This window comes from Primulina tabacum, chromosome 16, assembly GCF_025594145.1.
Source record: "Primulina tabacum isolate GXHZ01 chromosome 16, ASM2559414v2, whole genome shotgun sequence".
Taxonomy (NCBI): domain Eukaryota; kingdom Viridiplantae; phylum Streptophyta; class Magnoliopsida; order Lamiales; family Gesneriaceae; genus Primulina; species Primulina tabacum.
This window is the reverse complement of record NC_134565.1, coordinates 13,249,874-13,321,962: the sequence shown is the minus strand read 5'-3', so window position 1 is coordinate 13,321,962 and position 72,089 is coordinate 13,249,874. Positions and strand designations below refer to the sequence as shown.

At 39.3% G+C, this 72,089-nt stretch overlaps 1 protein-coding gene across 2 annotated transcripts; it reads right to left on the bottom strand.

The window, feature by feature from the left end:
* Positions 1–20,129: 20,129 nt before the first annotated feature.
* Positions 20,130–66,529, bottom strand: LOC142529376 (uncharacterized). Of its 2 annotated transcripts, none has more exons than XM_075634903.1 (4): positions 66,235–66,529; positions 66,057–66,155; positions 20,657–20,797; positions 20,130–20,418 (listed from the first exon to the last, which is right to left on the bottom strand). In XM_075634903.1, the coding sequence occupies exons 1-4, from the start codon at positions 66,451–66,453 to the stop codon at positions 20,380–20,382; spliced, it is 498 nt and encodes a 165-aa protein (XP_075491018.1). In that variant the 5' UTR covers positions 66,454–66,529; the 3' UTR covers positions 20,130–20,379. The 2 variants fall into 2 exon arrangements, with proteins under 2 accessions (XP_075491018.1, XP_075491019.1); XM_075634904.1 differs by having other exon boundaries at positions 20,665–20,797.
* Positions 66,530–72,089: the final 5,560 nt, after the last annotated feature.

The following is a 72,089-nucleotide window of genomic DNA, read 5'->3' as shown; positions in this document are numbered from 1 at the left end:
CAGTACTGAAGTTAGATTCAAAATCGGACGGACGGATTGAAATATAAAGGCGTAAGGATTTTCAACAACTTTTCTGAAGCTTTCTCGATTCTTGGTTACTGATTCTCACGAAATGAGCCAATTTGCAAATTTTATATGCATGCCAAGGATAGATGGCGCATCCTACAATCTACATGTCTTGCGCATATGCGCGACATCAACCGGCGCATATGCGCGAGACCCTAAGTCTCGGCGCGTGTCAGCACGGCAGCTAGCGCATATGCGCGCCCTCATTCGGCGCATATGCGCGAGGCTCTTTTCCATTCTTCATAACTCTCGGGTACCCTCGCGCATGTGCGCCGATCCCTGTTGCGCATATGCGCGAGGTGTTCTGCCCATTTCGCACATATGCGCCCGGGCTGGTCGTGCATATGCGCGAGGCTCATTCCTCGCACAAAATTTCAACTTCCTTCCAGCTTTCCCGGTCTGATCCGTTCTGTCTATAATCACATCAATTAATCAACGAATCATTTTAGATTAACAACACATCAAATCTCGGGCATTACAATTTCTCACCGTACAAGTAAGTAATGTCTCCATATCTTCAAAGCAAAGACAACGACGTCTAACTCAAGATCATGAGTCGGGTAGTTTTTTTCATGCACTTTTAATTGCCTAGAAGCATAAGCTATAACCCGACCATGCTGCATCAACACTGTGCCTAACCCGAGCTTAGATGCATCGGTGTATAACACAAAATTCCCTTGCCTTGATGGCATGGCTAACACTGGCGCTGAAATAAGAGCTCGCTTCAAGGTATCAAAGCTCTTCTGACAATCATCACTCCACACAAATTTAGCATTCTTCTTCGTCAGTGAGGTGAGCGGCACTGCTATCGATGAAAACCCTTGAATAAATTTCCTGTAGTAGCCTGCTAGGCCTAGGAAACTACGAATCTCTGACGCATTCTTCGGTTCAACCCATTCCTTGATTGCTGCTACCTTAGCTGGATCCACCTCAATACCACTGTTAGATATTATGTGCCCCAAAAACACTACCTCCTCCAACCAAAATTCACACTTACTAAATTTCGCAAACAACTTGCGACTCTGCAAAACCTGCAAAACTGTACTCAAATGCTGAACGTGCTCCTCATGACTCTTCGAGTAAATGAGAATATCGTCAATGAACACTATGACAAACTGGTCTAGGCAGGGCTAAAATACTCGGTTCATCAAGTCCATAAATATAGCTAGAGCATTCGTCAGTCCAAACAGCATCACTAAGAACTCGTAATGCCCATATCTAGTTCTGAAGGCTGTGTTATGAACATCTGCATCTTTCACCTTCAAATGGTGATACCCCGATCGAAGATCTATCTTTGAGAACACTGTAGCTCCCTGCAACTGATCGAACAAGTCCTCGATCCTTGGGAGTTGGTATTTATTCTTGATCGTTACCTTGTTCAATTCTCGGTAATCGATACACAGCCTCATACTCCTATCTTTCTTCTTTACGAAAAGTACTGGTGCGCCCCAAGATGAGAAAATAGGACGAATGAATTATTTTCCTAGAAGCTCCTGAATCTGCTGCTTGAGCTCTAACATCTCATCTGGAGCTAAACGGTACGATGCTTTAGAGATTGGCACAATGCCTGGCACAAGGTCAATGGAAAACTCCACCTCTCTCTCTGATGGAAGGCCTGTGACGTCATCTCGAAAGACGTCAGGAAAATCTCTGACCACTGGTACGTCAGTTATAGACGGAGTTGGCACGTCAGGTGCAGGCACAATGCTGGTCAAAAAAGCCTGACAACCCTTGTGCATAAGTCTCCGCGCTTGCATGCAAGAGATCATGCTAGGGAAACTCCTCCATCTAGCTGGTTCGAAGAGAAACTGCTCCATGCCCAAAGATCTTACCAACACTGACCTTTTCTGGAAATCGATAAGAACTCTGTTCTTTGTCAGCCAATCCATTCCCAAAATGATATCAAACTCTGGCATCGGCAACACAATCAAATCGGCATACACTAGGTGACCTTACAGCTCAAGATCGATGTCCCTGACCACTCTAGTAGCTGACAATTCTTCCCCTGATGGGACTGTCACTGAATTGCTCACGTCGAGTCCAATAAACATGACGTCCAGGTGACTAGCGGATGTCTCTAAAATAAAAGAGTGGGTGGCTCCTGAGCCTATCAGGGTCTTCGTGGCTACTCTCTTTATACAAATGTTTCCTGTGAGACGTCAGCATAATACAAAAACTTATATCTCAACTATTCTAATCTTAACCTCAAGCACAGCAGAAAACCTCTACCCAAGATCCCAAAATACTACTATCACACTAATAACCCCAATTAAAATTTGAAACATGCATGGCAAAACAATATTGCTCTTATTTAAATAAGTTTACCGGTCAGTAATGTCGTGTCTGGGTTTGCCTCTTAAGCATGCATGGCGAACACTCTTCCCTGGGTCGGCTGCCTTCACTGTGGGCACTCCTTCAGCGTGTGGTAACTCGCTCCACATTTAAAGCACTTTCCTGACCCATATAAACATTGTCCTGGTTTCGGGCACACCGGGTGCTCACCTGGCCTCTGGGGAGCCTTCTGCTGAGGGACAGGACCCTTGCCCTTCGGTGGTCCCTGAAATGGCTTCTTCCCTGGCTGCCCCTGGAAGGGCCTACTGAATTGAGGTCGCTGCTGCTGCTGTTGTGGTGCCTGACAGGGCCTCTTGCCCTGCCTGTCAACCACAATATCTCGCTGATCCTGTTCTGCCGTCAAAGCTCTAGACACGACAATTGCATAGGTAGTAGGACAAGCAACCCTCACATCACGGCGAAAGATCGGCCGCAACCTGTCCATGAAATGCCTCAGCTTCTCCTGGGCATCATTAGCTATCAAGGGCACAATATGACACCCCATTTCAAACTTTCTGACATAGTCTGCCACGCTGCTGTCTCCTGACGCAGCGTCATGAACTTCCTAGTCAATCTGGATCGTACTTCTTCAGTGAAGTACTTGGAGTAAAAGTCCTCCTTAAAGCCATCCTAGGAAAGGGTCTGCAAATTCACTGCTACGGACGCGCTCTCCCACCACAGTCTGGCTTCCTCGGTCAGTAGAAATGTGGCACACCTAACCCTATCTGCATCTTGCAGTTCCATAAAAGCAAAAATCACCTCGATGGATTTAATCCATCCCTTGGCTATCATCGGGTCAATGGTCCCCGAAAACTCCTTTAGGCTCATCCGCCTGAACCTGTCGTACACCGCCTCTGGTCTAGTCCTAGCCCCCATATCAACTGCAGCCTGGTTCCCCGCAAATTAAGCAAAGAACTGAGTCATACCTGCAAGCACAGCTGCAAGCATCTGTGCTTGCATATCTGGCGGTGGAGGAGGAGGAGCGTCTCTCCCCTCCTCTCAGGCCTCTCTGTCCTCTTCTCTTGCTTTCCGGTTAATCAAGCGTCTAGGAGGCATATTGTTCCAACAATTTGCCCAACACGTAAACTCAATATGCATGAACATACTATCAATAGCATAAGATGCACGTAATCTAAACTTAAAACATGGACATGCTAAAATCATGATTTAATGCTTAATACATAACATAATTCAAAACTTTAAACTTACAGACTTGAGGTCCGGCTTCGTGAGCTTCTCGCAATTAGCAATAGGAATAACCCTTTACAAGAACATCGCTCTGATACCAACTATAACGTACCGTATTTTGAACTACTTGAAATTTACGGAAAAATGAAAATTTTCTTAAATATAAAGTAAACTTTCAAATGGTGATCATCCATAATCTGTTCTCAAAAAAAATACTTGCAACCATACATTCGAAATTTAAAATTTTGCTAAAGCATTTGTCTAAACATCGTGATAGTAACATAAATATCAAAGTATTTGAACATTGCATAAATTCTTAAAATATGGCGGTCCTCGGGTTTAGCTCCCCCCTCAGTCCAAGCCTGCTCACTGGTCCTCACCTCTCGTCCCATCAAACTCATCATCACCTGCATCAATCAAGTTTAGTGCCTCTAAAGACTCAACATGTATAAACTTGAAGTAACGAGTAGTACGTAATAAAATCACATGCAACTTCAAAATAGTACGTACATACTTGAACTTGAACGTGCATATAAAAGCTTGAGCATACGTACATAAATACTTAGACGTGCATCAACATAAACTTTTTGTAAACATGCTTACTTCATACATACTTTAGCATACATAACATGATTTTGCGTAGAGGAATGTTTCAAAGCAAGTGACCCATACCTAAATTCGTCTGATCAGACTAAACCATAGTACGGGCTGACAGGGAAAAATCCACAGCCACATACATGAGATCTTCGTTCATGCTTTAACGGGTTGATTGGTCCCTGGTCATGTTTCACCGCTTTCCAATCTCATACATAAATTTGATCACAAGACATTTAGCATACCTCAAACACTTAAAAGTATTTTCTTTTCATGTCGAACATACTTACTTGGTGTCGAGGGATTCGTTGGATCTCGCTTGGGGCCACTGCTACACATACCTATCGTGAATTCCAACACTTAACTAGCATAACTTAGACGTAGGTGTTCGTGCTCACTACTAAAGTAAATACATAACTTATGACATTCTAGATTACTCGGGATTTGACCTCGTTTGATAATCGTACTAAACCATGATATAGAACCCCAAAACAAAGAATAAAATATTTCCCAAAAGCTGGAGTACACGGACCACGTGCACCCCTCCGGGTCCGGGTCCCTGTAGGTACTGTAAAAGCGTACTCGAAAAGAAGTGAGGACACGGACCCCGTGCCTAGGTTCGTGTAAGGGTCTGTGTAGGCTCTGCAAATTGACACTTAAAAGAAAACAAAGGCACGGACCCCGTGCCAGGATCCGTGTACGGGTCCGTGTAGGATCTGTGAACGTAAACCAACGAAATTCAATACACATGATACTTAATCTCCCTAACTTGATCGTACGGACTATGAACCAACACCTCGAGACCCATCCTAGGATGTTATGACATTGAACCAAACTTATAACGGCCCGAAAATCCATGTTTGAAAATTTGCGGAAAAATTAAAATTTTCTTTTTAAAATAATCAAAATGCCTCATTTATCAAATTAACTGATAAATTAAGTTTAATATTCAAAATAGCAGCGGAAAAATTTAATGTTTGCAAAGTATCAATTTAAAATAATTCATCAACAGATAAAAACTGAGTACGGAAAATAATAAATGCTAAAAAATGAGGTCCTCGGGTGCCACTACTGCCGACCCAAGCTAGCTCACTGGTCCCCGCCCTCGGCCCCGACATCATCAGTACCTACAACAATCAAGTCTAGTGAGCCTAAAGACTCAGCATGCATATATTGTAAATAACGAGTAAATAATATAGTAAAATTTGCATGGGATAAAAATATATCACGTCATGAGGCATAATGTGAAAATAACTTGTCATGAGCAATTATAATACGTGCATAACTGAACTGAAAATCATAGTGAAAATGTTTGCTCCTTGGAGCCCTGTACTGAAATATCATGTAATAATTTTCTGTTGAGATTATGGTCTACGCAATTAGCCCCTGCACTGAACTGAACTGACCGGTAACTGGCGACCGGATAATACAATGCTCCCATGACCGGTAACTGGCGACCGGGTGAAGTAATGAACGTCTGATCAGACTAATGCCACAGTATACTGGGTGGTACATAACTGAACTGACCGGTAACTGGCGACCGGGTGAAATAATGCTCCCATGATAGTGAGATGGCCACAAGCAATATCGCATAAATCTCAAAAATGAATATTTTCTATGCACGTAATATAATTAACCAACATAATTAAATATGAACAATTTCGATCTTCTAGCATTAAAATCATGTACTTGCGATATTTAAAAATACATATATGACTTGATTGAAGAGTAAAAGAAGATATAAACATGCCTTGGTTTGTTTTGACAGAAAACAAACGAAATAACGACGCGGCGCGGCGAAGACGGAGTGCTCTTCACTTTCTCACTTTTTCTCTCTTAATTCCTTTAAACCAAGCATGCACCATAATTATTATAATAGCGTAAAAAATCGTAAACGTGATGCATGAACATTTAAAAATATCATGATTTGTGCTCAGGGCGCTGCCACGACCAAAATTTCACCCCGGGTGCAAAATGACCATTTTGCCCCTGGAAACCCAAAAATTATCGTTTTAACCCTGGACCTCTAAAATCGACCCGAAACTTACCAAACTCCTTAAAATGTCCCAAAACATATTAAAAAGCATTCCTAGACATAAACTCGAGCCCAATTCTCCGCTTATCTAATTCGTTTTAAAACTCGGTTCGGGGTTCCGATTATGATCCGAATCGATCCCAAAATTTACCCAAATATTCTACAACTTTTACCATTTCATAAGAACACTTAATAGACCCTAAAACACTGTCATTAGGCATCCCAAACCCGCGGCAAAATTCCAGAACCTACTAAAATTCTCGGTCCTCTCATATTTCAACACCTCAAGCACACCTTTCTCCCAAAAACTCACACCTCAAGCAAATCCATCGTTCCATCCATGAACCCACCTACTGTGGACCTATACCAGACACCAAGGAACGTCCCTGAACCAAGCCACCCGCCACATGCAGCCTATGCAAGCCACAACGCGAAGGAGACCCAAATGCACATCACCCGAGCCTCACTCCCTAAGCGTGCCGTCGGCTCTTTGGTGGTCCCAGCGGCAGTTGGCCATTCTAGGACCGTGACTCAGACCCATCAGGGTCTGGTCTCAGCCTTGGTCTCGCTCTCACACCGCTCGTTCCACCCCAAGCCCGTGTACCAACCCACAAGACTAACACCAAGGCACATCTCTCGATCCTTCTCCCTACAGCCTATCCGACCTGTTTTCTTTCTAAATCTCCATCGTGACACCACCACTATACCCTGGACAGACCATAGCCGCAGCCCCTCGCGCCTCTATACAGAAAAAAAACGTGAGTGGTAATACAAGAAGGCATTTCATGAACAAAACCGAAACTCCCACATGATATTGGTTGGATCGAAAGTTTCAATAACACACAAGCATATAACAGCATATATATCGTGTATGATGCATGAAGAAAAGTACAAGGGCGTGCCTTATGATTTGAAGGCAAGAATGATGCAAATGGAGACCCGAAGGAGTTTTCTTTGCAAACCCAAGCCAACCACCGGTGCTTACAGCTGCTGGGTGGAGAAATCGAGGGCACTGAATTCAGAATGGGGGTGTCGGCTGATTAGGGTGTTAGGTTTAGGTTAAATGACAATTAGGTGTTTAATTATATAGATAATAACTTAGTTAATGTGCCACAATTGTAATTCAAAAGTTTTTAAAATGGTTTTAAGCCCAATAGGCTTAAAAGTTGGCTCATTAAATCCAAACGCACTTCCGAAAAATATTTCGTGTTGAAAAGATTTTGAAAATATTAGCCGAACCCTTAAAAAGTCTCCCGATTCAATAAAATTTACGTACCGTTAAAAATTAAAATCCTGCGGGTAAAAATACTCAATAAAATCCTATTTTTGAAAACACCCTTAAAAACACCTTATTAATATTAATAAAAATTAACCATGTAATATAATAATTTTCTTGAAAATTCTTCGGTCTCCGTTCCTCGTTCGAGCGTGAAATGCAACTTAAAAATCTTTATGCACGAACTTTTTAAAATTTCATGAAACAAATCCTATCATGCATGAATTATGCCTAAAATGCATAAAAATAATTAAACATAAATTGATGAAATAAACATGCATTTAATGCTTTAAAACAATTAAATAAAATATCAAAGAAGTTTAATAAATTGCATGCATGCCAACTTTTTAAAATATATTTACTAACATGCTAAATTACCACTTCTTAAATAAGTCTTTATTAACTTATCTATATACTCCATCTCCAGTCCGGCCTCACTTATTTAACTGAAAAGATAACAATTAAACTACTGCGTAAAATAAATAAATTTAAAGAAAAGAATTTAAATACTCATACAATAAAAATCATTTTAATTTTAAATACTAGAATTATGCATGGCTTATACGCAGTCCAATTTACGGGTTCTACAATCCTCCCCCCCCCCCCCCCTTAAAAGAAATTTCGTCCTCGAAATTAAAACTCGCCAAATAATTCGGGATACCGACTCCTCATCTCTGGCTCAGACTCCCACGTAGCTTCCTCCTCTGAATGGTTGAGCCATTTGACCTTCACTGGCTTAACCAGCTTGTTCCGAAGCTTCTTCTCCTGTCTGTCTAAGATCTGCACTTGTCTCTCCTCATAAGATAGGTTCGGAGTAAGCTGCAACGGCTCAAAGTTCAAGACATGCGAAGGATTCGCCATACACTTCCTCAGCATAGAGACGTGGAACACATTGTGTACTCCGGCCAGATTCGGCGGAAGAGCCACACGATAAGCTAACGTCCCAACTCTGTCGAGGATTTCAAATTGTCCGATGAATCTCGGACTGAGCTTCCCTTTCTTCCCAAATCGCATGACACCCTTCATAGGTGCTACCTTCACAAAGACATGGTCGCCAACGGCAAACTCTAAATCTCTCCTTCTCTTATTTGCATAGCTTTTCTGTCGACTCTGAGCAGTCCTCATCCTATCACGGATCTTGACTACTACATCGGCAGCCTGCTGAATAATCTCCGGACCCAACTCTGCTCTCTCTCTCCTACTTCATCCCAATGAACAGGAGATCTACACTTACGGCCATACAATGCTTCATACGGAGCCATACCTATAGACGACTGGAAGCTGTTATTAGGTGAACTCTACCAATGGTAAGTTCGACTCCCAAATTCCTGAGAAATCAATGACGCAAGCACGGAGAAGGTCTTCTAAGATCTGAATAACTCGTTCTGACTGCCCATCTGTCTGAGGATGGAAAGCTGTGCTAAACAGTAACTTCGTACCCATAGTCAAATGCAAACTCTTCCAAAACGAGGAAGTGAATCTGGGATCTCTGTCAGATACGATAGAAACTGGAATACCATGAAGTCGGACTATCTCCCGAATATACAACTCCGCATACTGAATCATGGTGAAAGTCGTCTTAATAGACAAGAAGTGCGCTGATTTGGTAAGACGATCTATAACCACCCAGATTGCATTTGATCCTCTGTCTGACTTCGGCAAACCGGTCACGAAGTCCATGGTAACATTCTCTCACTTCCATTCGGGAATGGGAAGAGGCTTGAGCAAACGTGCTGGTCTCTGATGCTCTGCCTTCACTAACTGACAATTCAGACACTCGGATACAAAACGTCTGATATCCTTCTTCATTCCTGGCCACCAGTACAATAACTGTAGGTCTTTGTACATCTTTGTACTCCCTGGATGAATAGAGTACGGCGGCCTATGGGCCTCTGATAGAATATCTGCTCGGATAGAATCACTGCTAGGAACCCATATCTTGTCTCGGTATCTTACAATGCCATCACTAACTGAATACAAGACACTGCCCCTGGCCTCATCTCTCTGCTTCCACTTTGCCAACTACTCATCTGCTGGCTGACCACTGCGAATACGGTCCATAAGAGTGGACTGAATAGTCAAAGGAGATAGACAGGGAACTCTACCTTGAGAATATGCCTCTAGATCAAACCTCTGCATCTCAAGCTGAAGAGGTCTTTGAATCGTCAAATGAGCCATCACTGCGATTTTTCTTCTCAATGCATCCGCAATTACATTAGCTTTACCCGGGTGGTAGCTAATGTCGCAGTCATAATCCTTCACAAGCTCTAACCAACGTCTCTGACGCATGTTCAGCTCCTTCTGCGTAAAGAAATACTTGAGGCTCTTGTGGTCGGTAAAGATCTGGCACTTCTCTCCATTCAAATAATGCCTCCAAATCTTCAAGGCAAAGACCACGGCGGCCAACTCTAGATCATGGGTAGGGTAGTTCTTCTCATGGGTTTTCAGCTGTCGAGAAGCATATGCTATCACCTTTCCATGCTGCATCAAGACTGCACCCAAACCGAGCTTCGAAGCATCGGTATACAATACAAATCTCCGGGCCCTGACGGCATGGCTAAAACTGGTGCTGAGAAAAGAGCTGGCTTCAAAGTATCGAAGCTCTTCTGACACTCCTCGCTCCACACAAATTTAGCATTCTTCTTGTTCAATGATGTGAGTGGAACGGCAATAGAGGAGAATCCCTTAATGAACTTCCGATAATATCCTGCTAGCCCAAGAAAACTACGGATCTCTGATGCATTCTGCGGCACAACCCAATCTCTGACCGCGGCAACTTTCGCTGGGTCTACCTCAATACCACTGCTAGAAACAATGTGGCTTAAGAACGCCACCTCTTTAACCAAAATTCGCACTTACTGAACTTTGCGAATAACTTGTGCTTCTACAAGGTCTGCAGCACTGTGGTCAGATGTCTGTTGTGATCCTCCTGATTCTTCGAGTAGACGAGAATGTCGTCTATGAATACTATCACAAACTGGTCAAGATACGGCTGAAATACGCGATTCATGAGATCCATGAAGATCGCTGACGCATTCGTCAGATCGAACGGCATCACAAGGAACTCATAGTGGCCATAATGAGTCCTGAAGGCAGTCTTGGAAACATCAGCATCTCTCACCCTCAACTGGTGATAACCGGAACGCAGATCTATCTTGGAGAATATCGAAGCTCCCTGCAACTGGTCAAACAAATCCTCGATCCTCGGGAATGGGTAATTTTTCTTCACTGTAACCCTGTTCAACTCCCGGTAGTCAATACAAAGTCTCATAGAGCCATCCTTCTTCTTCACAAACAAGACTGGCGCGCCCCATGGTGAATAACTAGGGCGAATGAACTCCTTATCAAGAAGTTCCTGAATCTGCTTCTTCCGAAAAAACGTCTAGAAAATCCCTGACAACTGGGACATCTGAAGCTGACTGACTGGGTGCCTCAGGGACAGATATAAAAGTTGCTAGAAACGCCCGACACCCTTTATGCATGAGCTTCCTAGCCTGGACATAAGAAATAATGCGCGGTAAAGGAAAGTACCTGTCTAGCTAAAATAAGAACTGCGTCATCCCCGGCGGTCGGACTAGAACAGATCTCCGCTTGAAGTCTATCAACATTCTGTTCCTTAGAAGCCAGTCCATCCCTAGGATGATGTCAAACTCTAGCATCGGCAAAACGATCATGTCCGCATAAACAAGGTTTTCATGCAGCTCAAGGTCTATGTCTCGGATCACATTGGTAGCAGCCATCTCCTCACCAGAAGGCAATACTACTGAATATGCTACATCTAGCCCGATGGTCTTGACCTTGAGGAAATTAGCAAAGACCTCCGAAATAAATGAGTGAGTGGCCCCTGAATCTATCAAGGCCTTCGTAGCGGAACCAGATATAAATATTCTCCCTGAAAGGTTGGAATACTAAGCGGAACCCAATAATCACAAGAACTAACTTATAGACATGCAAAGGCCAGAGTTCTTCTAACCTAATTCCCGAAAATAATACTGAGCAGAGCATGCAATCCTACTGCAATTCTATGTTCAAAAATCTTAACCCCCCAAAACATTAAATCCCAAATGTAAACTTTAAAGCTTAAAGGTACCTGTCATAAGCATCGTATCTGGGTTCGTCTCCGTAGCATGGAGAGCAAACACTCTGCCTTGGGTAGGCAGATTCCTCTGAGGGCACTGCAGAAATAAGTGGTCTAGACTACCACACTTGTAACACTTTCCGGAGCCAAACATACACGCTACAGGATGGCGGCGTGAGCACCTAGGGCAAACTGGGTGCTCAAAAGTCCTCGGGGCTGGGCGTCCCCGCTGCTGCTCCCTGTTTCTAGGCGGCCCGTGAAAAGACCTCTTGTTCTGCTGCTGATGCTGCTGAGGAGGAGGGCGGTGCGGTACCTGGACTGGGCGCTTGCCCTGGCGGTCTCTCTCAATATCACGCTGATCCTGCTCTGCGGCTAGAGCTTTGGAGACAGCGACCTCATAAGAAGTAGGGTCTGACACCCTAACATCACGGCGCAAGATCGGTCGTAGACCCACCAAGAAATGCATCAACTTGGCTTTAGCATCATTCGCGATCAGGGATACAAAATGACAACCCCTCTCAAACTTACGGATGAACTTCGTAACAGTCATATCTCCCTGCCTCAGGCTCATGAACTCAGTAGTCAACCTGGTGCGCATTTCCTCAGTAAAATATTTGGAGTAGAATACCTCTGTGAAGCGCGCCCAACTCAGTGTAGCCAAGTTCAGGGCTACTGATGCTCCTTCCCACCATAAGCGGGCATCTCCTCCGAATAAATAGGTGGCACATCGGACTCTGTCTGCATCTCCAAGATCCATAAACTCGAAGATAACCTCGAGGGACTTGATCCAGCCCTCGGCAATCATGGGGTCCGTCGTCCCTGAAAACTCCTTAGGACGCATCTTCATGAACCTCTCATAAATAGCTTCGGCCCCGGTCGACCTAGCTGCTGCTGCGACATTGTTCCCCGCAAACTGTGCGAAGAACCGGTTCATCCCAGCCACCATCTGGGCATTCATATCAGGTGGAGGGGGTGGTGGAGGTGGTAAGTCTCTCTCCTGCCTCTGCTCCTCCCTGTCCTCTTGGCGAGGCTCCTCATTTCTAGTGCGCTCGAGAATGCGTCTAGGGGGCATACTGTTCCATACATAACCTATACGTAACCAACATGCATAATTCCATAATTTATTTAAATTCAAATACTGAACAATAAAATAAATCTGGACGTAAAATAATTCATGAAAACATGCTGTCAAATAATTCATGCTTTGAATAAAATGCACAAATGTAAAACTTACAGACCGAAGACGTGACTTCATGAGCTTCTCGTGGTCAGTAGTAGTAAAACCCTTTACAGAATCATTGCTCTGATACCAGCTATAACGGCCCGAAAATCCATGTTTGAAAATTTGCAGAAAAATTAAAATTTTCTTTTTAAAATAATCAAAATGCCTCATTCATCAAATTAACTGATAAATTAAGTTTAATATTCAAAATAGCAGCGGAAGAATTTAATGTTTGCAAAGTATCAATTTAAAATAATTCATCAACAGATAAAAACTGAGTACGGAAAATAATAAATGCTAAAAAATGAGGTCCTCGGGTGCCACTACTGCCGACCCAAGCTAGCTCACTGGTGCCCGCCCTCGGCCCCGACATCATCAGTACCTACAACAATCAAGTCTAGTGAGCCTAAAGACTCAACATGCATATATCGTAAATAACGAGTAAATAATATAGTAAAATTTGCATGGGATAAAAATATATCACGTCATGAGGCATAATGTGAAAATAACTTGTCATGAGCAATTATAATACGTGCATAACTGAACTGAAAATCATAGTGAAAATGTTTGCTCCTTGGAGCCCTGTACTGAAATAGCATGTAATAATTTTCTGTTGAGATTATGGTCTACGCAAGTGGCCCCTGCACTGAACTGAACTGACCGGTAACTGGCGACCGGATAATACAATGCTCCCATGACCGACAACTGGCGACCCGGTGAAGTAATGAACGTCTGATCAGACTAATGCCACAGTATACTGGGTGGTACATAACTGAACTGACCGGTAACTGGCGACCGGGTGAAATAATGCTCCCATGATAGTGAGATGGCCACAAGCAATATCGCATAAATCTCAAAAATGAATATTTTCTATGCACGTAATATAATTAACCAACATAATTAAATATGAACAATTTCGATCTTCTAGCATTAAAATCATGTACTTGCGATATTTTAAAATACATATATGGCTTGATTGAAGAGTGAAAGAAGATATAAACATGCCTTGGTTTGTTTTGACAGAAAACAAACGAAATAACGACGCGGCGCGGCGGAGACAGAGTGTTCTTCACTTTCTCACTTTTTCTCTCTTAATTCCTTTAAACCAAGCATGCACCATAATTATTATAATAGCGTAAAAAATCGTAAACGTGATGCATGAACATTTAAAAATATCATGATTTGTGCTCAGGGCGCTGCCACGACCAAAATTTCACCCCGGGTGCAAAATGATAATTTTGCCCCTGGAAACCCAAAAATTATCGTTTTAACCCTGGACCTCTAAAATCGACCCGAAACTTACCAAACTCCTTAAAATGTCCCAAAACATATTAAAAAGCATTCCTAGACATAAACTCGAGCCCAATTCTCCGCTTATCTAATTCGTTTTAAAACTCGGTTCGGGGTTCCGATTATGATCCGAATCGATCCCAAAATTTACCCAAGTATTCTACAACCTTTACCATTTCATAAGAACACTTAATAGACCCTAAAACACTGTCATTAGGCATCCCAAACCCGCGGCAAAATTCCAGAACCTACTAAAATTCTCGGTCCTCTCATATTTCAACACCTCAAGCACACCTTTCTCCCAAAAACTCACACCTCAAGCAAATCCATCGTTCCATCCATGAACCCACCTACTGTGGACCTATACCAGACACCAAGGAACGTCCCTGAACCAAGCCACCCGCCACATGCAGCCTATGCAAGCCACAACGCGAAGGAGACCCAAATGCACATCACCCGAGCCTCACTCCCTAAGCGTGCCGTCGGCTCTTTGGTGGTCCCAGAGGCAGTTGGCCATTCTAGGATTGTGACTCAGACCCATCAGGGTCTGGTCTCAGCCTTGGTCCCGCTCTCACACCGCTCGTTCCACCCCAAGCCCGTGTACCAACCCACAAGACTAACACCAAGGCACATCTCTCGATCCTTCTCCCTACAGCCTACCCGACCTGTTTTCTTTCTAAATCTCCATCGTGACACCACCACTATACCCTGGACAGACCATAGCCGCAGCCCCTCGCGCCTCTATACAGAAAAAAAACGTGAGTGGTAATACAAGAAGGCATTTCATGAACAAAACCGAAACTCCCACATGATATTGGTTGGATCGAAAGTTTCAATAACACACAAGCATATAACAGCATATATATCGTGTATGATGCATGAAGAAAAGTACAAGGGCGTGCCTTATGATTTGAAGATAAGAATGATGCAAATGGAGACCCGAAGGAGTTTTCTTTGCAAACCAAGCCAACCACCATTGCTTACAGCTGCTGGGTGGAGAAACCGAGGGCACTGAATTCAGAATGGGGGTGTCGGCTGATTAGGGTGTTAGGTTTAGGTAAAATGACACTTAGGTGTTTAATTATATAGATAATAACTTAGTTAATGGGCCACAATTGTAATTCAAAAGTTTTTAAAAGGGTTTTAAGCCCAAATTTCGATTCACTCGTGGGATCCTCCCAGGCTTAAAAGTTGGCTCATTAAATCCAAACGCACTTCCGAAAAATATTTCGTGTTGAAAAGATTTTGAAAATATTAGCCGAACCCTTAAAAAGTCTCCCGATTCAATAAAATTTACGTACCGTTAAAAATTAAAATCCTGCGGGTAAAAATACTCAATAAAATCCTATTTTTGAAAACACCCTTAAAAACACCTTATATTAATTAATAAAAATTAACCATGTAATAAAATAATTTTCTTGAAAATTCTTCGGTCTCCGTTCCTCGTTCGAGCGTGAAATGCAACTTAAAAATCTTTATGCACGAACTTTTTAAAATTTCATGAAACAAATCCTATCATGCATGAATTATGCCTAAAATTCATAAAAATAATTAAACATAAATTAATGAAATAAACATGCATTTAATGCTTTAAAACAATTAAATAAAATATCAAACAAGTTTAATAACTTGCAAGCATGCCAACTTTTTAAAATATATTTACTAATATGCTAAATTACCACTTCTTAAATAAGTCTTTATTAACTTATCTCAATACTCCATCTCCAGTCCGGCCTCACTTATTTAATTGAAAAGATAACAATTAAACTAATGCGTAAAATAAATAAATTTAAAGAAAAGAATTTAAATACTCATACAATAAAAATCATTTTAATTTTAAATACTAGAATTATGCATGGCTTATACGCAGTCCAATTTACGGGTTCTACAAAACTCGTGCAAACACCCAAAAGCAACGACGTCCACCCTACGACACATTACAACTCGTGAACACGGACTTTGACACCAAATCAATTCCTACGACTCTAAAAGAATTCCAGTGCCCCTCGACACTAACCGACACACCAAAAACAATTCCCAAATCATCCACAACTTGTCTAAATAGAGCAGCGATCACCCGTCGTTCCCCAACGAAGCCTGCAACTCAAAAACTTCAAGAATGCATCAATAACATAATTTTCAGAAAACGCAGTTTGAGCAGTCCCACGAAAAACACCATAACTCACTCTATTTTTATCCAAATATTTCAAATTTTATATCAAATCGAAGGTATCAAAAAGTTCTACGTTTCATATGTTGAAAGGTTTTCCAGAAAAACGACCGAAAAATTGCAGTATTTAAAAGATCAGAAAAAACGTGTTTTGAGATCCCAAAAATGGTTTCAAAAGTGATCCAAACATAATTGCTCAAACTTCTACACATCACGCATGTATTTTCTCGCATAAAAACATCGGAACACATAATATAACTAGATCAACGCAGGAAAAAAACAGAATATACATGCCTATGAATCTTTAACGTTATCGAAACGACGATACCGAAGCGGGAAGGAAGAGAGGCTTGGTACGGGCCGATTGTGGCTCGATTTCCTTACAACAAAATCAACGAAAACTTGCTGGAAAAGATAGAGGAAGGGGAGGCTGCTGTTCTAGACTAAGAACCCTAGGTTTTGCTCTCAAATTCTGAAAATAAAATGTGTAGGTGTGTATTGTGTGTTTTGGTGTGTTTAAAAACATGTAATTGTGTGTGAGTGTGTGTAACGTGTGTGTATGTTTTAATTAGGAGAAATTATTGGCTAAATTAACTAATTAAAATGCTAATAAAAAAGTTAACTCACACTAATTTTAAACAAACTCCCCAATTAAAATAAATACACACTAATTTAATAAAATTCTCCTTTTTAACAATATAAAATGCACTAAGCCAACTTTAAAAGTTTCAAAATTCTAAACTCACTAAATACATAATTTAGGCTTTAAAATGCTGAAACTTATTAAATTAATTAATATGCCCAAACCTTAACTCAAAAATAAAATACCACATAAAAAATGGCAAAATCGTCACCGGTCTCTTTTTCTCGATCCCGCATCGAATAATCGCCTGAAATATGAAACTCGAGAAAAAAATTTAACGTGCGTCTCATAAACACAAATAATTTAAAATAATACAATTTAAATAGGTCATGCATCACTAAAAATCATTTTAAATTTAAATAGATGATTTAACAATTAAATAAATACATGGGTTTTACGTGTACTGATTTTGGGCTCTACTGAAAAGTTCCAAGCAATACACCGTTGCGGATTCAACCACTGAAACTGAATACATTGCTGCATCTGGTGCAGCAAAAGAGGCAGTTTGGATGAGGAATTTTGTCCAAGAGTTGGACGGTATTCCTAATGGAGTTGATCCAGTCCCGGTGTACTGCGACAACACTGGTGCCATTGCGCAAGCAATGGAACCAAGGTCTCATCAGCGATCCAAACATATACTGAGGAAGTTCCACATCATACGGGAGATTGTTGGAGGAGGAGACATATCGGTCGAAAGAGTCCCCTCTGCAGATAATGTTGCTGATACACTTACAAAGCCCTTTCTAGGACCATTGTTTTAAAAGCATCGCGAAGCAATGAGATTAAAGTTATGGGTAGTTGGCTATAGGGCAAGAGGAAGATTGTTAGAGTAGATGCCCTGCAAGCCAACGATAGGCTAGGGAATTTATTGACTCAATTGTAATAAACAATCTTTATTTTAATATAATTTAACTTTTTGTGGTCTTGTTTTACTTTATCTGTATACCCATGCAATCAGCTTAGATAAAGTCCTTGATTATACTTTAATACAAATGAATCGTAATTCGATGTTGAACTCATTTCTAAATAATGTATAATCTAAATTCGTTCCTAGTCGATTCAGCCGCCTAAAACATTGATAAAGGTCGCTTGAGCTTGAGACTATCATATGTGATGTTGTGTACCGCGTTTCTTGGTAAGGGCATAGAGATTGCCCAAACATGCAGATGGGTAGTCATATGATGATTATACCGAACTACCCTCCCTCGGACTTTTCAAGTGGTTATCACTCATCGAGAGGATAAGTCCGTCGTTATGATTTTGCACCATTAGTCCTTATGACCCGGGACAACACTAAGGCTCTATAAGCTAGGGCTGACTCGTTTACCGACTCTAGGAGTGTCATCAGGTGACGAGGTTGGGTACACTTGCGGACACATATAGGAGGCGAGGTTGGGTACAGTTGCGACACATATAGGAGCCATTGCATTGTAGTCGGGGATTCACTGCTCACTTGCGGGTGTGGATATCATATGTGATCTGATAAAATAATAGTGCGTAGAATCTCTGGCCAGAGTATGAGATGTACGATGGAGAAGGAGTTCTCCAATGGTAAATGCGATGCCACTATTATATTATCATATAGTTATCGAATTATTATGCAACCCTCGATGAACCAATGGTTGCAGATTTGATCGGGATATATGAGATGAAGAGACGTTACTGTACGTTAATCATAATCACTGGTTCTTGCAGGCACTATCAGTGACACCTAGGGAGTCATGGGGCGATGCTACTAGACGCTCTTACCATGATTCGATGGGTTTAATCAAAAAATAGTTTCTGACATTCTCATGATCAAATGTTGGTGCATGGAATGGGGCAAATTAGGGTGAGCCCGAATAAAGGATTATGTCCTGAATCACAAAGAGGTTTGAACCCTCGGCTAGCTGTATCCCTGAATCATTAAGGGTCACACAAGCACTGGATCATTTGTTCCCGTTGAGAGAATAAATTCAAGGAGTTGAATTTATATTATGATATAGTAAATTCAATGAGATTAATTTATGGTAATTAAATTTTGAGAAAATGAATTCAAGGAGTTGAATTTATGAGATAGTAAATTCAAGAAGTTTAATTTATGAAATTTGGAGAATAAATTCAAGGAGTTGAATTTATAAAATTTGAGAATTTAATTTATTAAATTCAAAAGTTGAGTTTATTAAATATTAAATTAAATGTAATGGGTGTATGTATTATATGCTTGTAGGAGTACAAGACCAACATACAAATTATTAAGGTTCTTAATTGAACATTAAAAGAATAATTAATTAATTAAACTGGTTGGACTAGAGTAATCAACTAAGCCTATTAAGTATTTGATTTAATTAATGGGCTTGTAGGATTACAAATCCAATATACTAAATAATTGAATTTCTTAATGGACTTTGATTAATTAATTAAACTAGTTGGACTAGCACAATTAATTAATCAAGCTCATTAATGTTAATTATGAATATAAGGTCATGAATTAATTATAAATAGGAGTAAGCAAGCCATAAACCTAGCCTCCATCATAGTGATTTTCGAAAATCACTCTCCTCTCTCCCTCAATATTTCGGCCACCTTGATTAGATTTATGGTTGAGCTGCCTCTCGATATTTTGATATCCAACGTAAAAATCTCTTTTAATTTATCTAGTGCAAATTCGAAGAGGAACAAATCTTCTAGTCGTGGACCTGATTAAAAGGATTGAAGGAAAGAGTTCTTGAAGAAAGTTCCTAGAGAATTCATCAAGAGCTATATCCGCTAACCTCGGAATAGTTGGAGCCGTATGAATTTTTTTCACCAAAGGTATAAAATTCTAACGCCCTAGCAAATATTTTGATTGTCAAAATAAAATAAAAATTTTAAACCTTCCCCTGCGTTTTGGCCACGAAAAAATCGAGATCCTACATTATTCCACATCAAGCCTGGGATTATAGACTAGTAATGTTGTATTTGTAAGAAAACAAAACAATCGTTCAAGTATTCGAGCTCTCATTTTAGAGTTCTACCCTACACAGTGATAGCGACACCTGGTATAATCACACGAAATTGGCGTCATAGTTTGCTTAGTTGCCTAATGTCAGTATTTGTATACTATTTTCAAACGGTCTCTCACCAAAAACACGAGATTTATGGACAAGATCTCTGAATTCGCAATTCAAATAAGTAAATATTTTGCGATTCAAATTCTAAGAATCCACCATCGTCTGTTGTATAGCGACTCCATTTTTTGGGTTGTGAACGAATAATTTATCATGCCCTTTTTAAAGCACAGAAAAAGGGTGGGTTCGAATTACGAATTCAATTGCTAATTTGCTACCTCCTCCAAATAGTGCTAAAATGAATAAAGGAACAGAAATTACATAAACCCAGCACACAGTTATTTTAAAATTTTGAATAATCACAACCAAGATGAAACGAGAGACGAAATGTCATTATTATTAAAAAACAAACAAGACAATAAGAGAGAGAGTGGGTAAAGTCCAAATGGATTTGATCTCACTCACTCCGGTTGGGCTTGCCGGAGATAAAATTCACCTGCACAAAATGAGATTGCGATTAGAATTAAATACAATTATAAAAAAAAGAGTGTTTGCCTATCTTTTCCCGATTAAAAATATATATTTACACTAATTTATGACTATCTCAAGAATAAATATCAGTCTATTGTTGTGGTTAAAAGATAATAATAATAATAATCAAAATGAGGAATTAACAGTAATAAATATTAATTAACAGTAATAAATATAAAGAAGTAAATTATTTATTTAATTACCGTATCACCTTTAGCTGGAATCCAGTCATTAGTAGCAGGGTTTCCCCTGCATGAGTCATGGTGTTCAGCAACAGAAGAATTTGATGTGAGGCTGAAACATTTGCCTTTTGTGTCGTCCGCTTTTATGAATCCTGTTCCCGTCTGGTTATAGTTCATATACAAAAAAACAGATATTAAAACTAAGCTAATGATTATCATTCTCTCTTACTTCGCCTATATTAATCAGATTGCATGGTAGAAAGGGAAAGCCCACAAATATCTCGATTAGTTTCATAAACTTATTTGAGTTGTATTATCTTTTATTTGCTCGGAATTGTTTATCTTGTACTTCGTCCATTTCATATATTCAAATTTACGTGTGTTTTCATATAAATTAAAAAAAAAATTATTGGAAAAGTACATTTTGTACTTAATGAATATTTTAATAGGATAAAAAAATAGTTGATACTGGCTAATGTATTTAATAAAAATGGTAGATTGGTAAAAACAGAGAAAACGATATTAAGTATAAAAATTAAACTATATTTAGGACACAAAAAATATTGCCTTGCCCGGGTATGTTGGTAGTATGATTTAACCAAACCCTTTTTTTAAATAGATACATATTTCTCACTAAAAAAAAGGGAAAGCCAATAAATGTATCATGATATTTATAAATTGAAAATAAAAATATTATTTGTCACGCATCAAGCCTGGGCCTGCGGCTGCGTGACTGCACAATGGGCCCCTATAGCAACTACTTCGTATTCATACTCGCTTTACGAAAATTATTAACACAAGTTGCTATAGAAGTCCATTCTAACCCATTATAAACTCATTTTAAATCTTTAGTTTTTAAGATCATGTGGGACAAGGGAATCACAATCACCACTCCTTCAGAACGCAACGTCCTCATCGCGCCCTGACCACTCGATCCACCATCACCGTGAATCTAGAGGCGGCTCCTACAGGTTCAAGAGGCGGCTCCCGTCATGTAGCACTTTGCCCCGCATGTTCAAGAGGTGTTTCCCATGCACGTAGCACTTTGCCCCGCATAGCACTTATTTCCCGGTGTTGTGTGCCGGTGACCGTCTCTTATACCATTCTGTCACGCCCCGAGCCCGGGCTCGCGGCTGCATGACTGCACAATGACCCCTATAACAACTATTTCGTATTCGTCCTCTTTTTACGAAAATGATTAACTCAAGTTGTTATAAAAGTCTATTGTAGCCCATTATAAACTCATTTTAAACTTTAGTTTTTAAAATGTGGGACAAGGGTATCACATTATTGGTTTCTAAAATAAAATTTATTCTTGAAATAATAATTTTCTTATTGATAAGATTGTGTGAAATATTTAATTAAGGATTTTGCTTTTCTAGATATGTGATAATTATGATAAGAATTTTATGATATGATATTATTATTTAAAAATAGTTTATTTCTAATAAAACTCGTGTTTCCATATCTTGAAAGATTCTTTTTGAAGATAAACCCTAGAAGAAAAGAAGGTTATAAATAAGAAAAACAAGCTAAGGAAAAAGGCTTGAACTTTTGACTATGGCTTTTCGGACTTTTGGCTTTTGACTTTTGACTTTCGACTTTTCGGCTGGTGGATTTGCTTTTTGGTGGTTGCGTACTTTTGCACTTTTGCACGCCGTGAACTTCAGAGAAAAATAATTCACAAAGATGTTGCTGTTTTGAAGAGTGCTATTCACGTGTTGTCGTGATTGTTGGAACATCTTGTAATGACCCGAATCTTTATTTTGAATGAAGTATTAAAAGAGATTATTAAAGAGTTGTTAATTAAGTATTATTAAGGAATTGATAATTCGGGATCAAGCTGTTGGGATCCACCGAATTTAAAATGGACAACCCGATCTACTTCAGATTACATTATCTCGAGAAATCGAACTAGACAAATGAGATTCTGATACGTGGTAGATAAGATTGATTCGGATTTTCTGAACTAGTCCAGATGCATCCTATAAATGGAGGCTGAATTCTTTTGTTTCCTACATCGCATTTTTCATAGAGAGTTCTAACCCTATACGTTAGGTTTTCAAGCCAGTTTTTTTGGGCACTTTGGTGTCGGGAAGTTTCGGAGCTAGTGTCGACTCGAGGAGGGGTCGGTGAACTGAGATCGAGACATCATCAGCGGGTTGACGACGGACGCAGGTATAATCCTAAAGCCTTAAATAGTGATTTAAGGATCATTAGGGAGAACTTGTAGCATGTCTGATCTGGTTTGACAGTGATTTCATTATGTTGGTATTGTCTAGGTTCAGAGCTTTCTGTCAGATTGTTTTAGTGATGTACGTGATGTACTGACTGAGATATCCAAGCGTAGTATACACACTTATATGTTGCATGATTCATGTTTTACTGCTTTGGTATATTATGCATGACATATCATGTTGAGCCTGATATCTTTTGAGATATACTTCGTTTGTTGGGGCCGCTCAGCACTATTATGTATTGTGAATGATGGGGCATCTAGAGCTACAGTGTCCGACGGGACCCGCAGGCTCTGATGACCTGGACATTGTAGGTCCACGTCTTGATGATGAGTGTGGGAGCCAAAATATGCCTAGGGCTGATCAGAGACTACACACTCAGGCGCCTCTAGATTTAGCATGAGATTCTTGACTTGATCCTTGATATCCGAGGATATTGCATTTCGCATGAATCATATTAGTTTGTATACTCGTTTATTCTCGTATTGGGCGATTGTCGCTCATGTTCTTGTTTTCGTCTTGGACACCCCATTCCACAGGGCAGGTCTTAGGTTGGACGGTTCGGATGACCAGGTCAGTGGCTAGAGCAATTGGGTTTTTGGTGGTGATCCAGTGGAGATTTTATGTGGTTTATCGTTTTCTCGTTCAGAATTATGTTTATCGATATGGTTGTAGTAATGTTTAAAACTCCTGTTATTGTTCTGGGTTGTAAGATGATTAAGTTATTTTGTTTCCGTTGTTTAATTGTTGTTATTAAGTTTTAATGTTGCATGCTTATTAGTTTGTTTAGTAGTGGCTCGGATAATGGCGCAACATTTAGTGGTATCAGAGAGCATGCAAAGATTTTTGGGACATTAGTAATTCTGTTTGAGATTTTAGAGGTTGATTTTGGTTTCCTTTTAGATGTCAGGATATGGAAGCAGTCACGGAAGTTTGGGACATGGCTGTTATGGCGACGATGAGGCTGGCCGAGAACATCTTCGTAGAGATCGTTAAGGAAGGCGTCACCTAGATCATGATGAAAGAAGACGTAAGAACCGTGTCAACATAATGGATTTCATGAAGATTGGACCTCTACCGTTGACCGAAGATGAGAATGCTGATGTTGCTGAAGCTTGGGTCGATATCATGGAGCAGTGTTTTCGAGTGCTGCACTATGACGAGGATGAGAAGATGGAAGTAGCCGATTCATGATCCAAGGAAAAGCTCGGAAATGGTGGAAACTTGTTTCTGCCATTCTAGTTCTGCAGCATGAGCGGATTCGCTGGGAACAATTTCGTCAAGCCTTCATCAATCATCACTTTCCGCCAACTCTTCGCGAGGCGAAGTAGATGGAACTATTGACCATTAAGTAAGGAGATTCGAGCTTTGAGGATTATCAAAAGCGTTTTACAGATCTGTTGCCGTACGCTCCTCACATCAGTGAGAATTCCGCAGCAAAATATTCTCACTTTTTGAATGATTTGAACCAGGAGATTTTTGATCGGGTTTCTGTCTGTGACGATCCTTCTTCGTACGAAAGATTATTGAATAGCGGTCTTCAAGCCGAGATCAGTATTGCTAGGAGGAAGGTTATGCAAGCCAGCAAAAGTTCTAGTTCGTTGGAACCGAGGGGTCAGTCTTTCAAGAAGTCTGTATCTTCTTCTTCTTCCGGTTCTGGAGAGGTGCATGGCTTTGGTAGGAAAAAGCTTCAATGTGGCCACTACGGAGGCAATCACCAGACGGAGAATTTTCGAAGAGTAACTAGTGCTTGTTTCATTTGTGGTAGTTTTGGTCACATGAAGAGGGATTGCCCTAATGTAGAACCCGTAAATCAGACTACGTATAAGCCATGCATAATTTCCAGTATTTAAATTAAAATGATTTTTATGCATGAGGATTTAAATTCTTTTCCTTAAATTTAATTATTTTTATGCAGTAGTTTAACTATTATCTTTTCAGTTAAATAAGTGAAGCCGGACCGGAGTTGGAGTATTGAGATAAAATTTAATATTAAGAAAACATTTCTAGAATTTATTTTAGATAAATAATAAGTTAATTTAATGTAAAAGGATGTTTAAGGAATTATTTAAGTAATTTAAGATTTAGCCATGCATGCAAGATAATGTTATTCCCTAATTAATTTATTAATTCACTAAACTATTTAATGGGTAGATAAAACTCTAAAGAATTAAAATACAAGATTTAAGAATTATTCTTCCCTCCATTTTATTTGCAATTTTCGGCCACCTCATTTTTAAAAGATTTAGTTTTTTTACAACTCATTTCTTTGACTCTTTTCATTATCCATTTCATGGTAGATAATCCCTTCAATTTTTACCCTCACTAATTAATGATTTAAACAATATTCCTACCCAATTTTAATAGCAAAATCGGCCATCTCCATTAGGAGATTTAAAAATATTGTCAACTCACTATTTTATATCATTCCTTAATTGATACTCACGGGAAATTTAGAGTCCGCTCCCAGCAAGTGTCACTAGTACAGACGCAGGGTTTTGAAATTGTCCTGAGCCTGAAATCACGAAAAAGACCGTTAAAGGGGGCCAGGAGGGTGTCCTGGCGTAGCCCCTCCGACGCTCAAGTCAGTGACTGAGGATATATGGGGGGAGCAGCTAAGGGTGCTGCTGAAAACAATATAGTGAATGAATAATCTTATGCTCAAACCTGGTATTTATAGGAGAATACCTGGTGTAAGCATTCCCGAGCCTCTTAAGAGCCTTGCCCGACGCATTCTCCAACTTTCATCTCTGCTCCTCTTGTACCTCAATAAGACAAAGTTACCCACTTCTTCCTTTCCCAATCATGTTAAGTTCCACACGTGATCTTTTTCCCTCCCCCCTCACTACCCCTTCATAACACCGACGCGCGACTTTTTGGTCCCCGCACAAGACTCCAACTCCTTTTCCCACAGGAAACTTAAGCTTCTGATGATAAGTGGAAGCTACGGCTCTGAAATCCTTCAGGGCTGGCCGTCCTAGAATTCCATTATACGCTGAAAAAGTATCCACTACGGTGAACGCTATCATCTTTGTTACCCGCCGAGGATCAGTTCCCAAGGATAGGGGAAGCACAATCTGACCCAAAGGCGGGATGGCGTGTCCTGCAAACCCATACAGCGGGGTGGAGACCAGCTCAAACTCGAATCCTTCCAGCTTCATTTGATCCAACGTGCTCTTGAACAAGACGTTTACGGAGCTTCCATTATCAATAAATATTCTCGCCACATCATAGTTGGCAATGGTGGCCGTCCCCACCAAGGCACCGTTATGTGGAGTCACAACGCCTCGGAGGTCTTCTGGTCCAAAGCCGATGATGGGATCTTGTGGTAAGTCTTCACCCCTAGATATCTCAAAGTTCTCCAACCTTCTCCCATGTGCCTTCCGAGCTCGCTCAGAGTCTCCATTAGTAGCACCCCCCGAGATCATGTGAATCATTCCTCTCGTAGGGTGGTTATCTTCATCTGCTCTCCTCCTCGGTTCAACAGGTTCCCGAGGAGCATCCTGACCCCGCCCTTCTTTTCTCGGCTCTCCGACCCTCTGGTTGATCCAAGGAGGACCTCGACCCCGCCTAGGAGAAGGGCGAGGTTTTGGTCGATCCTCGGATGAGGATCCCTCTCGTCTGTCCATCGGAGGCATCTTAACTCCGCCCTCCGCTCTCTGCGACTTCTCACACCTTCCCTCTGGCTCCCTTACCTCCATCACTTTATCACCATTCCTATTGAGAGGAACATGTGACGAGAATTGTCCTCTACTTCTAGTTCTGTCCTCCTCTCTTTCCCCCGCACCCCTCGTCCTTCCCCCTTTCTCCACTCCATCAACTCTACTTCCTCCGGGCCGGTTCTCCATCCTTCTGTACCGTTGGGCATCCTCCAAGTTTACATACTTCTCAGCTCGAGCCAATAGATCATCATAGCTCGACGGAGGCTTCTTGACCAGCGACTTAAAAAACTCCTCTCCTCTCAGGCCTTGGGTAAAGGCACTTATCATGATGTCCGGGGTAGCCGCTGGTATCTCTAGCGCTGCATTGTTAAAACGCTGGACAAATTCTCGCAAAGTCTCAGACTCTTGCTGTTTCATCACGAACAGGCTCAAATAATTTTTCTGATGTCTCTTGCTACTGGCGAACCGGTGCAAGAAAGCGAATGAAAAGTCCTCAAAAAAACATATGGAGTTAGGCTGCAAGGTGTTAAACCACTGCTGGGCTGACCTCACCAACGTGCCCAAGAACACCCGGCATTTCACTCCATCTGTATACTGATGCAACAAAGCCGCATTCTCAAATCTCCCCAAATGCTCTTCGGGGTCGGAATGTCCATCATATTCTCCAACATTCGGTTGTCGGAAATTCGGGGGAAGTCCTTCTTCCAGAATGGCAAGCGAAAAAGGACTTCCTTTATTGGGGGCCGGCGCTCTGCTTCCTACCTGCTCCCTCAACCTCCATATCTCCTTCCACATCTCCCCCATCTCACTAATCTCCCCACTTTGGAGGGGATGCGTCTCTTCAACCCGGCTCTGGTGGCCCTTCACATTCTCCTCTTGCTCTTGGTGAGCGGCCTGCTCTTTTGCAAATATAAACTCTTGATTCCTCTTCATTGCCTCATCCACTGTCCGGGTGATAAATTGGCTCAACTGTTCCAGGGTCAAGTTTCCCACATTCTCATTGGGACGGGTTTGCTCGACCCTTGTCTCATGAAGGGGCTGCTTAGCTCTTGTCTCTTGACGAGGTTGTTCTTGTCCCGTCTCAAGATGCGGTTGTTCCTGTCTTGTCTCAACATGAGATTGTTCGGGTCCCCTCTGAGGACGCGATGATGCTGAGGTAGCTCTTCTACTCCCTCTCTTGCCTACCATCTCTACGTCTTAACTCAAATTTTCCCACAGACGGCGCCAAGTGATACTCACGGGAAATTTAGAGTCCGCTCCCAGCAAGTGTCACTAGTACAGACGCAGGGTTTTGAAATTGTCCTGAGCCTGAAATCACGAAAAAGACCATTAAAGGGGGCCAGGAGGGTGTCCTGGCGTAGCCCCTCCGACGCTCAAGTCAGTGACTGAGGATATATGGGGGGAGCAGCTAAGGGTGCTGCTGAAAACAATATAGTGAATGAATAATCATATGCTCAAACCTGGTATTTATAGGAGAATACCTGGGCCCTTGATGGGCTTGTTTTCCACTTGGGCTATGGATGTGCCAGGGATAATAGGGCCCTTGATGAGCTTGTCTTCCATGGGGTATCATTAATCATTTTCTTGAGATGATAATCCCTCACCTTTTATTCAATAAAAATTATCAATTAAGCAATTTTCTCGCTAGTATTTGATAGAAGATTTTCGGCCATCTCACCTCCTAAATCAACCCTCAAATCCCATAATATATTATTTCTTTCCCTATCTAACAAACCACTAGAATAGAAAGATCTTTACCATGCCTTTCAAAATTTCTTTTTATTAGTAAACTTCTCATTCATTTCCTTGACTTCCTTCCACTCCATATTCTTGAAAATTCTGAGTTTTATCAGCAAGAAATTGTGAGTTCCTAGGGAGAAACAAGAGAGAAAAATAAGAAACAAAAGAAGAGCAACTCCGTCTCCTCCGCGCCGCGTCGTTGTTTTCATTTGTTTTTCGTTCAAAACAAATCCAGGCATGTTCATATCTTCTTTTACTCTTCAATCAAGCCATATAAGTATTTTAAAACATCATACTCATGATTTTAATAAGCAAGAACCGAAATATTTGACAGCATGTGTTCGAAACTTGTTCAGAATTTTTTTGTCACATCTTTGTGCCTTCACGGTTTGGCTTGTTTCTGTTGTTGCAGGGTTTGGCTCGATCCTAGGCTCCCAAGGCTGCACCTAGGCACCTACTAGGGTGTGTCGGGATCACGTTGGTCCATTAGTTCAAGCCCCATGAACGCTGATATTGAGAAATGACAGCAACTCCTCCCTAGTGTCATATTGAGTCTCAACTTTCGGTTTTTGCTGTCAAGGGGGATGATTCTGATATTGGCTGCCCTATGGGCTATAGCCATGGTTAGAATATCTCCTTGTTATGTTTAAGACGAGACCAAGTCGGCCTTTCAGGGCTTGGTCCATGGTTGCATCAATTTTTAAAAACAAAACAAGAGCAGCCCTTCGTTTTCATCTTCGGCTGTGTAAGTGTGTGTTCGGTTTTGTGGTTGGGTGTGGATCTTGGTTGGCTTCTGGCCCTTAGCCATGGTTTATACCATACCTCTTGATGTCTAGTTCATGCCATGGTCAATAAAAATGGCCATTGGAATGGTCGATGACAGCAAGAACAATTGCAACACCCCACGCGTGCATATGCGTTCTCGGGTGAGAGTTTCGAGTCGTTTCTGGTGTGGTTTGGATTGTGGCTGGCCTAGGGCCCTTAGCCATGGTTCGAACCATACCTTAGGATGTTGGTAAGAGGCTCTGGTCGGTGGTTCAAGCCCCAATGACCAATAGCCTCGCAAAAAATGCATGCAAGTGCAAGCGCTGCTGCTGTATTTTTGTGACAGCAAGTTGTGCTTCGGTTCAGAGGCTCGTTTGAGTTCTTGGTTGGCTTTTAGCCTATGACCTTGGACAAGACAGTGCCTTATCGAGTTAGGAAGGTCATGTTTTTGGCCGTTCGTGATTCGGTTAAGTTTAGAGGTCGTACGAGAATTTACGGTGAATGTGCCAAAATGACTCTCGAAAGAGCGTTTCATGTTTTTGGCCTCCATTCCACAAATTTCGAAGGACTGAAATTTTAGGAGCATTATTTCATCATTTTAGGTGTATTTTAATTATGACTAAATGATGGTTCGGTGTTGGTTCGGATTGGCATGGAGTCATGATTAAATACTAAGTCATTGGGCGTAATTGTCTCGTTTTTTGGATTCAATTACGAAGTTTTGGTCAAGTTAAATCATTCGCATATTTTTCATGCTAGAATTAGGTCGCAGCAAGCCTGGGAACGATCCAACCCTTCCGGTAAAATAATACAGGACATTTAATTATATTACGTGCATAAAAATATAAAATGTTCATTTTTGAGATATATGTGATATTGCTTGTGGCCACTTCACGTTCATGAGATTGCATTTTATCATGGGATTATCACTTCATCCGGTGGTCACTGACCGGTTCATGTTCATGTATTGGTAGATCTCTACCGCCTAGTATACTATGGTTTAGTCTGATCAGACTATTCATTTCACGTTATGGGCCACTTGCGTAGAACATATTCTCAACAGAAAATTATTATATGCTATTTCATGACAGGGCTCTATCGAGCAAACATTTCATTTACGATTTTCAGTTCAGTTATGCACGTATTTATAATTACTCATGACAAGATACTTTCACGTTATGCTTTACGACATGATATCTTTACACGGCATGAAATTTTATGATATATTTACTTGTTATCTACGATATATGCATGCTGAGTCTTTAGACTCACTAGACTTGATTGTTGTAGGTACTGGTGAGGTCGGGACTTAGGGCAGGGACCAGTGAGCCATCTTGGGTCGGCAGTAGTAGGGACCCGAGGACCTCATTTATCAGTTTATTTATTATTTTATGCAAACTCATTTTATCGCGATGAATTATTTTAAGTTGTTGCTTTGAAACAAATATTTACTTCCGCTGCTATCTCGATATTTAAAACTTTTATTCCGCTGCTACTTTAAACATTGAATCTTTTATAAGTATATTGTATGAATGAGGCATTTTATTTATTTAAAGAGAAAATTTTAAATTATTCCGCAAATTTTCAAGTACGAAACACGGGCCTCTACAGTTGGTATCAGAGCCTATGTTCTTGTAGAGGGTTGTACTACTACTGATCTCGAGAAGCTCACGAAGTCACGTCTTCGGTCTGTAAGTTTTACGTCTACGCATTTCTTTTAAAGCATGAAATATTTTTACAGCATGTTTCCATGAAATAATTTATGTCAAGATTATGATTTTGCAGTGTTTATTTAAATTTAAAGAAATAATAGAGATTATGCATGTTAGTTACGTATGGGTTATGTATGGAACAATATGCCTCCTAGACGCGTTCTTGAGCGCACGAGTAATGATGAACCTCGCCAGGGGGACGGTGAGAATTAGAGGCAGGAGAGAGATTTACCACATCCACCTCCACCGGACATGAATGTCCAGATGCTAGCTTGGATGACTCAGTTCTTCGCACAGTTTGCGGGGAACAATGCTGTGACAGCCAGGCCGACAGGGCCTGAGGCTACTTATGAGAGGTTTATGAAGATGCGGCCGAAGGAGTTTTCAGGGACGACAGATCCCATGATTGCCGAGGGCTGGATTAAGTCCCTCGAGGTTATCTTCGAGTTCATGGAGCTTGGAGATGCGAACAGAGTTCGTTGTGCCACCTATCTATTCGGAGGAGATGCCCGCTTATGGTGGGAAGGAGCATCAGTAGCCCTACACTGAGTTGGACGCGCTTCACGGAGGTATTCTACTCCGAATATTTTACTGACGAAGTGCGTTCTAGATTGACCAAGGAGTTCATGACCCTGAGACAGGAGAGCTGACTGTTACGTAGTTCATCCGTAAGTTTGAGAGGGGCTGCCATTTTGTGCCCCTGATTGCAAATGATGCGGGTGCCAAGCTGAGGCACTTTCTACATGGACTACAGCCGATCTTGCGCCGTGATGTTAGGGTGGCTGGCCCTACTACCTTTGAAGTTGCTGTTTCCAGAGCTCTTGCTGCAGAGCAAGATCAGATTGACATTGAGAGGGATCACCAGGGCAAGCGACCAGTCCCAGTACCACACCGCCCTCCTCCTCAGCAGCAGCAGCATCAGCATAAGAGGCCTCATCACGGCCCGCCCAGAAGCAGCGGACAGCAGCAGCAGGGACGCGCAGTCCCGAGGACCTTTGAGCACCCAGTCTGTCCTAAGTGCACACGCCGCCATGCCGGAGCATGTATGTATGGCTCAGGGAAGTATTATAAGTGTGGTAGTCCAGACCACTTGCTGCAGCAGTGCCCTCAGGGGAGTCTGCCTACTCAAGGCAGAGTCTTTGCTCTCCATGCAGCAGAGACGAACCCAGACACCATGCTCATGACAGGTATCTTAAAGCTTTAAGTTAATATTCGAAATTATGTTTTGGGAATTTATGTTTTGGGTTGAGGTTTTGAACTTAGAATTGCGATAGGATTGCATGCTCTAATCAGTGTTATTTCGGGAATTTAGGTTAGAAGAACTTTGACCTTTGCATGTCTATAAGTTAGTTCTAGTAATTTTTGGGTTCAGCTTGACGTTCTAACCTTTCAGAGAGAACCCTTATAGCGGGATCAGCTACGAAAGCCTTGATAGATTCAGGGACTACTCATTCATTCATTTCGGAGACCTTTGCTAATTTTCTCAAGGTCAAGACCATTGGGCTAGATATAGCCTATTCAGTAGTATTGTCTTCTGGTGAGCAGATGACAGCTACTAATGTGATCCGAGACATAGACCTCGAGCTTCATGGCAATATTGTTTATGCGGATCTTATCGTTCTGCCGATGCCAGAGTTTGACATCATTCTGGGGATGGACTGGCTATTAAGGAACAGAGTGTTGATCGACTTCCAGCGGAGATCTGTTCTAGTCCGACCGCCTGGGATGGAGCAGTTCTTATTCGAGCCAGACAGGTACTTTCCTTTACCGCGCATTATACCTTGTGTCCAGGCTAGGAAGCTCATGCATAAAGGGTGTCGGGCGTTTTTAGCGACCTTTATATCTGTCCCCGAGGCACCCAGTCAGTCGGCCTCAGATGTTCTGATTGTTAGGGATTTCCTAGATGTTTTTCCTGAGGACGTCTCTGGTATGCCACCCGAGCGAGAGGTGGAGTTTTCTATTGAGCTTATGCCAGGTACGGCTCCGATATCCAAAGCACCGTAACGATTAGCACCGACAGAGATGGCAGAACTTAAAAAGCATATTCAGGAACTTCTTGACAAGGAGTTCATTCGCCCGAGCTTTTCACCATGGGGCGCGCCAGTCTTATTTGTGAAGCAGAAGAATGGTTCTATGAGGCTCTGTATTGACTACCAGGAGTTGAACAGGGTTACAGTGAAGAACAAATACCCACTTCCGAGGATTGAAGATTTGTTTGATCAGTTGCAGGGAGCTTCGGTATTCTCAAATATTGATCTGCGTTTGGTTATCACCAGTTGAGGGTGAAAGATGACGATGTTTCCAAGACTGCTTTTAGGACTCGTTATGGCCACTTCGAGTTCCTTGTGATGCCGTTCGGTTTGACGAATGCGCCAGCGATCTTCATGGATCTCAAGAATAGCGTATTTTAGCCGTATCTTGATCATTTTGTGATAGTATTCATAGACGACATTCTCATCTACTCTAAGAATCAAGAGGATCACAGCTGACATCTGACCGCAGTTTTGCAGACCTTACAGAATCATAAGTTATTCTCCAAGTTCAGTAAGTGCGAGTTCTGGTTAGAGAAGGTGGCGTTCTTAGGCCACATCGTTTCTAGCAGCGGTATTGAGGTAGACTCAGCGAAAGTTGCAGCAGTCAGAGATTGGGTTGTGCCGCAGAATGCATCAGAGATCCGTAGTTTTCTTGGGCTAGCAGGATATTATCGGAAGTTTATTCAGGGATTCTCCTCTATCGCAGTTCCACTCACATCATTGACAAAGAAGAATGTTAAACTCGTGTGGAGCGATGAGTGTCAGAAGAGCTTCGATACTTTGAAGCAAGCCCTTATCTCAGCACCAGTATTGGTCATGCCGTCAGGGCCCGGAGACTTTGTTCTGTATACCGATGCTTCGAAGCTCGGTCTAGGTGCAGTGTTGATGCAGCATGGGAAGGTGATAGCGTATGCTTCTCGGCAGTTGAAAATCCAGGAGAAGAACTACCCTACCTATGATCTAGAGTTGGCCGCCGTAGTTTTTGCCTTGAAGATTTGGAGGCATTATTTGTACGGAGAGAAGTGCCATATCTTTACCGACCATAAGAGCCTCAAGTACTTCTTTACGCAGAAAGAGCTGAATATGCGTCAGAGGCGTTGGTTGGAGCTAGTGAAGGACTATGACTATGACATTAGCTACCACCCGGGTAAAACTAATATAGTTGCAGACTCATTGAGAAGCAAAGTCGCAGTGATGGCTCATCTAGCGATTTCGAGACCTCTTCAATCTGAGATGCAGAGGTTTGATCTAGAGACTTATCCTCGAGGTAGAGTTCCCCGTCTATCTATTTTGACGATTCAGTCTTCTCTTCTAGACCGTATTCGCAGTGGGCAGTCAGTAGATGAGCAGTTGGCAAAGTGGAAGCAGAGAGATGAGGCCAAGGGCAGTGTCTTGTATACAGTCAGCGACGATATTGTGAGATACCGAGATAGGATGTGGGTTCCTAGCAGTGGTTCTATTTGAGCAGATATCTTATCAGAGGCCCACATGTCGCCGTACTCTATTCACCCTGGGAGTACGAAGATGTACAAAGATCTGCAGTTGTTGTATTGGTGGCCGGGAATGAAGAAGGATATCAGACGTTTTGTATCCAAGTGTCTGACATGTCAGCTTGTGAAAGCAGAGCATCAGATACCAGCAGGTATGCTCAAGCCTCTTCCTATTCCCGAGTGGAAGTGGGAGAATGTTACCATGGACTTCGTGACCGGTTTGCCGAAGTCAGTCAGAGGATCAAATGCTATCTGGGTGATCGTTGATTGTTTTACCAAATCAGCGCACTTCTTGCCTATTAAGACGACTTTTACCATGATTCAGTATGCAGAGTTGTATATCCGAGAGATAGTCCGACTTCATGGTATTCCAGTTTTTATCGTATCTGACAGAGACCCCAGATTCACTTCTGCATTTTGGAAGAGTCTGCATTCAGCAGTGGGTACGAAGTTGTTGTTTAGCACAGCTTTCCAGCCTCGGACAGACGGGCAGTCAGAGAGAGTTATCCAGATTTTGGAGGATATTCTCCGTGCTTGTGTCATCGACTTTTCAGGGAGTTGGGAGTCGAATTTGCCATTAGTAGAGTTCACCTATAACAACAGTTTCCAGGCGTCTATAGGTATGGCTCCGTTTGAAGCACTACATGGTCGTAAGTGCAGATCGCCTGTTCATTGGGATAAAGTAGGGGAAAGATCAGAGTTGGGCCCAGAGATTATTCAGCAGGCCGCCGATGTAGTAGTCAAAATCCGTGATAGGATGAGGACTGCTCAGAGCCGACAGAAGAGCTATGCTGATCAGAGGAGGAGAGATCTGGAGTTTGCCGTTGGCGACCATGTTTTTGTGAAGGTGGCACCTATGAAAGGTGTCATGCGATTTGGGAAGAAAGGAAAGCTTAGTCCGAGATTCATTGGACCATTTGAGATCCTCGATAGGGTTGGGACGTTAGCTTATCGTGTTGCTCTTCCGTCGAATCTGGCCGGAGTAAACAATGTGTTCCACGTCTCTATGCTGAGGAAGTATATGGCAAATCCTTCGCATGTCTTGAACTTCGAGCCGTTGCAGCTTACTCCGAACCTGTCATATGAAGAGAGACCAGTGCAGATCTTAGACAGATAGGAGAAGAAGCTTCGGAACAAGCTGGTTAAGCGGGTGAAAGTCAAATGGCTTAATCATTCAGAGGAGGAAGCTACGTGGGAATCTGAGCCAGAGATGAGGAGTCGGTACCCCGAGCTATTCGGTAAGTTTTAATTTCGAGGACGAAATTTCTTTAAGGGGAGGAGAGTTGTAGAACCCGTAAATCAGACTACGTATAAGCCATGCATAATTTCCATTATTTAAATTAAAATTATTTTTATGCATGAGGATTTAAATTCTTTTCCTTAAATTTAATTATTTTTATGCAGTAGTTTAACTATTATCTTTTCAGTTAAATAAGTGAGGCCGGACATGAATTGAAGTATTGAGATAAAATTTAATATTAAGAAAACATTCCTAGAATTTATTTTAGATAAATAATAAGTTAATTTAATGTAAAAGGATGTCTAAGAAATTATTTAAGTAATTTAAGATTTAGCCATGTATGCAAGAAAATGTTATTCCCTAATTAATTTATTAATTCACTAAACTATTTAATGGGTAGATAAAACTCTAAAGAATTAAAATACAAGATTTAAGAATTATTCTTCCCTCCATTTTATTTGCAATTTTCGGCCACCTCATTTTTAAAGGATTTAGTTTTTTTACAACTCATTTCTTTATCCATTTCATGGTAGATAATCCCTTCAATTTTTACCCTCACTAATTAATGATTTAAACAATATTCCTACCAAATTTTAATAGAAAAATCGGCCATCTCCATTAGGAGATTTAAAAATATTGTCAACTCACTATTTTATATCATTCCTTAATCGTTTTCTTGAGATGATAATACCTCACCTTTTAATCAATAAAAATTATCAATTAAGCAATTTTCTTCCTAGTATTTGATAGAAGATTTTCGGCCATCTCACCTCCTAAATCAACCCTCAAATCCCATAATATCTTATATCCTTCCCTATCTAACAAACCACTAGGATAGAAAGATCTTTACCATGCCTTTCAAAATTCCTTTTTATTAGTAAAATTCTCATTAATTTCCTAGACTTCCTCCCACTCCATATTCTCGAAAATTCTGAGTTTTATCAGCAAGAAATCGTGAGTTCCTAGGGAGAAACAAGAGAGAAAAATAAGAAACAAAAGAAGAGCAACTCCGTCTCCTCCGCGCCGCGTCGTTGTTTTCATTTGTTTTTCGTTCAAAACAAATCCAGGCATGTTCATATCTTCTTTTACTCTTCAATCAAGCCATATAAGTATTTAAAACATCATACTCATGATTTTAATAAGCAAGAACCGAAATATTTGACAGCATGTGTTCGAAACTTGTTCAGAATTTTTTTGTCACTTCTTTGTGCCTTCACGGTTTGGCTTGTTTCTGTTGTTGCAGGGTTTGGCTCAATCCTAGGTTCCCAAGGCAGCACCTAGGCACGTACTAGGGTGTGTCGGGATCACGTTGGTCCATTAGTTCAAGCCCCATGCACGCTGATATTGAGAAATGACAGCAACTCCTCCCTAGTGTCATATTGAGTCTCAACTTTCGGTTTTTGCTGTCAAGGGGGATGATTCTGATCTTGGCTGTCCTAGGGGCTATAGCTATGGTTAGAACATCTCCTTGTTATGTCTAAGACGGGATCAAGTCGGCCTTTCAGGGCTTAATCCATGGTTGCATCAGTTTTTAAAAACAAATCAAGAGCAGCCCTTCGTTTCATCTTCGGCTGTGTAAGTGTGTGTTCGGTTTTGTGGTTGGGTGTGGATCTAGGTTGGCTTCTGGCCCTTAGCCAAGGTTCATACCATACCTCTTGATTTCTAGATCATGCCATGGTCAATCAAATGGCCACTAGAATGGTCCATGACAGCAAGAACAATTGCAACACCCCACGCGTGCATATGCGTTCTAGGGTGAGAGTTTCGAGTCGTTGCTGGTGTGGTTTGGATTGTGGCTGGCCTAGGATCCTTAGCCATGGTTCGAACCATACCTTAGGATGTTGGTAAAGGCTCTGGTCGGTGGTTCAAGCCCCAATGACCAATAGCCTCGCAAACAACGCTTGGAAGCGCAAGCGCTGCTGCTGTATTTTTGTGACAGCAAGTTGTGCTTCGGTTCAGAGGCTCGTTTGAGCTCTTGGTTGGCTTTTAGCCTATGACCTTGGACAAGACAGTGCCTCATCGAGTTAGGAAGGTCATGTTTTTGGCCGTTTGTGATTCGGTTAAGTTTAGAGGTATAACGAGAATTTACGGTGCAATGTGTCAAAATGACTCTCGAAAGAGCGTTTCATGTTTTTGGCCTCCATTCCACAAATTTCGAAGGACTGAAATTTTAGGAGCATTATTTCATCATTTTAGGTGTATTTTAATCATGACTAAATGATGGTTCGGTGTTGGTTCGGGTTGGCACAGAGTCATGATTAAATACTAAGTCATTAGGCGTAATTGTCTCGTTTTTTGGATTCAATTACGATGTTTTGGTCAAGTTAAATCATTCGCATATTTTCATGCTAGAATTAGGTCGCAACGAGCCTGGGAACGATCCAACCCTTTCGGTAAAATAATACAGGACATTTAATTATATTACGTGCATAAAAATATAAAATGTTCATTTTTGAGATATATGAGATATTGCTTGTGGCCACTTCACGTTCATGGGATTGCAGCTTATCATGGGATTATCACTTCATCCGGTGGTCACTGACCGGTTCATGTTCATGTATTGGTAGATCTCTACCGCCCAGTATACTGTGGTTTAGTCTGATCAGACGATTCATTTCACGTTATGGGCCACTTGCGTAGAACATATTCTGAACAGAAAATTATTATATGCTATTTCATGACAGGGCTCTATCGAACAAACATTTCACTTACGATTTTCAGTTCAGTTATGCACGTATTTATAATTACTCATGATAAGATACTTTCACGTTATGCTTTACGACATGATATCTTTACACGACATGAAATTTTATGATATATTTACTTGTTATCTACGATATATGCATGCTGAGTCTTTAGACTCACTAGACTTGATTGTTGTAGGTACATATGAGGTCAGGACCGAGGGCGGGGACCAGTGAGCCATTTTGGGTCGGCAGTAGTAGGAACCCGAGGACCTTATTTATTAGTTTATTTATTATTTTATGCAAACTCATTTTATCGCGATGAATTATTTTACGTTGTTGCTTTGAAACAAATATTTACTTCCGCTGCTATCTCGACATTTAAAACTTTTATTCCGCTGCTTTTTTAAACATTGAATCTTTTATCAGTATATTTTATGGATGAGGTATTTTATTTATTTAAAGAGAAAATTTTAAATTATTCCGCAAATTTTCAAGTACGAAACACGGGCCTCTACACCTAATTTGGAGAATCAGAGTGGAGGCGGAGGTTTTACGACAGGGTCTTACAGTGGAAAACAGTCTGAGGCCACTTTGCAACAGAAAGGTTTTCCTGATCAAGGTTCTCATCGTAGTAGAATATCACGAGGATCTCAGCAACGCTCACGAGTTCAAGGGCAAGTATTTGCCCTAAGAACAAGCTGAGGAGCAGAGCGAGATAGTCATTCCAGGTAATTTCCTTTTATGTGGTATTCCTGCATATGTATTAATTGACACTGGGGCATCACATTAATTCATAGCATCAATGTTTGTTAAGAAGCATAAACTACCCTACGTGTCATTAGATGTTTTGATGTCGGTGTCTACATACGTGTCATTAGATGTTTTGATGTCGGTGTCTACATTGATGGGACAAGAGGTTTTAGCTAAGCGACTTGTAGTAGACTGTTTGTTAAAGTTTGAGGGAAAATACTTATCTGCCAATTTGATGATATTGACTATAGAAGAGTTCGATTGTATTATGGGAATTGACCTATTGACTAAGTATAGAGCGACTGTAGATTGATATCAACGTCTCGTTCAGTTTCGTTCAGAAGGAGACGAGAATTGGTTCTTCTTCGGTGAAGGAGCTCGACCTCCAATGCCAGTAGTGTTTGCTGTAAAGGCACAACGAGCTTTAGCGAAAGGAGGAGAAGGATACCTCATTTATGCGGTGGACGTATCGAAAGATGTAATCGACGTGAGGAACATTCCAGTTGTCGATGAATTTCCTGATGTTTTCCCCGATGAAATTCCTGGATTTCCTCCGGAGAGTGAAGTGGAAGCGGAGATAGAGTTGGTACCAGGAACCGCACCTATCTCCAGAGCACCTTATAGATTGGCACCAACGGAGATGAAAGAGTTGAAACAACAGTTACAAGATCTTCTTGACAAGGGGTACATTAGACCCAGTGTGTCTCCTTGGGGAGCACCAGTGTTGTTCGTTAAAAAGAAAGATGGGTCTATGTGAATTTGCATTGATTATCGACAGTTGAACCGAGTAACAGTAAAAAATAAATATCTGTTACCACAGATTGATGATTTTTTTGATCAAATGCAAAGGACTTCAGCGTACTCGAAGATCGATTCACCGTCTGGATATCATCAACTTCGGGTTCATCAATGTGATATCCCTAAGACCGCATTTCGAACAAAGTATGGGCATTACGAGTTTCTAGTGATGCCGTTTGGTTTGACAAATGCTCCAGCAGTATTTATGAATTTGATGAACCGAGTCTTCCAAGAGTATCTTGAAAAGTTTGTCATTCTCTTTATTGATGACATACTGGTATACTCTCGTAGCCTTAAAGAGCATGCACAACATTTAAGGATTGTGTTGCTAACCTTAAGGAATAACCAACTGTATGCTAAGTTGAACAAGTGCGAGTTTTGGCTCGACAAAGTTGTCTTCTTGGGACATGTTATATCCAAAGATGAGATATCAGTGGATCCTAGCAAGATCGAAGTAGTGTTGAGTTGGGCATGACCGGAATCAGCTCCAGAGATAAAAAGTTTTCTAGGTTTGACAGGTTATTACCGGAGATTCATCTCAGGATTTTCTCAGATTGCCTAACCATTGACACAACTGACGTGTAAAAATGTGCAGTTCGAATGGACACATGATTGTGAAAATAGTTTCAATGAACTGCGTCAACGTTTGACAACTGCACCAGTTTTAGCTCTGTCATATGGATTAGAAGGTTATATTTTGTACACTGATGCATCACTTCAAGGACTTGGGTGTATTTTAACCCAGATGGTCATGTGATTGCATATGCATCCAGACAGTTGAAGAAGCATGAAGAGAATTATCTAGTTCATGATCTGGAATTGGAAGCGATTGTGTTTGCTTTGAAGATCTGGCGACATTATCTTTATGGAGAGAGATTTGAGATTTTTACAGATCACAAGATTTGAAGTATATCTTCACTCAAACAAAGTTGAATATGCGCCAAAGAAGATGGATAGATTTGTTAAAGGATTATGATTGCGAAATCAAGTCTCATCCATGATCAGCGAATCTTACAGCAGATGCTCTTAGTCGCAAGGTGAGATTATCTGCACTTCAGACAAGTTTCATATCAAGTGTAATCCAAGAGTTGTTCTATGGGATTTCACTTTCGTGATAAGAAAGGAATGGAACACATTTGAGTAACGAGCTTTTTATCTAAACCAACATTGTATGCCATAATCAGATAAGCTCAGTTTTTTATCCAAAGGTGAAAAAGTTAGCAAAGTTAGCTAACGGAGACAACACATCCGGCTTTGCGTTCCAAACAGATGGAACCTTGTGTCTGTCAGGAAGAATTATAGTTCCAGAATATTCTAAACTAAGAGACGATATTTTATCTCAAGCACATAAGAGTAAGTTGAGTATCCACCCTGGTAGTATGAAAATGTATAAGGATTTGAAGACCAAGTTTTGGTGGAAAGGTATGAAGAAATGTGTTTACCAGTTTTTAGCCAAGTGTTTGGTTTGTGAGCAAGTGAAAGCTGAACATCGATGATGACCAAGAGGATTACTTCAGAATCTTCCTATCCCTGAGTGGAAGTGGGAGCATGTGACGATGGATTTTGTCACCCACTTGCCGTTGACTTCTAAGAATTGTGATGCCATTTGAGTTGTTGTGGACCGACTGACAAAGTCAGCACATTTCATTCCGTATAGTCGGGAATATAGTTTCGCTTGCATGACAAGACTATACATCCAAGAGATTCTTAAATATCATGGTGTGACGACAAGTATAGTCAGTGACAGAGATCCTTGCTTTACCTCAACGTTCTGGGGAAGTTTTCAAAAAGCGTTGGGAACGACATTGAGTCTGAGTACTGCCTATCATCCAGAGACTGATGGTCAGTCTGAGAGGACTATTTAGACACTCAGGACATGTTGCGTGCTTGTGCTTTGGATTTTGGACCAGCTGACATGATCATCTGCCGCTTGTGGAGTTTGCATATAACAATAGCTACCACAGCAGCATTGATATGGCTTCGTTCGAAGCATTATATGGTAGACGTTGTCGTACTCCATCGTTTTGGGGCGAAGTAGGAGAACGACAAGTGCAAGGACCTGAATTAGTACAACAAGAGATTGACTTAGTGGAATTGATTAAGAAGAGAATTAAAACTGCACAAGATCGTCAATCGAGTTACGCGAATACCAAGCATAGACCTCTACAGTTTTAGTTAGGGGAAAAAGTTTTCCTTAAAGTTTCACCATTCCGTAGGGTGATGAGATTTGGACTCGATGGAAAATTAGCCCCAAGATTCATCGAAATCTTGGAATGTGTTGGAAATTTGGCGTATCGATCGGCTTTACTGCCGTATCTGTCCAGCACACATAATGTCTTTCATGTATCGTTGCTACGATTGTATGTAGCGGATGAATCGCACGTTCTTGGTCCGACATATGTTCAAATTGAAGAAGACTTGACTTATGTCAAGCAGCCGCTTTTAATCCTATGTAGGAAAAATAAAAAGCTCAGAAACAAGACCACTCCACTTGTTCTAGTGCAATAGCAACGCCGAGGTACTGCAGAGGCGACTTGGGAGTTAGAGAGTCGTATGCGCTCAGAGCATCCACATTTGTTTTGAGTAGTATCTTTGTAATCATGAGTTGTATTTTATTCAATTAACTCGAGGACGAAATCTTTGTAAGGAGGGAAGGATGTAATGACCCAAATTTTTATTTTGAATGAAGTATTAATTAAGAAATGATTAAAGAGTTATTAATTAAGTATTATTAAGGAATTGATAGTTCGTGATCAAGCTGTTGGGATCCACCGAATTTAAAATGGACAACCCGATCAACTTCAAATTACATTATCTTGAGAAATCCAACTAGACAAATGAAATTCTGACACGTGACACATAAGATTGATTCGGATTTTTTGAACTAGTCCGGATGCAGCCTATAAATGGAAGCTGAATTCTTTTGTTTCCTACACTGCATTCTTCAGAGAGAGTTCTAGTCATATACCTTAGGTTTCATAGACAGTTTCTAGGGCACTTTGGTGTCATGAAGTTTCGGTGCTATTGTTGACTCGAGGAGGGGTCGGTGAACTGAGATCGAGACATCATCAGCGGGCTGACAACGGACGCAGGTATAATCTTAATGCCTTAAATAGTGATTTAAGGATCATTAGAGAGAACTTGTAGCATGTTTGATCTGGTTTGACAGTGATTTCATTATATTGGTATTGTCTAGGTTCAGATCTTTCTGTCAGATTCTTTTAGTGAGGTATGTGATGTACTGACTGAGATATCCAAGCATAGTATACACACTCATATGTTGCATATTTATCTGTTGCATGATACATGTTTTACTGCTTTAGTATATAATGCATGACATATCATGTTGAGCCTGATATCTTTTGAGATATACTTCGTTTGTTGGGGCCGCTCAGAACTATTATGTATTGTGGACGATGGGGCATCGAGAGCTACAATGTCCGACGAGATCCGTGGGCTCTGATGACCTGGAAATTGTAGGTCCACGTCTTGATGATGAGTGTGGAAGCCAAAACATGCCTAGGTCAGATCAGAGACTACACACTCAGGCGCCTCTAGACTGAGCATGAGATTCTTGACTTGATCCTTGATATCCTAGCATATTGCATTTTGCATGCATCATATCAGTTTGTATACTCATACATTCTCGTATTGGGCGATTGTCGCTCACGTCCTTGTTTTCATCTTCGGCACCCCATTCCACGGTGCAGGTCTTAGGTTGGACGGTTCGGACGACCAGGGCAGTGACTAGAGCAGTTGGATTTTTGGTGGCGATCCAGTTGAGGTTTGACGTGTTTTATCTTTTTCTCATTCAGAATTATTTTTATCGATATGGTTGTAGTAATGTTTAAGACTGCTGTTATTCTTTTGCGTTGTAAGATGATTAAGTTATTTGGTTTTCCTGTTTAATTGTTGTTATTAAGTTTTAATGTTGCATGCTTAAGTCTGTTTAGTAGTGGCTCGGGTAAAGGCGCTACACATCTGCAGACAACACGCATGAAAAATGTTGGCTGAAGATCGTGTAGAGCTCAAAATCAGTACACGTAAAATCCATACATTTATTTAAATTGTTAAATTATTTATTTAAGTTTAGAATGATTTTTAACGATGCATGGTTTATGAATTGGCATTATTTATGTTTATGTGATGCACGTTAAAATATTTTCTTGTGTTTCATGTTTCAGGCGATTATTCGATGCAGGATCGGGAAGATTAGGCTGGCGACGATTTGGGCGATTTGTTAAATGTGATATTTTATTTCTAAGTCAAGAAAGTGACATTTTAAATCATTTATTAAGTTTCTAGCATTTTTAAATCCTAATTTAATTTATTAGGTGATTTTAAGGTTTTAAACTTTTAAAATTTATCAATTGTGTTTGTTATTTTAATTAGGGGATTTTTCATAAATTAGTGTGGATTAACATTTAATTAGCTTGTTAATTATTAATTAAGCAAATTTTATTCCCTTAATTTATCTAAAACTCATGCACACACCCCTTGCACACACACACCCATTCACGTTACACACACATACACAAAGTCTCTTTCAATTTCATTTCAGTTTTGTAAAGATAACTTGTAGGGTTCTTAGGCTCTTTCTTCAGCAGCCATACCTCCACCCTCCCACTCCAAAAATTTCAGCAATTCACGTCCATTTTCCTTTAAGAAATCGTGCCGCAACTCGTCCCGGATCAACCTTCGCATCTCTTTGCTTCGTTCTTCGTCGTTTCATGAGTATAATCATCAAATGCATGTATATTCTTTCGTTTTTGCATCGATCTTGTCATAATATATGTTTTGATGTGTACAAGTTCATGTATGTTGTGTAAAGTTTGAGCGATTATGTTTTTAAACGATTCCTGAAAGTTTTTAGATCTCAAAAACGGATGTTGCTGTCATTTCATGTATTGTACTTTTTTTGTCGATTTTCTAGAAATGTTTTCAACATATGAATGTAGTAATTTTTTATATATTCGATTTGACAGTAAATTCGTAATTTCTGGACAAGAAACGAGTGAGTTATGATCATTTTTGTGGGACTGCTCAAATTGTGAAATTTATGTGTCACAAAACCCGTCACCCTCTGTTATTTCGAATTCTGCGAAATTTTGATCGGTTTTCTGGAAACACTTTCAACATATACGTAGTACTTTTTGGTATATTCAATTTGATAGCAAACTCATAATTTTCTGATAAGAAACGAGATATATATGATTTTTATCATAAAATCGCACAAGCTGTGAAATTTATGTATCACAAAACCCGTCAACCTCTATATTTTGAATTCTGCAACTTATAGGTTGGTTTCTGGAAATGTTTTCAACATATGATTTGTAGTACTTTGTGTTATCTTCGATTCGATAGAATATCGTAATTTTCTGATAAGCAATGAGAGAGATATCATTTTTATCGTAAACCCGCTCAAGCTGTGAAAATTTGTACATGTTCTTCACGTTTTCTCAAGTTTTGGTTGAGGCTTTGTTGGGATCTCCTGAATCTTTGCTGCTGTGGTTAGGGCAGCATACCTAGAGCGTTCCAACAAAGCTCTCGACATTTTTAAGTATGTTCAACGTGCAAAAAGAAAATGTTTTATGTTTTTTAGGTATACCAATTGTCTTGTGAGCAATTATGAACGGGTTTGGAAGCCGGAGAACGTGTCCGGAGACCTCTCCACCCCGGTAAAGTATGACCGGATTTTGATCAGGATTGAAAAGCGATAAAGTATGACCAGGGACCAATCTACCCAGTAAAGTATGACCGGAGATCTTATGTATGTGTTAGTGGACATCCTTGCCAGCCCAGTTGTAACGCCCCAGATTCGACGACTGTCCTCACTGTATCAAGACGAGTCGTTCCAGCGTGCTTATGTCCTCACTCACACGCACCCTAAGAAACTTCTCAGGAGGTCACCCATCCCAAAATTGCCCCAAGTCAAGCACGCTGCTTAACTTTGAAGTTCTTATGTGATGAGCTACCGAAAAGAAGATGCACCTTCGTGATATGAGTAGTACCAATCAAATCTTTTAAGCCCTCTTCAACTGTACAGTCCATTACATTGAACAGTCTTGGAATCCCTCTCATTCGCGTGTGGGTCGGTTCATTCATGTTCCCTCCACCTAGAAGCCTGCCAGGAGCCGCTCATTGTCCGTGCAACTGATGGCACCGGCGATCACCCCCGCCCTCTTCGGCACCGGGCCTCACATGCCCACCAACTTCCGCTTGGTTCGTCCCTGAACCACACCGTACTAAGAGAGGTCGGCTCTGATACCAACTTGTAACGCCCCAGATTCGACGACTGTCCTCACTGTATCAAGACGAGTCTTTCCAGCGTGCTTATGTCCTCACTCACACGCACCTTAAGAAACTTCTCAGGAGGTCACCCATCCCAAAATTGCCCCAAGTCAAGCACGCTTAACTTTGAAGTTCTTATGTGATGAGCTACCGAAAAGAAGATGCACCTTCGTGATATGAGTAGTACCAATCAAATCTTTTAAGCCCTCTTCAACTGTATAGTCCATTACATTGAACAGTCTCGAAATCCCTCTTATTCCCGTGTGGGCCGGTTCATTCATGTTTCCTCCACCTAGAAGCCTTCCAGGAGCCGCTCATTGTCCGTGCAACTGATGGCACCGGTGATCACCCCCCGCCCTCTTCGGCATCGGGCCTCACATGCCCACCAGCTTCCGCTTGGTTCGTCCCCGAACCACACCGTACTAAGAGAGGTCGGCTCTGATACCTTTTGTAACGCCCCAGATTCGACGACTGTCCTCACTGTATCAAGACGGGTCTTTCCAGCGTGCTTATGTCCTCACTCACACGCACCTTGGGAAACTTCCCAGGAGGTCACCCATCCCAAAATTGCCTCAAGTCAAACACGCTTAACTTTGGAGTTCTTATGTGACGAGCTACCGAAAAGAAGATGCACCTTCGTGATATGAGTACTGTGGTTTAGTCTGATCAGGCGCACTATGTTATGGGTCACTTGCTTTGAAACATACCTCAACACAAAATGATTATGATGATGATGCATGTTTAAGTATGTATGATGCAAGTATGTTTGTGAAAATGTTTTGAAATGATGGCACGTGTATGTTATGCAAGTATGTTCAAAGTTAAGTCACGTATATGCTGCCTTAAAATGTATGTGATTTTATTATATGTTACTTGCTATCCACAATTTATACATGTTGAGTCTTTGGACTCACTAAACTTGATCGATGCAGGTGAGGACGAGTTTGAACAAACGAGAGGCGAGGATCAGTGAGTTGGCTCGGGCTATGCGGTGGACTGACCCGAGGACCGCCTAGTTTTCAAGGATCTTATTTTATGCATAATAAAATTGTTTACTTCGATTTTAACGAATTATTTCACGTTGTTTAAAACAATCACTTTTGCAAGCTCGTTACATTCCGATTATTTTGCCAAACATTTTATTTATAACGAATTTTGAAAGATGATTACTTATTTAAGAATTTTTTTTATATTTTCGTAAATTTTAAGTATGATAAAAAGTACGGTACGTTACAGATCGTGTTTTCATTACTTTAATTTTCGGCACCGTGTTTTGCTTTTTAAATATGCTTATTCTGATTATTTGTTTTAGAAAACAATTTGTTTTCTTAACGTGTTGAGAAAATTAGTTTTCGTTAAAATCACTATTTTTGATTTTTGTGAACTCAAGTTGTTTTCTGGTGATTATTTTGCCCTAAGGCACCACGAAAGAGGCACCAGGCTAAGTCTATCTCGCAACCACATAAGAGACAGTTCACCAGGCCACCGAGGCATCAGGAGCAGCACAAGCCCTAGGGTCAGTTCAAGAAGCCCGGACAGCAGAGGCCACAATAGGCACCAGGGGCTCCTAAGCCGGAGGAGAGACAGCAATGCAAGCAGTGCAACCAATTCCACTTTGGCAAATGTATGTGGGGGACCTTCAAATGCTTCATATGCAAGGAAGAAGGCCACAAGGCAGTTGATTGCCTTAGGAACAAGGGGGCCCCACTACGGGCAAGGCCTATGTGATGCACGCAGAGGAGGCGGAGGCAGAGTCGAACTCTACACGGATCACCGATAACCATTATGTTTAAGAATTTTTATTTACCGCCTCGATTGCATTTATTATTATGTTGGTTGTGGGAATTATTATTGGGATTGAGAACCTAGAACAAAGGTTGCATGTTCTAATAGGTGGACGTAAGGGTTGAATTAATTTAATTAAGAGCTTCGAGGATCAAAATGTAATGACCGATATTACAGGGACCTATTCGTAAAATTCAAAAGTTGGGGGATTGTTTTGCAATTTTCGAAATCTTTGAGATCAATTTAATAACTTTCCAAAATTTTAAGGCCTAAATTGACTGAAATCGAAATTTTATGGGGATTGGAATGCAATTTTCAAATAGTTAAAGGACTAAATTGGATAAAATTCGAACTTTATTGGTCAATTTGTAATTTCCGAAAATTTTATTCGTAAACTTCGAAATTTTTGTCGGAACATTAGAAATAAATCAATGATTTTTCGAGAATTTTTGAATTATTACTGATAGAAATTTTTTTAAGTTTTAACACAATCAGATTTGATGGTATGTTTTTTCGCAGGAAGGATATGTATTTCAGGTGTAGCGACGTATGCATTGCTAGATTCTGGAGCTACACATTCATTTATATCCGAGTCTTTTGTCAAGAGACTAGGAATCATACTAGAGGCTTTGGATTTGGGATTCAGAAGTTTCGATTCGGTCCGGAGATCAGATGTTTACCTCACAGTTAGTGAAGAGATTGGAGCTTCAGTTATAAAAAAATACGGTGCAAGCATATTTGATTTTGCTACCGTTGCCAGAGTTCGACATTATTTTGGGTATGGACTGGCTTTTTTCGAACGGAGCTGCCACGTAGGTCAGTATCTGTCCAACCGTCCAGCGGGAAGCCATTTATTTTTGAGACAGGCAGGCACCAACAGATGACGCACATCATTTCTTGCATATGTGCAAGGAAGCTCATGAGGAGAGGCTGTCAAGAATTTTTGGCGAGTATTTTGAGATGTCAAGGTGGTAAGGATTTTCCCAAATTTTCCCGGACAATGTTTCAGGCATTATCTCTAAGGCCCCCTATCGTCTAACACCTGCATAGATGAAAGAGCTGAAGGATCAGATACATGACTTGCTGGACAAATGATTCATTCGGCTGAGCTTTTCTCCATAGGGCGATCTTATGGTGATCTTCATGGATCGAGAAACGCACCAGCGATCTTCATGGATCTCATGAATCGCGTGTTTCAGCAGTATTTGGATCAGTTCGTCATAGTTTTCATAGACGACATCCTGATATATTCGAAGAGCAGAGCGGAGCACAGTCAGCATCTGAGGACCGTACTACACACTTTACAGGATACTGTTGTCTGCCAAGATCAGTAAATGTGAGTTTTGGCTGGACAGAGTGGCATTATTAGGCCACATCATATCCCGAGATGGAGTGGAGGTTGATCCCAGTAAGGTCGAGGCAGTCCGAGATTGGCCAGCGCCAGAGAATGTGACAGAGATCCGCAATTTCTTGGGGTTGGCTAGGTACTACAGGAAGTTTATTCGGGGCTTTTCTTCTATTGCGGTGCCTATGACCGCCTTGACAAAGAAGAATGCCAAATTCATTTGGGGATCAGAGTGCCAGGAGAGTTTTGACAGCCTGAAGCAGGCATTGACTTCAACGTCAGTTCTAGCTATGCCATTAGGGCAAGGGGAGTTTGAACTTTATACAGATGCTTCGAAGCTCGGTTTAGGCGCGGTTCTGATGCAACATGACAGAGTTATAACCTACGCATCCAGACAGTTGAAGGTCCATGAGAAGAATTATCCGACTCATGACCTCGAGCTAGCAGCAGTGGTATTCGCCTTGAAGATATGGAGGCATTATCTGTATGGGGAGAATTGCAGAATTTTCACCGACCACAAGAGCTTGAAGTACTTCTTCACGCAAAAAGAACTGAACATGAGACAGTGGAGGTGGCCAGAGCTAGTGAAGGATTATGACTGCGGCATTAGCTACCATCCGGATAAGGCTAATGTGGTTCTGGATGCCCTGAGCAGGAAGAATGCAGTAATCACTCAGTTGTCGGTACAGAAACCGCTGCACGTAGAGATTCAAAGATTTGAGCTTGCAATTTATGACAGGGGAGATGCCCCTAGTATTTCTACCCTGTCAGCGCAGTCGACACTGAGGGACATGATTCGAGCAGGGCAGACTTCTGACGAGCAGTTAAAGAAGTGGAGACAGAGAGATGAGTCTAAGGACCTGAGGTTGTATACAGTTGAAGAAGGCATAGTCAGATATCATGACCGACGGTGGGTTCCTAGCAGTGATTCCCTGTGAACATATATCATGAGTGAGGCCCACAGTACCCCGTACTCCATTCATCCCGGGAGTACAAAGATGTATAAGAATCTACAGACTCTTTATTGGTGGCCGGATATGAAGCGGAACATTCTGCGTTTCGTCTCTCAGTTTTTGATGTGTCAACAGGTTAAGGTCGAGCATCAGAGACCTGCATGGAAGCTGATACCACTCATATTCTCTTGTGGAAATGGGAGAATATTACCATAGACTTTGTGACATGACTACGGAGAACAACTGGAGGATATAATGCCATTTTGGGTGAGAGTTGATCAGCTCACTAAGTCAGCACACTTTCTACCGATCAAAAAGACCTTCACCATGACTCAGTACACAAAGCTGTATATCAGGGAGATAGACAGACTGCATGGGATTCCAATGTCCATCGTGTCAGACATGGATCCGAGGTAGGAGAAAAAGTAGAGTTCAGACCAGACATTATCAGTCAGACTACAGAGTTAGTAGTCAAGATCCGGGACAGGATGAAGACCGCTCAGAGCCGACAGAATAGTTATGAAGATCAGCGACGCATGGATCTAGAGTTTGCAGTGGACGATCATGTTTTCGTGAAGGTAGCACTGATGAAGGGAGTTATATTTTCGAAAGAAGGGCAAACTCAGTCCTAGATTCATAGGACCATTCGAGATCCTCGAGAGAGTTGAGACACTAGCTTACAGAGTTGCGTTACTACCAAATCTAGCAGGAGTTCATAACGTGTTCCACGTCTCGATGTTGTGGAAGTACATGTCTAACCCTTCACATGTGGTGAATTATCAGAAACTGCAGCTGACGCCGAACCTGTTTTTCGAGGAAAGACCCACTCAGATTTTGGATAGGCAAGAGAGGAGACTCCGGAACAAGGTGATCCACATGGTCAAGGTCAAGTGGCTGAATTATTCCGAGGAGCAGGCTACTTGAGAGACTGAGACCGAGATGAGGAGTCGCTACCCAGAGTTATTCAGTACGTTTTAAATTTCGAGGACGAAATTCTTTATAAGGGGGGAGGAATTCTAAGGTCTAGGAAATTCGAACTACGTAACCTCACTGCATGCAATTTAGGGTTTTACTAAAATATATGTTTAATTTTTTAAAGCTTTAAATGCATGATTATGGCATGGATATGTGTTTTGTTTCATGGTTTATTAAGATTTCATGCATTAGGGATTTTAGTAGTACTTCGCACTCGAACAAATAACGGAGACCGGAGACAGTTAAGGAAAAATATTTTTATTAAATAATTATTTTTAATTATATGTTGGAAATAAGTGAGATTTTCGAAAATGGGCCTAAGTGGAGTATTTTATTCGCTGTGTCATATTTTAAACCGGTACGCAAATTTTAGCAAGTCGGAGGACTTTTTAAAAGTTCGGGCAATATTTTTAAAAACGTGCCTAAACGAAATATTTTTCGAGACTGTTTTTGGACTTATTGGGCCTATTTTAAAATATTTTGGGCATAGATTCCTACTTATCCTCATTAAATTTAATTAGGGCCCATTATGCATCTATTTTACGTATTAACCCTACCCTCCCAAACCCTAACCCTGCCTCCACCATTCGGCCTCCCTCTCCTTCAATCTCCAGCAGTTATTTTTGAAAAGAATTGCAGCAGCTCCTTCGAATTTTCCCCTAGCTTTTCAAAGAAATCCTTCCTCGTCTCTCCGGTGCAAGTTCTACGTGTTGGTATCAAGGTTTTCGAGCGTAATAACGCAAAGGCACACCTATATCTCGTTTCTTTACATAATTCACATCAATATACATTGTTCGTAAATTTTTGGATGAGAAGCATTCAATCTATCATCTGCCACTTGGTCGTTTCTGTCCACCAGCCACCTGGTCATTTTTTAGGGTCTTAATTGGTCTGATATATGTTGTTTAGGGCTGGTAGGGTATGATTTAGTAGTTGTTAAAAATCGAGAAAGTTTGATTAAATTTCGGGTTTATTAAAGTTAAAACCGGGACCCTGGTCTAAGTTTTAAAACAAATTTTGTAAGTTATGAATCGGGCTCGATATTACGTCTAGAAATGATTCTAAATATGTTTTGAGGTGTTTTAAGGAGTTTGGTTGGCTTCAGGTTGAAATTTTGAAGTCCAGGGGTAAATTGGTCAATTAGGGTTTCCAAGGACAAAATGGTCATTGTTGGAACATTTCATGTTTTTGATTTTGATGTTAACAAAACTTGTTTATTTGTTTTTAATGAGTTTACCTAAGTACGCAAAAACTGAAACTGATCAGGACTCGAACAAGTTTTGTTAACATCAAAATCATGATACATCAAAACTTGTTTATTTGTTTCTAATGATGTTAAATGTTTATGCATCATGATCACGATTTTTAAGATTTTCTGAAAATGTACATTGCATGCTTGGATTTAAGAAAAATTGCATATGTGCATGATTTTTATAATTGGTGAAAATGACGATGTTTTGAATTATGTGAATTAATTGTGGCTATCGAAGTATATGTAAATGCTTAAGACGTATATATAAATTATGATGATGAGGCCTAGGCACAGTGGATGGGTAATCCTGTCACTGATATCCGACAGCCGCCAGGTGCCGCGGTTCTATGTATGATGGATCCATCGTAAATAATGATGTAAGATAGTCACCTCTAATAAACTGAATTCACCAAAGAAAATGATAAATGATTAATGATGAATGATGATTAACGATGAGTTGTTTTGACACGTCATGATTTTACACGACACGTTTATGTTACGCTTTTAAAGTTCATGAAAGGTATGTTGATTACAATATATTTTCACAGTTGTGTTCTATGTATATGTACTTGTTATTTCTGGTACATGCGTGTTGAGTTTTTAGACTCACTAGGTGTGTGTGATGCATGTGAGTTCGATATCGAGGGGACGATAGGTGTTGAACTCTTAGTATGCAGACCCGGTGGGCGGCACGACCCGAGGACCTCATGTTTTTCCGCACATTTACGATTTTATGATATTGAGATATATGAGTATTTTATACAATGTTGTTTTCACTGTTGAATGTTAGGATTTTTACTCGCTTATTTGCTGTGATATTTTATTAGTAATTACTTACGATTATTTTTAAATGATATTTTTAGTAGGACTGCATGCATGCAATTTATTCAAATTCTTATTTTCAAAATGTGAGCTTTATAAAAAAATTATTTCCGCACTTTTAAACCAGTAGATGTTTCAGTTGGTATCAGAGCAAGGGTCATGTATAGGGTCGTGCCACCGCCAGCTTCTGCAGCTCAAACTTCAAGCATCAAGTCTGTAAGTTTAAAGGTTTTAAATGTTTTGAAAGTTTTATGATATCATAACCTGCATGTTTGCATGATATACGATTTACGAGACATGTTTAACCGTCGTTATGTTTTGAGATTAGATGTTTTAAATTTTTTTATGCATGTTGCGACATGAAGTGAGAAATTATATGATTTTCATGCATGCTGGCTTTGTGGTTAAATGGGACATGAATAAGAATTTTGCTATTGGGCATTAGGAAAGGTTGGAAATTAGTTGTTTATATTGATTTTTTTGGTTAGTAAGTATCAATGTTCTACTCTTTGGGTCACAAGTTAGTCGTGAATATTATGAATGCTTTTGAGACTTATAGAATTTCTAAGAAATTACTAAAGGTTCGTGGTTGCTAGTTGAGTAAATTTTTGAGGATTCCATGTAAGAATTAATGATCCGAAGAGTACGACGATCTTTGAAAGTATAAAAACGTAGAATTTATTTAGAATGCAAGCTCCACCTAGTTGGACTTAAGGATTGAATTGCAGGAATTGAGAATTTTAAGGAACTAATTTAATAACCAATAATTTGAGGACCTTAGTGCAAAAATAAAATTCTAAGGGACTATTTTCAAATTTACCAAACTTTGGGATTAAATTTTGAGTTTCGAGAATTTTAAGGTTTAAGAAGGCTAAGTCGAAAATTTTATGGGGACAAAAATGCAAATTCAGAAGAGTTGTAGGGCCAAAAATGTATTTTTCAATAACTTTAAGGGCCAAATTGAAGATTCTGAAATTTTTGAGGATTAAATTCAAACTTTAGAAGAACACTTGGGTTAAATCAGTAATTTTTCGAGGTTATGAGAATTTATTTTGGGTCTAATAAGCTTAAAATTATTGAACTTTATGTTACGAGAAACATATAAAATGGAATTAGGAACACCAACAACTTATGGGTAATTGTCGAATTTTTGAGATTTAGGACAAATTGGATAATATTCGAGGAAAGTAAGAGTCAATTTTGCAATTTTTAAGAAATTCGGGGATTAGTTTAGCAATAAGTGAGAATTGAATGGTTTAAATGATAAGAATTTTCGATGATGTGAGCTTGAAGAGATAATTAGAACCTTGCTATATCTGTGTTATAATGTAATAAGGAATGACAATCAATGGCATTATAGGATGATTCAATATTGGGCTTGAAAATCTAAGAGTTGATGGAATAAGGCATTGGAAAATTAAAAATTTAGAGTGATAACAATTTAAGTTAATGTGATCATTTAGTTAAGTTATAAGATTAGACATTAAGTTAACTTATTTTTGGGAAGGTTTGATGTAACATAAGTTTTAATCATAATCTTAAGAGTTAAATTTAATCTTTGTTGGGGTTAGATTTTTCTAGAAAGTTAGGTATGATGGATGGTTAGGTTACCTGATAAACGCATGTAACAATTAAGGTAGACACCTCGTCTTGAGAAATTTTGGAAAGTCATTAAGAAACTTATGATTAAGTGAATATGAGTGTCGGAATTAGGGTATCTAAAGACTATTTGGGATGTGTAAGCTGGAACTTCAAGTTTATGGGATAGGTGTCCATACGAAAATTTTGGGTGAAATAAAAAAAAAAATGGAATTAGTTGTGATCAACATAGGTTACCATTGAACGAGTATTAAGATTTCTACCGAGTAGGTAATCTAAAATCTTGATACAGGGATTCTAGAACTCTATGGGTTATAAGTGAAGTTGATTTATTATAATTAGTCTAAGGCTACAATAAGATAACTTATTAAGTTTTATACGCTAGTACTAATTAAGCATTAAGGATACGTAAGAATCAATGATGAAGTCGAAGAGTCTTAGGTCTCAATTATATTGTAATTGGGAAAAAAATAGTTTAAGCATGTGATTGATGTTAGAAGGGTTTTATTAATTAGGTAAAAGATCAATAGTGTATATTTGGGTTATATGGATTAACGCTTCTCGAATTTAAAGATTTGCAACAATTTTGTATTTGAGATATACTTGTAAATAGTTAAGTTACTTTAGTCTGGTGCCGTAAGATAAAATTCGATTCAAGGGTATTAGGCTAATATTATTATAGGGTTGAGAAAAGACTTAACTTTTAAGTGTATTACCGAATATAGAAGTCGATCAGTATATTTTGGTGCTAAGGGTTCTTAAGTCGAACTGCATAAATGATAATGTAATATGTTGGTGAACATTATGGGCATAGTATAAGAAAAGAAAAGTGCGATAATTTTGGACATCCAATTCTGGTATAAGGAATTGCGAGAAAGGTCAAATTTGAAGTCATAGTAGAATAGAACTAAATCACCATATGTCGTTTTAAGTTGTGATTCGCTAACGAGGATTTTGGTAGACAATTTAATTAGAATTGAGGAGACATAAGGAAAACATAATACTTATTTTATCAGAGTGACGCAGCGAAAGCGTGGATTATTGGGATATTAGAATTAAGAGTTTAAACTTTTTGTTTATCGAGGATAAGCGAATTTCAGGGACGAAATTCATTTTAAGGGGGGTAGATTGTAACGTCCCGAAAATTTGAAGGTCCACGTAAACCACATGCATACAAGTTATTAATTTTTTTTTGTATTTTATTCAATTGTTTAATGCATTAAATGCATGTTTATTTAATTAATAAGTGTTTTTAAGTCATGGTTTATTTAAAGTTCATGCATTAAGAATTTAAGTTGCATTTCGTGTTCTAACGAGAAACGGAGACCGAGGATATTCAGGAAAAATAATTTTATTGAATGATTAATTTTAATTAATTAATATAGGGTGTTTTAAGTGTATTTTTAAAGAAATGGGCTTTGTTGGGTATTTTTACCCGCTAAAGCATATTTTTCCACGGTGCGGAATTTTTTATCGAAACGTAGGACTTTTTTAGGACTCGGACAATTTTTTCAAAAAATACCAAAACGAAATATTTTTCGAGAGTGTGTTTGGACTTTATGGGTGGCCCACTTTTAAGCTTAATGGGCTCCAATTCATTTTAATCCTTTTTAGATCAAAATTTGGGCTCATTATCATTTGATGACTTATTTAATTAATGTATTAACCTACACTAATCCTATTCCCCACCCACCAGCCGATACTTTCCCTTCCACCATCATCTTTCTTTTGGTTTTCAACAGCTCCATGGGTGCAAGTCTTGGCCAAGCTCATTTCTCCAAGAAAAATTCTTCTGACGCTCCCCCGACTCTCGTTCTTTGATGTTCTGCGTGGAATTCATCAAGGCACACTATGTATCTCCATTTTCGCATCATTTACATCATATATGTGCTGTGATATATGTGATGTTTGTAAATTGCTCGGTTATTGCATATTCATGGTTATCTTTTTCGGTTTTGGCATGAAACCTCATGGTTTTGGTTGCAGCTCACGTGTTCTTTATTTTGGTGCAAAGGGGCTGCATGTGTGACGTCGAAGGGGCTGCACCATGTGCAGATGAGGATTTATAGGGCCGTGTAACGTTCAAAACCCAGCTGGTTTAAGTGTTCGAGCGGATGATCCATTTAGCGTGAGTAAGGGCTAGATCTAGTGATTTGCGTGTGCAGCCATGCATGGTCCGATCTTGGTCCCGAAGCTGACCCTCTGGGTCCGTGACAGGGCTGGGAGAGGGTCGTGAGTTGCCGGTCTCGGTCCAGGAGTTGAGGGAAGGAGTAGGTTGAGGTGTGGCTCGGTTAAGACATTTCGTGCTTCGATTGTAGCTAGAGATCATGCGTGTGGTTTGGACTGCTCGGGGCTGTGGCCGTGAGCCTTGTGAGCCTACTAGGGTCCTAAGGTGGGCTAGGTGAGGTTGGTTAGTGGTTGGTCCCTTTAACTAAGTCTAGAGGCGATTTTTAATAGAAAGGAGCGGCTAGGGTGTTCGAGTGAGGATTTGGAGAATTTTTACAGCAGCTTTCCAGGGGTTGTTTGAAGAGCTTAGGGGTCTGATTTTGAGGAGTTTAGGACATTTTAGATGTTTTTAAGGTGTGTAAAAAGTTGGCAAAATTCGGGTTAAGTTTCGAGTCGGTTCGGCTTAAAATCGTTGGGCTCGAGTTTACGTCTAAGAATGATTTTAAAAATGTTTTGGGATGTTTTGAGGAGTTTGGTAAGCTTCGGGTCAATTTTAGAGGTTTAGGGATAAAACGGTAAATTTTGGGTTTCCAGGGACAAAATGGTCATTTTGCACCCGAGGTGAGATTTTGGTCCTGGCAGTGCTCTGAGCACAAACTTACCATCTTTTAAATGTTTATGCATCATGATCATGATTTTTAAGATTTTATGAAAATATACGTTGCATGCTTGTATTTAATGAAAATTGCATATGTGCATGATTTTTATAATTGATGAAAATGACGATGATTTGAATGATGGGAATTAGTTGTGACTATCGAAGTATATGTAAATGCTTAAAATGTATATGCAAATGATGATGTTGAGTCCTAGGCAAAAATGTCCCTAATGCCCGACAGACGTCGGGTACCGCGGTTCTATGTATGATGGATCCATCGTTAATGATGATGTACGATAGTCACCTCTAATGAACTGAATTCATCAAAGGAAATGATAAATGATGAATGACGATTAACGATAAGCTGTTTTGACACGTCATGATTTTACAAGACACGTTTATGTTACGTTTTTAAAGTTCATGAAAGGTATGTTGATTACAGTATATTTTCACTGTTGTGTTCTATGTATACGTACTTGTTATTTCTGGTACATGCGTGTTGAGTTTTTAGACTCACTAGGTGTGTGCTATGCATGTGAGTTCGATATCGAGGGGACGATAGGTGTTGAACTCTGAGTATGCAGACCCGGTGGGCGGCACGACCCGAGGACCTCATGTTTTTCCGCACATTTACGATTTTATGATATTGAGATATATGAGTATTTTATACGATGTTGTTTTCACTGTTGAATGTTAGGATTTTTACTCGCTTATTTTCCATGATATTTTATTTGTAATTACTAACGATTATTTTTGAATGATATTTTTAGTAGGACTGCCTGCATGCAATTTATTCAAATGCTTATTTTCAAAATGTGAGCTTTATATAAAAAAAATTCCGCACTTTTAAACCAGTAGACGTTTCATTAACTGTGTTTTAAACTGACTTGATTAGTTCATTTCTGTCAATAATTGAACTGATAGAAGCCAGAACCGATTCCCCGTATTTCATTCGATTAGTTTACACAAGTAATTAGTTTCTAAAATCTTTCATTTTTTTTAACGAATGATTACTTCGAGTGTTTTCCGCTTGGTTTGAAACCAAACTCGATCTAATTAATCGGTATATACAATTTTAAAACACGAGTTATTGTAGCTCATTGAGAATATTGTGTTTGAAGCACCCTCGCAGGTGCCCGAACCGATTTATCAGTCATTTTGCACCCAGGTCCAGTTAGCGGTCATGGCAACGTCCTGATCACTAAATTAAATGTTTTAAATGTACACGTTACCGTGAACATGACTTTTTTTGGAAATATGAAAAATACCTTACATGCCTGATTTTAAGGAAATTCACGTATATGCATGATTTTTATAAGTGATGAATATGATGATATGTTTTGAAGGATGAGAGCTGGTTGTGACTAATACGAACACGAACATGTAAGGCCAAGGCTCAGTGTATGAGTAAAACTGTCATTGATGTCCCCGCCGCCGAGTACCACTGTTATACGTAGATAGATCCATCGATTAGAGCTGATACGAATGTCACAACTAATGATCTGAATTCAAATAAAAAAATGAACATGCATATTGATATCCTCATAAGAGCCCGGGTCATCCATGACCCGGGATAACAAATGGATTCCCAAATCAGGGTCATTATTCATGATGGATTCTTATGAAGCCGGGTAACTGCAAGCTTAGGCTCAACTCTCCAGCTAACCAGAAGTCCGGGCTCCCATATAAGCTCTCGGGAGGCATTCTACCCGGGCTACCTCGCTAACAGTTCCGCACTCGAGTGCTATCTTATTTGTCAGAACTACAGGAGTTTGGCGTGTCAGAAAAGCTATCAGAGGTAGGGTGGCTTGACAGGAAGTCAACATCAAAGGCTATGAGTGGTAGGTGGTGTACGCACAAATCGAGGTAATCCTTGATTTTTCTTCCTATAAATAGCTGGTATGCATCTCATTTAAAGGATTCTGAAATCCTTGAACTCTCAAGCACTCACATATATTGCTTGTGTTCTTCCTTCTTCACATGCTGACTTAAGCATCGGAGTGGCCACGCCGGACACCTCTCGGCGTCAATTCACGAGTTATTTTCTTATTTGCAGGTCAAGATCGAAGCCATCTACTCTGCTCATTTTTCTGAACAACATTATTGATTCGATCCGGTGGAGCACCCGACCAGCTCATCCATTTCACCAGGATCGCATCACATATGTTGATATGATGAGACATTTTTTGGACATGCTATGCTTTGACGAGATATGTTTAAGTTCATGCTTTTAAGATCATGAAATGTATATTAATTACAGTGCTTTTCACTATTGCATGTAATGTATATGTACTTGTTTTAATGATTTAGGTGTGTTGAGTCTTTAGACTCACTAGGTGTGAATGATGAAGATGAGCATATTGATGAGACTGGAGGCGCCGAAGACTGAGTAGGCGGAGCTGGATGTGCGCACGCTAATCCATGCCATAATTTTTCCGCACATTATGTTTATAAGTTATGAGTAAACATGGATATTTTTATACACTTTCGCTTTTTATGATGTTGAGTTCACAGGATTTTGCATGCTTCTTATTTGAACTATTTTAAAACGACAGTCTAGGGTTGGAAGATTTGACATATTTTAGACCGCAGCATTTTTTTACCAATAGTAAAATCCTTTTATTTTAAAATGTGTGATTTACAGTTGTTATTGCATGCATTCGTTTAAACGTAATTTTCAAAAATTAGTTTACAAAAAAAAATTCTAGCAGTATTTTAAGTAGTAGAGTTTCAATACTAATTTGTGTGTGATGACACACACAAGTTATTTAGATAATTATTATCAATTAGGAGAAGAACTGACATGTAAACATGCAAAGATCATAAAAGGAAAATTGTCGAGGATGACGTGGATGACCTCCTGGAAATTTCCATCTCACACGAAAATCCAGGTGTTACCCCAGATGTTGCAACACCGAGCACAACATGTGTCTATAAAGTGATTGTACCCGAGGATAAACAGCAAAGTGATGATGATCCAATGGAAGATGGAAAAAATACTCCAAATAAATAAAGTTCAGAATAATAATCCATCGTCTTAAATCATTGGAAATGTGGATGAAGACATACAAACCCGGAAGAAAGAAAATGTCGACTACCACAAGATGGCAAGGTTACTATGCATGAGTTCCATGTACTCCCCGTTTAGAAATTCCTATTTTATATCTCACTTTGAACCAAAAAATGTCGATGAGGCATTAAAAGATGAGGTTTGGACAAATGTGATGATGATGAGCTTGAACAATTTATTCGAAATGATGTGGTATTTAATTCTACCTCGTGACGATGGTAACATAATTGGTACAAATTGGATTTTTAAAAATAAAACTGATGAGTCTGGAAACATCATTCGGAACAAAGCAAGGTTGGTTGCTTAAGGGTACACATAGGTAGAGAGGATTGTCTTTGATGAGACATTTGCTCTTGTTGTTCGTATTGAGTCAGTCCGACTATTGCTAGCTATTTCATGCTATATGAAGATTAAACTCTACCGAATGAATGTCAAAAGTACTTTTTTAAATGACATTATGTGTGAAGAAGTATATATCAGATAACTTAAATGATTCGAAGATCCACACCACTTGGATCATGTTTACATGTTGAAAAATACTCTATATGGTTTGAAGCAAGCACCACGAGCATGGTATGGTAGACTTACCGAGTATTTACTCGAAATTGACTTTAAACAAGGTGAAGTAGAAAAAACTATTTTTATTCAAAAGTCTAAAGGTGAAACACTTATCTACCAAGTTTATGTGGATGATATCATTTTCGGTGCATCTTCTCAAAAACATGTTGATAAATTTATTGAATGTGTGTCCTCTACCTTTAATATGAGCATATTTGGAGAGTTAAGTTTCTTTCTTGGATTGAAAATTAAACAAATGCATGATGATATTTTTTTGTGCCAAAGTAAATATGTCAAGAATCTGATTAAAAAATTTGCAAACGAAAATATTAAACACATCAAAACACCAATAGGCTCGAGTGAGAAATTGGGCAAGGATGATGTTGCTGAAATCACATTAGAGCAACTGACATTTCAAAAAATCCAGTACAACACTCTCAAACTAAATACATTGACATCCGACATCATTTTCGAGATTTAATTAAAAAAAATTGATCTGCATGGAATTTGTTGGTACAAATAACCAATTGACAGACATATTCACAAAAACATTAGATTTTGGGAGTTCTCCAACCTTAGAAAATCTCTTAACATGTGTGCATCCCGATCTTTATGTATGTTTTCTTAGATATTATAACATCTCAGACAACACCTAATATGCATTTGCATTTTTAGGAATTAAGCATTCTGAATTTACATCCATGCTGTTATATGTTGTGTTTCATTGAGTTACATAATTTTCTGATGTGCTGACAATTCCGTATTTTTATTTGAATCAACACACTTGGACATTATATACTTTGACCAATTCACAAAGTAGTTGAGGGATTTTCGTGTACTCCATGATGTTGTCTCATATTAAAAGTGACCTTTGAAGATTGAAAAAAAAGGAAAAAATGATATGTTTTGTGTCAGAAGAAAAAGAATGGAAAAAGTTGCCTAAAAGAGTCCAATGAAGACTGTGCTTTTAGTGTGAGAGCTACCTCTTCTGAATTAAATACAGAAATCAAATAGAAGAAAATGGAAAAAGTTACCTAGAGTAGTCCTGAGAAAACCGTTCTTCTAGTGTGAGAGCTATATTCAGATAGTTTACAAGCCTATATGTGTGCAAGAAAATCAAAATTGTTTTTAGGATTTGGACGTGTTGTCAGAATATGTTATCAAAATCAGTAGAAACACTTCATTTGTAAATATATCACATACTTGTTTCATGTTTCTATTTATGTTACATTATATTGTTAGGCATAATTATATTATGCATATACATAATATTGTTTATATTGTTGAGTCAGGAGGGTATGAGTATTTAACATAGAAAATTCGGCGAAAAACTTGATTTTACTAGAAATCCAATATTTATGATTTTTTATGATTTAGTGGTATTGACTGATGAGGAGTTTAAATATGAAAATAATTTTTAAAATTAATTATGCTGAATTGAAGTCTCATTACTTGGCTTAATTTTCGGTTAATTTTTCACCTGTTAGAATTTTTTTACCATTGGAAACAAACTGAGAAATCTGCTAGAATTTGACGGATTTTAACTTTGTTACCATTGCAGTGTGTGTGAGTACTTTTCTTTTAATCCAAAACATTTCATATTTCCACTCATGATTTCTGCAAAACTCTCGGCCAAAGAGCACCTTGCTCTTCTTGATTTTCTCTGCAACATCCTTGAATATATCTCAATTTATTTTCGTCTCAAATTTTAGGAATGGCGGGACAAGGGTATAGTCCTCAAGACATCCGAAGAGAGACGGGATACAAGGAGAATCTTGCTCCTGTTTCCAAAACATCTGTTGCTTTGAATTTTGAAATTGTTCCTGTTGAGGAGGCGTCTATCCCTCTGGAGACAATTGCCCTAGGCGAGCCATGGAATGAAATTGACGTGGAAAATCTCCCAGATTTTGCTGCTGTGAACCAGTTTTTTTCACCGCCACCACTGATCAGACGATCAAAAAGACATGCGGAATTCAGCCCTGATCTCACTCCTTCAAAGAGATTTCGCCTCAAGGTGAGTCTTCTTCAAGACCGTCATTGGCTGATCCCGAGAACACCTCTAGTGATGATTCAGATGAATCTGATAACGAGTTAGTGGCTCGTAAAAAGCCCACACCACCTGCTGTAAGCAGCTCCTCCGAGGACACTCTCTCAATTTCTACTGATGAAGCTGCACACTCTGACCCAAAGGAACCAACTCCATATGATAAGAACGAGATCTCCTTGGCTCAGGTGATAGCAAACTTGAAGAAAACAAAAGAAAACGAAGCACTCTGACCCAAAGGAACCAACTCCATCTGATAAGAACGAGATCTCCTTGGCTCAGGTCATCAAGATTATGATGAAGAACCAAATTCTGGAATGCTGCGAGAATTTGAAGAAAACCACCCTACACTCTCCACTGATTCTTCCTCCAAGAGATCTGATGAAACTTTTGAGGAAGGTACTAAAACCTCCACTGATAGCACTGATGTTGCCCCAGATGTTGCCCTGGGTGTTGAGGAAATTCCAGACGACATTAAATGGGAGGATTATGATCTGAGCAAAGCCTTCTCGACGAAGTTGTACAACGAAAAATCCTTAGAACACAGTGGTCTGTGTATGCCAACAGAGATTTTATTGAAGAGAAGAATGTAGACATGGAAGCGTTTTCAAGACACAATCTGGTGAACTTCCTCAAACTACGGGGCTTGTTCTCTAGTGTGTCTGCAGTACTACCGTTCTATCGAAAGCATGTGCTCTAATTCTATACCAACCTCTCACTGGGAGTGGGTGATGAGACGTCAACAAAGTTTGGACGGGTGCTTATTCATGATAGGGTGTATCAGTTTAACCCCAATGTCATCAACTCTTACTACGACACCCCTATCTTGATAATGGCCCTCAACCTGACATTCATGATGTCACTTCAGTGTTGACGGGAGGGTTAATTCAGCAGTTTGCATCCAGGATGTCTCTCTGCCGCAAACCTAACCTCTCTGTACTTTGGTCTTCACAAAGTTGTCATCCGCAACTGGACAACCTCAACCAATTCCACGGCGAAGAGAAGGTCTCAAGATTTGACACTATTTTCAATATGGATTTGCACGCTCAATTTTGGACGACTGGCATTTAAGGAAATACTCTAGTTTGCTGAAGGAGGATTTGAAGTCTAGATAGTTGTCATTTCCTTCACTCATTTATGGCATCCTTGAATCTCAAGGATTCATCTGTGACATTGGTGAGCAATCATCAGATGTCAGCGAGTTTCTGAAAATTGTCCATGCCTTGCTTAACGGAAACAGAAAGATAGACCTTCCATGGTCTGAGTATTGCACTGCTTCTGATGTCACTGATATGCCACAAAGCTCTCAGAACATAGCTGCTCCCACGGGATATGTCATGCTCTCCACCGCTGCAATTCAGGCTCAGCTGGATCATGCTCTGGCCAAGATAATTCAAGCCAAGCCTGATTTTCTCTATTATGATAATCTACTTGCTGACTACCGGCTGGCTATGGAAGAGGTTGTCCATTCTGGACAATCGGGAGAAGCTGGAGTTGCACAAACAGCTGAATATGGCCTGTCGGGAACAAGAGAAAGCGATGAAGGAGATGAAGCTGACACTGATAGTGATTAGTGATTAATCATTTTGATATGTGATCATTTTGCTTTGTTTTGCTTTGTACATGTGTTATTTTGTTTTGACGATAAGTTTTTATGCTCTACGTTGATGAAATGCAATGAATGTTTGTTTCTCTCATGTGTTGCCTCATGTGTTGCCAACACTGCTAACAACACGTATGGTAACATGATCAAATGCTAGCATGATCAAATTTAGGGGGAGATATGCTCTCACATTCAGGGGGAGATGGATTTTCACATGAAGGAGAGATAAAATGGAATCAACATTGAAAATGATGTTTGTGCTTATTTTGTCTAGAAAGGAAAAAATAGGAGATTGAAAAGAAAAATATTCTTGGTTTTCAAGATATAATTTATTCTTTAAAATAATTTTCCTTAAATATATTTTCTTTATTGATAATATTGTGTGAAATATTTAATTAAGGGTTTTCTCTTTCTAGAAATGCGATAATTAATATAATTTTTTTTATGATATTATATTATTATTTAAAAAGAGTTTCATTTTAATAAAACTCTTGTTTTATATCTTGTAAGATTCATTTCGGAGATAAATCTTAAGAGAGAAGGAAGCTATAAATAAGATAAACAAGCTAAGGGAAAAGGCCTGGACTTTTGATTTCGGCTTTTCGGACTTTGGATTTTCGGAATTTTGGCTTTTGACTTTCAACTTTTCGGCTAATGGATTTGCTTTTTGGTGGCTGCGTACTTTTGCACTTTTGTATGCCGTAACTTCAAAGAAAAATAATTCACAAGGACGTTGATATTTTGAAAAGTATTGTTTCACATGTTGCCGTGATTGTTGGAGACATCTGCAGACAATACACTTGGAAGTGTGGCTGAAGATCGTGTTTTTTATAATCTAGCTTTCGGCACCATGTCTTGCTTTCTTCAATATGTTTTATTCTGATTTTTTTTTTTAGAAAACAATTTGTTTTCTCAACGTATTGAGAAAATTAGTTTTCTTTAAAATTATCAGTGTTGGTTTTGTAAACTTAAATTATTTTCTAGTGATTATTTTGTCTTAAAACACCGCTCAAGTATTTATATTTCTGCACAATTAATTCTGAGTTATTTTGATTTAAATTATTTGTTTGTATGTTAAAATAAGTGTATATTCCCTCTGACACAAATGATGGTAAAAGATCTAAATAATTCTAAGACTAAAAAAAGTAGTAGACTTGAAATTTGTAGAGATATTAAATATACATACAGTATGATGGTTCTTATCAACGCAATTGAGGTCTCTGTAATATTCAGTTTCCGTAAACTCCTCATCATCAACTTTGTTATCACTGTAAACCGGCAATTTCTGCAAAATAATAATAAAATAAATCTGCCAGTGCCTTGTAACATGATCAAATTCTTGATAATAATAAAATATGAAATACCTGAGTGTCTTCCTCGAGAAGTTGAAATTGGAGAAGTTCAGGAATGGAGTCGTTGACGCTGGAGGAGAAAGAAGCGTCAGCATGGTTGGTGTCGTGTTCGCTCCGCTGAGGCTTTGTGGGGCGCTTCGGCGCTAGTCGGTCAAAGTAATCTCTGGTGGCAGCTTCCACTTGCGCCGCCGCCTCTCCGCTTAATTTAACTTCGCTACGGTTTGGCTTCATTTTCCTACAAGAGGTGAGATTTATCTGCTCGAGAAGTTGAAGGAATGGTGATCCTTTATGGCAGAGGGTTCAAGATATCTGTTTTTTTTTTATTCAGTCTAATCCGAACAATAATTATTTGAGTGAGCAAGGACAGAATCATACATGTGGCCTAAACTTTTTTAAAATTTTAATATATTAATTTTATAAAATTTTGGATTAATTTACATTCATCCGAATAATTCATTTTAAAATAACAAAAAATTTGAGAATTTTGTTAAAAGTAAAAATTTAAGATAAAAAGTAAACATCTCAAATCTATAAATATATTAAATTACATATTTTATAAAATTTTGTCTACTCAGTTTTGCGTTTTTTTCAGAAATTGAGAGTCCTATTTATTGAATTTCTTTTGAAATAATTCAAAAATAAATACATCATTGTACACTAATTTTCAATATTTACAACTCTTATTTTCAACATTCAATAATTTCAGCTCTTATTTTCAACACTCCCCCCTTTGTGATAATGATCATGATACAATGATTGTCCTCATTACGTGTAACGTCTCGAAAATTTGAAGGTCCGCGTAAACCACATGCATGCAAGTTATTAAATTTCTTATGTATTTTAATTAAATGGTTTTAATTGCATGAATTAAATATGGTGTGCATGTTTACACATTTAAAATGTATTTTTCTACATGGATGAATAAAACTGTATTTTTAAAGGTTAATCAAGATGCGATTGAGGAACGGAGGCCGAATGCTGAAAAAGAGAAAATATTTTTATTAAATAATTGTTTTTAATTATTTAAAATAAGGTTGATACTTTATGATATTTTTAAGAATGAGGAGTTTTGAGGTGATTTTATACGCTGAGTCGTAATTTTTAACGTTATTTGATTTTCAACGAAAATAGGAACTTTCTGAGAATTCGGCTAATAATTTCACAAACTTTCCTAAGAAAAATATTTTAAATAATAACTAATGGGTTTAATGAGCCGCCTATTATACTTGGCTAATGGGCCCAAGCTTGCACCATGAGTTTTAACTAGAATAAAAAGCTAATAACCCTCCCCAACCACACCACAACTCACGTCCCATCACCCCAAAACAATCTAGGACTCTTCTTCCCAATGTTAGGGGGAGAAAACAAAAAGAAAATTACATGGTATGCATCATTATTGTTATATCTGGATCCAAGAACTAACCAATGTGAAAAAGATGTACATCAAATTTTACTCTAGCAAAGAATATCAAATCAAATATCAGATTCATTTGCAAACACAAAAGGGTAACTAAATAATATATTGTAAGATCTATGAAATTCGAACTGCGTAACCCGATTGCATGCAGTCTAGGGTTTTATTTAAAATATGTTTTTAATGATTTTATGCATTCAATGCATGAATATTGCATGGATAAGTGTTTACTTCATGGTTACTTTAAAGTTTCATGCATTAGGGTTTTAAGTTGCATTTCGCGCTCGAACAAGTAATGAATACCGGGAATAATCAGGAAATATTTTTTTATTGAATAATTAATTTTAATTATTTTATTTATTTTGTATTTAAGATACCGTATTTGTAAGACCCGAGATTATATCATTTTAATCCGAGATTATTTAATTTACGAATCTTGGAATAATGAATTAAATTCCACGATTTTTTTTTAATTAATTGGGATTGAAATGGAATTAAAAAGAGTTTTGAGGACCAAATTGCAAATAGGGAAGAGTTCAGGGGCTAAAGTACAATTATGACTTGAGTGACACTTGTCACACATGCAATTGATATATATATAATGTTTATTACTTCATTCCCTTCGAGAACAAGCAACAAGAATCGATATTTCTTCAGAAAATTTCCCTCAAGCCTCGGGTGATCTCAACATTGTGATTTTGGAAGATCTGTTTATCAGATTTTTAATCCGGACATAGTTCTGTGATCCTTGCATCGACAGCTACTACTGGACGTAAGTTTTACTGAGTGCTGGTATCATTTGAAAATATGATGTCGTAGGAATGTGATATGGTTCATATATGGTGTTCTTGACATGCTAGACATCGTATAATCGAAGTTAGATCGAAGAACAGACTGATTATGGAATTGTTATGAATTTCTGATTATATTGATTGGAAATGGAAAAGATTTGGATTATGGATTGATTATGGACTGTACCAGATATGGGTTATGATTTGTAATTGATATCTGTTGATTTGGTATTGACGGGAATATCGAGATTGTGCCATTATGCTGTTGAATTGAATTAAATTCAGATTAATCAGATTCAGTGTTGAATTGAGAATGGAATATTGATATTAGTATTCTCGATATGTCATTTCAGATTTACAGAGACAGTCTTGAGTTCAGAACTGATATTGCTTCAGACTGAGGCTACGAACGAAAGGTATAAGTCAATGTGATATTGGGAGATCGACTCAAGTAGGATATACTTGAGTTTCCCTAAATCACATACTTATTGTTGTTATATGCATTGATTTGATTTTATATGCTGTTCTATGGATTTATAGGAAACATGTATTAGACGAATATTAGACGAGTGATCTTGTGACAGAAGTGCCTGATAGTGGTGGGAACGCCACGGGCACATTGCACGATGTCACAAGATAGTATATTGGCGATAGGGCCACAGTCTGTGACGGATAGGTCAAGACACTAGATGTTTGGTTATATCGATGTGGATAGAATCGGAGTTTCTTCTATTACTGTTGGTCGATATAGGAAAACCAACGTCTGGAAACCGGGATCCCTAGACTACGATTGAGTCTAGTCTGAGTCGTGGAGTCTCGAGTATGATTGATAGAGTTTGATATTAATTGTGTTTCAGACTTTGATATATATCTGATATCTGCTTCATACTTTATATTGATTATATGATTGCATGTTCGTTGATTTATACTGGGATTATATTCTCACCGGAATTTTCTGGCTGTTGTCTTGTTTGTATGTGTACATGACAACATGTGAGACAAGATCAGGGTCCAGGAGATGAGGAGAGATCGTGATAGAGTGGAGACTGCGGACTTCGATGTAAATAGGGTTTTGACACTTGATATTTAGATGTTGAATCTTAGTTTTTACTGATTTGTAGACGGTACAGGACTTGTACTTTATTTTATACTGAGTTGTATGTTAGATTGATTTCACTACATTCCGCATTAAAAAGAAAAAAAAAATTTATGACCCTAATTACTTGATTAGTAAATTGATCCTGATGATGATTAAGAGTATGATTAGCGTCCGAGTCCCCACAGTATTTTAAACCGGTACACAAATTTTATCGATTCGGAAGACTTTTAGAGGGTTCAGACAATATTTTCTAAAACCTAGCAAAACGAAATATTTTTCAGGAGTGTTTTTGGGCTTGTTGGATTTATTTTAGTGCTTAATAGGCTCAAAACCTTTTTAATCCATTTAATTGTTTTATTAGGACCCACTAGTGCATTAATTGAAACATAAACTACTCGTTTTTCTTTAAAATGCACTGTAAATTTTTTTTCCTTAATTCCCTACTCTCGGCCGAAATACATAAATACATGTATAAAATATTTTGACACCATTTTAAAATAAATCATACCAACTATATTTGAAAATTTAAAAGGAAGTAATTTGAAACATAAATTCGTAAACCTTTTTCCAAAGCTAACTTACCAATATTTCAAAATCAACATAACTCTAACATCCTCTCAAAACCAATTGTAGAGCCCAATTTCAGTATACATAAAACTCATGCATTTATTTAATGATTAAATCTTTTATTTAAGTTTAAAATGATTTTAGTGGTCATGATTTATTTAAAATGCATTATTTTAAATTAATTATGTTTATGTGATGAACGTTAAAATATTTTCTTGAGTTTCATGTTTCAGGCGAATATTCGATGCGGAATCGAGGAGAAAAGACCGGGGACGATTTTTGGTAATTTTAAAACGTGGTAATTTATTTTAAATTAAGTTTGGGGCATTTTAAATAATTTGTTAAGCTTCAGCATTATTAAAGCCTAAATTATTTATTTAGGAATTTTAGAGTTTTAAAACTTTTAAAGTTTAGCAAGTGTGTATTTTATTTTTAATTGAGGGATTCTAGTAAAGCTAGTGCTTGATTTAAAATTAATTAGTGGTTAATTTATAATTAAGTAATTTTATACCCCTTAATTATGGTAAAACACACGCACACACCTACTTTCACACACACATCACATGACAACACACACACATAATTCATTCAGATTTACTTATTTTTGAGAGAGCAAACCTTAGGGTTCTTGAGAGAAAACAGCAGTCGCCCCATTCCCTTCAGCATTCCAGCAAATTTTCGTGAGTTTTATTGCAAGATTTTTGTGCCACAATCGTCCCGGATCAAGCCTCGCTCCGTCTCCGTTTCGGTATCGCCATATCGTAAGTTTTTCATATCAAAAGGCACGTATATTCGGTTTTTCCAGCGTCGATCTTTTCATAGTATTTATGTTGATGTTTATTATGCGTAATATTCATGTATGATGTTCATAGTTTGAGCAAGAAATTGGTTGGATCAGTTTTGAAATATTTTTCAGATCTAAAATTTCGTTTTTCAATGTATTCTGAAAACTGCTATTTTTCGGTCGAGAATTTGGGAAAATTTTCAACATATGAAATGTAGAACTTTTTGATACCTTCGATTTGATACAAAATTCAAATTAATTGGATGCAAATTGAGTGAGTTATTGTGGGGACCCGGACGCTAATCATCTTTTAAATCGTCATTGGGACTAATCTGATAAATTATAATAAACATGGTCTAAATTTTAATTTTTTTTTTTTTAAACGCGGAAGGTAATGGAATCAAACTCCTATACATATCAGTATAAAAGTATAAATCTGATAAAACATACAAACATACATACTCAAGTTCAACAACTACTATCAAGTGTTTAAACCCTATCTCTAGTCCAAGTCCGTAGTCTCCACTCTAATCTCGATCTGTCTTCACCTCTGTGACCCTGTACCTGCCCCACCTGTTGTCAAGTACACATACAAACAAGACAACAGCCGGATAACTCCGGTGAGATATAAATATCCCAGTATAAATAATGTATTAAATGCATTCATATAAAACATATATAAAAGCATAACAAACATCAAAACATATATCTAATCTGACTACATGAATCAATGACTCGTGATCTAATCTTATCTTATCTCAAATCTAGGGATCCCAATCTAATTTAGACTTTGGTATTCTGTATCGAGTGTCTACGATAGACGTCGATCTACATCTAAAGCTTTTTGATACACCGTAAGTCTAGAGTCTTATCGGTTCTGAGAAAGACTCGGCGGTTCTGCCCTAGCTAGGCTGATCTGCCCTAGACTCGGACTCTGACTTTGTTCTAAGTCAATACATTAACATATCAATCTGATAATCTGCAAATATCAATGCAATAAATAAAGTATGTGATTTAGGGAAACTCAAGTCGAACCTAACTCGAGTTGTGCAATCCCGAATCAACATTTATTTATACCTTTCTTGCTGTCGATCTGATACAATCAAAGTCTTGATTCAAAGTCTGTCACGGTTCAATCTGGCAATGACAATATCAATATTCTGTATCAATATTCTAATCAAATCACAACATCTCTGTTTTATCAAATTCTGA

Coding starts and splice junctions, on each gene's coding strand:
- LOC142529376 (XM_075634903.1), bottom strand. CDS start 66,453: ATGAAGCCAAACCGTAGCGAAGTTAAATTAAGCGGAGAGGCGGCGGCG. Junction 66,156..66,234: donor TTCTCGAGGAAGACACTCAG/GTATTTCATATT, acceptor ATTATTTTGCAG/AAATTGCCGGTTTACAGTGA. Junction 20,798..66,056: donor TTGATAAGAACCATCATACT/GTATGTATATTT, acceptor AACTATAACCAG/ACGGGAACAGGATTCATAAA.